This window comes from Hoplias malabaricus, chromosome 13 (assembly GCF_029633855.1).
Source record: "Hoplias malabaricus isolate fHopMal1 chromosome 13, fHopMal1.hap1, whole genome shotgun sequence".
NCBI classification, from domain to species: Eukaryota; Metazoa; Chordata; class Actinopteri; order Characiformes; family Erythrinidae; genus Hoplias; species Hoplias malabaricus.
The window spans coordinates 35,012,004-35,084,092 of record NC_089812.1 but is presented as its reverse complement, the minus strand read 5'-3'; the positions used below and the strand labels follow the sequence as shown (position 1 = coordinate 35,084,092).

The 72,089-nt window shown below is 41.4% G+C and overlaps 1 protein-coding gene across 2 annotated transcripts; it reads right to left on the bottom strand.

Annotated features, from left to right (window-relative positions):
- Positions 1 to 25,157: 25,157 nt before the first annotated feature.
- spag9a (sperm associated antigen 9a) lies at positions 25,158 to 71,529 on the bottom strand. Of its 2 annotated transcripts, XM_066641690.1 has the most exons (30): positions 70,807 to 71,529; positions 63,484 to 63,604; positions 54,627 to 54,697; positions 53,392 to 53,486; positions 51,915 to 52,071; positions 49,442 to 49,525; positions 47,998 to 48,142; positions 47,575 to 47,668; positions 47,274 to 47,395; positions 43,815 to 43,872; positions 43,492 to 43,644; positions 42,868 to 42,919; positions 42,609 to 42,739; positions 41,715 to 41,771; positions 40,717 to 40,872; positions 40,407 to 40,536; positions 39,611 to 39,703; positions 39,118 to 39,270; positions 38,361 to 38,529; positions 37,841 to 38,062; positions 36,873 to 37,068; positions 35,326 to 35,451; positions 34,710 to 34,790; positions 34,467 to 34,534; positions 34,225 to 34,373; positions 32,619 to 32,790; positions 32,057 to 32,170; positions 29,913 to 30,089; positions 29,305 to 29,448; positions 25,158 to 28,060 (listed from the first exon to the last, which is right to left on the bottom strand). In XM_066641690.1, exons 1-30 carry the CDS (start codon positions 71,104 to 71,106, stop codon positions 27,939 to 27,941), a joined length of 3,912 nt encoding a protein of 1,303 aa, XP_066497787.1. In that variant the 5' UTR covers positions 71,107 to 71,529; the 3' UTR covers positions 25,158 to 27,938. The 2 variants fall into 2 exon arrangements, with proteins under 2 accessions (XP_066497787.1, XP_066497788.1); XM_066641691.1 differs by lacking the exon at positions 49,442 to 49,525.
- Positions 71,530 to 72,089: the final 560 nt, after the last annotated feature.

Genomic DNA, 72,089 nt, shown 5'->3' with positions numbered 1-72,089 from the left:
CATAGATATCTATCTATCTATCTATCTATCTATCTCTGACTATATGTGTATCAATCTTGGCAATTCCTCCAGTCAGGAATATCTACTCACACAAGACCAAGCCCCTTCTCTTTGAATAAGGTAAACCTGTAACCCAAACTCATTCATTTATTCATTATCTGTAACTTCTTATCCAGTTCAGGGTCACGGTGGATCCGGAGGCCACCTGGAATCATTGGGCGCAAGGCAGGAACACACCCTGTTGGGGGTGCCAGTCCTTCACAGGGCAACACACACACTCACACATTCACTCACACACTCACACCTATGGACACTTTTGAGTTGCCAAACCACCTACTAATGTGTTTTTGGACTGTGGGAGATAACCGGGAAACCCATGCGGACACAGGGAGAACACACCACACTCCTCACAGACAGTCACCCGGAGGAAACCCACACAGACACAGAGAGAACACACCACACTCCTCACAGACAGTCAGCCGGAGGAAAACCACGCAGACACAGCGACAACACACCACACTCCTCAAATAACTCAACTGCAAATATGAATATTTCCTGAAAAACAAAGGGGCTCTTCCACTAAACTGGAAAATGCAAAGGGATTTCCCTGTAAACAGATGCCATGCTTAACATTTATGACCTGTGTCCTCCTCATTTAAGTGGTGGTCACATCCTATGTCTCACAAACAAACAAACAAACAAATAAATAAATATTGTCTGCCCAATGCTTCCCAAAACAAAACTAGTATTTCCATTTTTGTGGATTTATAGTTAACGTCAGTTCAACACAGCTTATATATACAACAACTAACAGAGCAGGTGATAAAAGCTCTGTGTTCAGTTCTCACTGTTATCATGTTCTGAGAGAGCTGTACCTGTTGACAGGTCACTGAAACAGTGTGACACAGAGGATCATTTAAAAAGTCATATGCATGTGGAGTGAAGATAAGATCATCTGTGTTATGCATGGAGTCTATGACATCCCTCCAGTCTAAGCCTAAGTACTTATCAGTGTCATACTCTCACGCCAGCAACACAACAGTTTCCAGGAGCTGAAGTTTACACATCACATCACACCTCGGAAGAGACAAAAAGCTTTCAGCGGTGTTCCCTACACTGCCATATACACTGATACATACAGCAAAGACAAAGGGCTTTAAAGCATATGGGTTATGTACAACCTCACTACAACCCGTTTCCTGGGGCCTTGGACTTCCCCCTCCCCCAGTGTCTTCAGGTAGGGGTCTCAGACTGACCACAGGGTCAAAGGCAGCTCAAACAGAGGGCACATTCCACTGCAGTCCACAGTCTGCCTGTAATGAACAAACAGAATGGGTGAACAACTAAAAAAAAACCTCCTCAGCCTTTACCCTACCACAATATTCAAAATACATTTTAAAAGCCTATTCATCACTAAATGATGTGCAGGAATAAAATGAGGTATTACTGATTCACTAATAATAAATTTTATTACTTGTTTACATTGCAGTCCTCTCCTGCACAAGCTTCTAGAACAATTAGAGCCAGTTCTTTTTCAGGTTTTTGTTTTCTGATTGTCAGAGTGTGAGGGGATGTCTCCAAATATATGTGAGCCTAGGGGTCTTGTGAGACCAGGGCCATGGATGATCCTTATATGTTTACATTTATGTCATTTGACAGATGCCCTTGTCCAGAGCTACTTACAATGTTTAATGGCAGGGTAATACAGAGTTAAGACTACTATCCTGTTGACAGTTATTGGCCAAACACGGCGTTCCAGCCCAAGCTGGGAATTGAACCTTAGTCTGCTGTGTAGAGGACAGTATTGTTGCCACCACACTATACCGTACCAACCACTTAGTTACCGTACCAACCATTTATACTTTGAGTAATGCACCTTCCTGTGCTGTTTTATAGGTCTGTTTCTGACCACAGTGATGGACTTGCTCCCTGTTCAGGCTGTGTGCTGGAGGTTGGTAGCCTCTGGACCCACTTTGAACCTGAAAATAAATAAAATGGATATGGGAAATGAATGAAATGAAAACTAAAACAAGCAACACAGCTGTGCATGAGGTTTAGCGCCAGTACCATGCACAAAATGGCACAACCATGTTAGTGATCCACCAGTAAAGTCTGGACAAGGACAGCCCTGTGGTTAGAAACAGGGCAATGGAGAGTGAGGTAGAGGATGGCTGACAAACTGTGGACACAGAACAACTATGTAGTGACTCTATAAACTATGTAGCTGTGTAAAATCCAGTTGTCCATTTAAAACTGAGCTAGTAGTGGTACCCATAAAGTAACCTGATGTATGGTCTTACACACACATCATATAGGATTGCATATACGTCTGATATATTATCCAGTAATAATTGATGGCACAATGACACAACAGGTACTGCCCCAGGGCCTTGAGGTGGTGCGCTGAATCCTCATTTCAGGTCACTGTCTGAAAGAAATGTGCAGGGCAGTGCTAGATACAAGGGAAATCCATTTATTCCTATATATGTCGTATATATTTGAAATATTTAGATCACATTATATCAGATTTCTGTACTTACTCAACTTATCATAACCTGACTTTAAAGTGTTACTTTGGGGAAATCGTTTTCTGATCTGGAATTCTCTGCCATTTTGTGATTCGTTTTATCTGTGTTTTGCTTTCCAGAGATCAAAGGTTTGACTTGAAGGCAGCTCAGCTGCAGGTTCGCTGGTGAGATATGAAGGCATTACTTTGTCGGCGTGTATATCATATAAATGCCGCCCTTCGGTATGACCTTGTGCTTTCTGCAGGGATGTCGTGACTCTAAATCTGTGGAAATATATACACAGCGCTTAGGTAATAAAGAGGATATATAGGGATGTGACAGGAGTCTTGTTTTGCTGTTTATAGGATTTTTATAGCATTTTGTGGCACAATATTTGAACAGGTTGGAGTAGCCTTTTTCTAGAATCAAAAGACACAAACACACACACGTTTAACACGAACACTTCACAGCTGGGAAATCCATGAGGCATTTGAAGGTTGAATGGGGGCGTCATGAAGGTGTATCCTAAAAGTAAGAGGGAAGTTTGTGTTTGTAAACAGTATTCTGAAGATCTGACCAACAGAAATGCTCCAAATGGACTTGGAATTAAAAATCTTGCAGTTGCCATTTTTGAGAGTTCTTTTTTGACAGTGATATAAACTGTTGTGGGCGGCACAAGGGTGCAGCAGGTAGGTGTCGCAGTCACACAGCTCCAGGGGCCTGGAGGTTGTGGGTTCGATTCCCGCTCCGGGTGACTGTCTGTGAGGAGTGTGGTGTGTTCTCCTTGTGTCCGCGTGGGTTTCCTCCACGTGCTCCGGTTTCCTCCCACAGTCCAAAAACACACGTTGCACGTGGATTGGCGACTCAAAAAAGTGCCCATAGGTTTGAATGTGTGTGTCTGTGTTGCCCTGTGAAGGACCAGCGCCCCCTCCAGGGTGTATTCCTGCCTTGCGCCCAATGATTCCAGGTAGGCTCTGGACCCACTGCGACCCTGAACTGGATAAGGGCTACAGATAATGAATGAAAAACTGTTGATAATACAATTGGATTTCTTCATCTCAGCACTTTTAGAGAAAATAATATATAATCATCCTAAATGTTTTGCTATGTTCTGGTGGTAGAAATGATGTATTGCACCTTTAAAACAGTTTATCTATTGACCCATGTTTTTGGAGCAGGCCTAAATGTTAAAGTAAACAAAAATAAGAAATAAAACACAGGAACAGATAACTGGCTTTGGCCTCCTGTGTAAAAAAGTAACAAATATATTTTCACAACCCCTCTAAGAGCAAATACAGGGCCAGAGCAGACCTGCACAGACTGGCAGTTTTGGCATGTGTTGTTCTTGACCTTAGGCCTTCATGAGCACAGGTGCATGTATTATAGAAGGACAAGCTGCACTCCACACCAAATACCTTGTTATACTCCTTCAAAAATATGACAGAGTAAGGTTTATATCTAGGAGACTGATGTATGCTAGCTGAAGTTGAAATACTATATTGGCTAAAACCCAAAGAACAGACAACTTCCAGCTTTCCCCTGTTTATGGTGAACTGGAAATCACATACCTCAAAACACGTGACCATGCATTCATCCCGATGGGGATAAATGAAAGCACCTATAAACAATGCTATGCAAAACAGCAAAGACTTGAAAAATGCAGAAAACTTCAATAAATCTACAGTCTCCACAAGAAAAATAAACAAATGTTTCATAATATTTATTATGTCCACCATTTGCCTTTACTACAGCTTTCATTTTTTCAAGAGACTTGCTTTCAGAAATTCATAGCTGATTTTTAGAAGCCAGTTGAATGTATTGCTTTTCAGCATCAAAAGTAATCTCAAATACATGCAGTGATGTAAAGGTTGACCCTGTGGTGATCAGTCCATTCTTCCAAGAACATCAGCTTCACTCTTATATGAGATTTTTTGTTATTGTTATTTTTTTTCTTCTGCCTCTTAACAGTGGAGATACTTCCAGACCCACATTGATTATATACAGAGAGAACACACCACACTCCTCACAGACAGTCACCCGGAGGAAACCCATACAGACACAGAGAGAACACACCACACTCCTCACAGACAGTCACCCGGAGGAAACCCACGCAGACACAGAGAGAACACACCACACTCCTCACAGACAGTCACCCGGAGGAAACCCACGCAGACACAGGGAGAACACACCACACTCCTCACAGACAGTCACCCGGAGGAAACCCACGCAGACACAGAGAGAACACACCACACTGCTCACAGACTGTCACTCGGAGGAAACCCACGCAGACACAGGGAGAACACACCACACTCCTCACAGACGGTCAAACGGAGCGGGAATCGAACACACAACCTCTAGGCCACTGGAGCTGTGTGACTGCGACACTACCTGCTGCACCACCGTGCCACCCATTAGCACATTTTTAATTATTCAAAATTTTTTTAGTTTGTTAAACCAGAGGTTGTGCCATTTTTTCTCCAATTATTTCTCTTTGCAATTTCACTTAACCCCCCCCCCATCACAAACATTGCCATCAGCCAATTGAGGTGAGGCCAAGTGTGCTCTCTAAGACTCACAGCCTTGGACAGCTGAGGTTATCTGGATTCTTTGAATATTAACCAGGTAACATATTGTTTAAAAAGAATTCAAACACAAATCCAAAAACAGAGAGCAATGCAAAGATTCAGACAGTAGAATTAATTTCAAAACCATTGCTTTAAATGTAGATTTTCTTTAAAAAAATTCCTATGTGGTGTAGATGCATATAGTTTTTTCACTGTTACACAGACACTCAGAGACAGAGCCTACTTGGATTTCTCCAAATAATACGAGGGCGAGGGAAATAGATTATGTTTATCTATGCTGCTTAGGAAAGAGTATTACTTTTGACTGAGCACTGTTATTCTCTGGCTCAGTTTCTAAGCATCTGTTCCATTAAAATACCTGATTTAAAATATGGCTGTGTAAAAGAATGTGTAGCTGTATATACCGAAAAAGCAAAAGGCCCTGAGGGACAGAATTTGGCTGTTTGTTGTGTTATAGATAGAAATAACACAGAAAATGTAAGGTGACTGCTAGCTTAAGCAAATGTCAGTTAATCAGCATCTCTAAATCAACATCTTTTAACCAGGAAGCGTCTTCTTCTAAGGCAGTAAAAACACTTGAAAATACCATCATTGTATAATGAGTAAGAGTCTCCTTGAAAATGTCATTGTGTACTGCGTGTCTGGGGATTGAGTTTGCGTGCAATATGGAATGTGTGGACTGTGTTTTTGTGTTGTACATACTCATGGTCTGAAATAAACCTCTAAAAAATAAATGTACATTTATTTGTTCATCTTCTGTAACCTTTTCTCCCTTATCTGGGTAGTGGTGGGCCTGCAGTCTAGCTGGGGTCATTGTGGGCTGAACCCTTATAGTCCATATTTCCTTATATATCAGTGTAAGGGCAGCACAGTGGTGCAGCAGGTAGTTGTGGAGGTTGTGGGTTTGAATCCCGCTCCAGGTGACTGTCTGTGAGGAGTGTGGTGTGTTCTCTCTGTGTCTGTGTGGGTTTCCTCCGGGTGACTGTCTGTGAGGAGTGTGGTGTGTTCTCTCTGTGTCTGCGTGGGTTTCCTCCGGGTGACTGTCTGTGAGGAGTCTGGTGTGTTCTCTCTGTGTCTGCGTGGGTTTCCTCCGGGTGACTGTCTGTGAGGAGTGTGGTGTGTTCTCTCTGTGTCTGCGTGGGTTTCCTCCGGGTGACTGTGAGGAGTGTGGTGTGTTCTCCCTGTGTCTGCGTGGGTTTCCTCCAGGTGACTGTCTGTGAGGAGTGTGGTGTGTTCTCTCTGTGTCTGCGTGGGTTTCCTCCGGGTGACTGTCTGTGAGGAGTGTGGTGTGTTCTCCCTGTGTCTGCGTGGGTTTCCTCCAGGTGACTGTCTGTGAGGAGTGTGGTGTGTTCTCTCTGTGTCTGCGTGGGTTTCCTCCGGGTGACTGTCTGTGAGGAGTGTGGTGTGTTCTCCCTGTGTCCGCGTGGGTTTCCTCCGGGTGACTGTCTGTGAGGAGTGTGGTGTGTTCTCTCTGTGTCTGCGTGGGTTTCCTCCGGGTGACTGTCTGTGAGGAGTGTGGTGTGTTCTCCCTGTGTCCGCGTGGGTTTCCTCTGGGTACTCCGGTTTCCTCCCACGCTCCAAAAACACACGTTGGTAGGTGGATTGGCGAGTCAAAAGTGTCCGTAGGTGTGAGTGTGTGAGTGAATGTGTGAGTGTGTGTGTGTCGTCCTTTGAATGACTGGTGCCCCCTCCAGGGTGTATTCCCGCCTTGCGCCCAGTGATTCCAGGTAGGCTCTGGACCCACCGCGACCCTGAACTGGATAAGCGCTTACAGATAATGGATGAATGAATGAATTTCAGTGTAAGTTAGTCTAAGTTACGATCTCATTCTGAGTCGTTTGGGTCATTTCTTCCATTTGTTGTGAAATTTTGACACACAGTAAAATGCAGATGGTATTTTAAAATAACGTCAAAGCTGGAATATGAGTGTAACCATTTTACAACATTACAAGCACAGTAGCTCTGAATACAATGAATACAACTACAGAGCAACTCGCAACAATTCCATTGGTTTTTGAGAAAAAAAATGAGTGTTTCTGATTTTCACCATTAAATAATCATATGAAATATTGAGGGTCACGCCCCATAAATCAGTGTGATGCTAATAGTTAATGTTCTCCTCCAAGCGTGCTGAGCTGTTTGGTGACATTGTGTTAGCAGTAATTTGAGTAGAAGTGGTGACTGGCTTCATGTGGCTAAGAGGAAGTAATAAGTTCTAGTCTTCACCCTCTCAGCTTGGTCACATATAATCAGTACATGGAATTAAAAATGACTAAATATTTGGAACCCTCACCCCAAAATACAAGGTATTATTCAAGGTCAATATGTACATGCATATAACTGGAGCTCCTTCAATCTAAGCATGATTCATAAACACATTATATATAAATTAGACCTCTGTCTCTGAATCAAAAATTATACTGAGCTAATAAATGCTGAAGCTATTCCAAAGAAAAGCTCCAGATTGACGTTCATACTACGACATTAGCTCGATTCTGTCAGGCACAAACAGCCAGAGCTGCTGCAGGGAAAAAAATAAAAGTTTGATTAATGCAAAATTATTCAAATGAGTTTAAGCGAGAATAAAAGCCTGAAGACATTTCACCTCCACACATTTCCCATTATAGTAATGAGTGTCCCAGAGTGGCCGTGACTCAGCCATCATTTTCATAGCTATTAGTCATCTGACAAGTAAAATCATAAACAAACACATCATAATCATAAAGTATAAAAAAAGGAAAATTCTAAATCACATTATCCACCAACCAGCAGGCAGAGAGGTACACGCTCATAAGCTGCCCTTATATAATGGAACTTCCACCTTTGCACACACACACACACACACACACACACAACAGACATGTGAGACCACCCACAAACCCCCAAAGTGTCAAATGCTTCTGATGAAAACAGTGTAATGGTTCTTGGAGGTCAGAGACCCCACACTTAGTGCTGGCTGTAACTGATTCAGTATCATAATATTTTCCAAATATCTCACAGTATCTTGCAGAAAATGCTGTAATTCAATACAAATTATTCCTCACTGTCAGCTCACTGATTCAAACAGAGAAACTGGGTTTGAAGTGTGCATTCAAAGCTTTACATCACATTTGCATATGTCAAAAATGCTCAATGGCAAGCAGGGGCTTGAGGCAAATAAATCTCCCAGCTCCATCCAGAGCTAGCCACCTCACATCAGAGCGTGACCTGTTTAAGGCGCTTGTGGGTGGATGCAAAATGAATTCTCACAGAGGTGTTCTGTCATCTAGTGTAAAGTCTTATTAGAGGAATCAGAAGTGTCGGTAACACACTTATCCAAAGTGGCTAACTGTAGAATTATGTTACCGAGGTTACGGAGCCTAGCGCTGGGTGTCTGGCCCAAGGACTTTTATTGATGTAGCATGTTATGCTTGACCAGGGCAGAGAGTTGAACACTGATCTATTGAAGCCTGTAATATTTTAACCTCTTTTTTTGTAGATAAAATAAATGGGGCCACAAAAGTAAAACTGAAAAATATTGAAAGAGAGAGAGACATATAGGGGAAGAGAGTAATGTCAAATAGACTTATATCACAGTTATAACTGCTGTTTGGTTTCATTTGTGTGTGTGTGTGTGTGTGTGTGTGTGTGTTTTAGACAGAGATTATTACATGACAGAAAGGGGACAATCTGACAAAGGCCATGTTGCCTTATTGAGCACCAAAATCTGTTCAAATACAGTTCAGATCAAAGGCTGCAGGAATACACAGCCTGATGGCACAGAGAGTGTGATGTTTGTGTGTGTGTGTGTGTGTGTGTGTGTGTGCATGTATTCGAATTCATGCGCATTGTTTGCATCTGTGTCTGTGCGCTGGCATCTCTGAGGCCTGGGACAGACCAGTAGAGACAGGAGTTCTCCCCGGGGAGACACGGCTCTCCAGACAAATTCAATCTGTTCCCATATCAAACAGGGTGCATGCACCCTGTGCCGTGGGGATTGAAGAAACAACATGGCAACCACGGGACAAAGTTAAGGCTGAATCTCCCTGATATGGATTACAGACTGAATATGATTAGGACTGTCACAACTGATCAGATTTGAAGATTAATTTAGGACACACACTATATATTAAAAAAATGTTGGGGACACATGCGCATCCACTATTTCTTCTGAAAAAAACAAAAATCAAAATGATATTAGATGGCACACCATCCCTCCAGATATCACACCCAATGTAATGTCTATATTCAGTGCACCTTAAAGTAGCTTTCATCAAGATCATTCATTCATTCATTATGTAACAAGGTAAAAAAAATACTCATATGTTATTGTTGTTAAAATTCCACCAAATCCTGATTTTTATATAAATAACTGGTTTTGTGTTCCACTGATTTCATATTTGTACTGGGGAACCTTTCAATTTAACGAATTATTTAATTGTGTACTGTCCCTTTAAGAGACGTAGCTTTGCTTGGCACCATCTCCGTGGCAACCTCAATCTGTAAATTACGCAGTTTTGATGGTTGTGCTTAAACACATTTTTCTGTGTAAAATAACATAAAATGGGCAGTACGCAGTATTAAACTCTAGACGCAGGGTTGTGAACGTTTAAATATGTAGTAGTTTGAAAGTGAACGTTGTAAAATGTGTTCTATGTCGAGTTTTAACCGAGATATGTGCTCTGTGTCTGCACGCCCTATGTGTATGAGAGAGAGAGCAGTGTGTAAGGCAGGAATAAACCCTGGAGGGGGTGCCAGTCCTTCACAGGGCAACTCACACATTCACTCACACACTCACACCTACGGACATTCTTTTTTTTTGAGAACACCACACTCCTCACAGACAGCCACCTGGAGGAAACCCACGCAGACACAGGGAGAACACACCACACTCCTCACAGACAGTCACCTGGAGGAAACCCACGCAGACACAGGGAGAACACACCACACTCCTCACAGACAGTCAACCGGAGGAAACCCACGCAGACACAGGGAGAACACACCACACTCCTCACAGTCAGTCAACCGGAGGAAACCCACGCAGACACAGGGAGAATACACCACACTCCTCACAGTCAGTCAACCGGAGGAAACCCACGCAGACACAGGGAGAACACACCACACTCCTCACAGACAGTCACCCGGAGGAAACCCACGCAGACACAGGGAGAACACACCACACTCCTCACAGACAGTCAACCGGAGGAAACCCACGCAGACACAGGGAGAACACACCACACTCCTCACAGACAGTCACCCGGAGGAAACCCACGAAGACACAGGGAGAACACACCACACTCCTCACAGACAGTCACCTGGAGGAAACCCACGCAGACACAGGGAGAACACACCACACTCCTCACAGACAGTCACCCGGAGGAAACCCACGCAGACACAGGGAGAACACACCACACTCCTCACAGACAGTCACCCGGAGGAAACCCACGCAGACACAGGGAGAACACACCACACTCCTCACAGACAGTCACCCTGAGTGGGACTCAAACCCACAACCACCAGGTCCCTGGAGCTGTGTGACTGCGACACCTACCTACGCAGCACTGTATTTAGTAATTAAATTAAATAACTAAATAATTCATCATCATCATCATCAACATCCTCTTCTTTTCCGCATCTCCATTTCAGGGTCGCAGTTAAATAATTAATTAAATATTAATAATGAGTATACATCTAGACCTGAGGTCATCAAAACCAGGCCTTGTACCACATTGCAGGCTGGGATTTTAAAATGGCTACATACATATATCTACAACAGCTAATGCACCTGACTGGCCAAGTAGTGTCACACCAACTGGCCTTTGCACAAATCTTGGCCTGGAACCTGTATCAAAGATCTATACTTGATGACATCTAATATAGACACTCCTGGGATTTTTTAAATGTGTTTATTTGATCTAAAAAAAAACTTCATATTATGTTTTAGAATAAAAATTGAGAATAAATCATTTAGAATAAAAATTGAGGGGCTGAAGTCCCTCACTTGGTGTGATGCTAGTCAATGTGTGTCTATTGGCTCCCTTAACAGAAGTGTGGTGATTTATTATTCTCCTCTAGGCATGTTGAGATGTTCAGTGAAGTAGTACTAGGGACTATTTCATGGTTTGGAGGAAAGATGTGCTTCACCGAATTTTCCAACCTATGAGTTTTAAGATATTTTAAATCAAGTAACAACAGACACTTTATATTTGATTCTGACAGTACTGGGTGTGTTCATATGAAAAGAGCAACAGCTTCACCACTTACATAAACTGCAAGAGATAGATAGATAGAGAGAGAGAGAGAGAGAGAGAGAGAGAGAGAGAGAGAGAGAGAGAGAGAGAGCTGTATATGAGGAGGTGCCAAGATTCTATGAGATCGGTGTGCCAACACAGACAACACAGATTTTAGATTCTCTCACTTATCCAACATAATCTTATGCTTATTAGTTTATTATAATGTCACTGTGCAGTGAAGAAGGAAGTAGCTCCATTTCCAAATTGACATGCTCCCTATAACCGCTGAAATGGCAAAACATTTGGTCTAGTATCTGCTTTTTGTCTTGTTTAATCCTCCAATCTGATGTCCACTCACTACAAGTCCACACAAATCTCCAACATCAACACTGCCAAAACTGAAGCTATAAGTCTGTCACGTCTGACAAAGCTTGGACGTTGTTATACTGGCCAGAAGCATGAATCTTTTGCAGCGTGACCAGCCAAAACAGCATCACCCCAGGATAATCCAACAGATTGTTTAATCTCCAAGTTTTAGTTGAGTTTACTTCCCAATAATTATTCATTACCAAGTCCACCCATCATTGAGTCTCCCATGAGTGTACACTATGCCACCAGCCTCAGGAAGCTGGGGGGCAATCAGGTGCTTTCTTGGAAACGTGAGGCCAACCCACTGCTTCTTTTTGAACTGCTACTGAATAGCTTAACGCATTGGAGGAGAACCAGCCCAGATCTGTCATATCAGCTGATACACACCCATTTTAGCTAGCATCCTAAGCAGGGAAATAGGCATGAGAAGGTTGCCACTTTACCCACTCAGAGAGTGTGGCCAATTGTGCTCTTTAGAGCTGAAAAAGTCTGGAGAATTAGGTCCAGACATTTTTAAGGCTTATCCTTTCAGAACTGTAGAGTACAGCTGGAGATTCTTCACATCAGACACGTTCTCGCAGCTGGAAATGTTTGGCATGATTTAGGTATGGGGGGGAATATCCGTTTTTAACTGGATACTTACATGTTTCTATTTATTTAATTAACATGATACTTTTATAGCACTTTTCTAGTAACCCAAATACACTTTACAATCAACACCCAACATTCAATCCACACATACACATGTGCGGTTACTCTGTCATTATCCACATTTTGCACTAGGGGCCTGGCAGGATAAGTCTGGGTAAAGTCCTGTATTAATATTACTGTCATGTGCATTCTCAAATAAAACCTCTCTGGGTTAAGTCAGGGAAGGTCCTGTGTATGGGGCATATGTGTGAAAGGGGCTTAGGGCTCCAGGCCTTGCATGGCTGAGGCATCACCAGAGTTTGAACTCACAATCTCCTGAAGATAGGGTCAACACTAAGATTGCTGCAACTCTCAGGAGCCCCCAACATAAAACAGTGAATAACTCACAGAAATTAACTGTTGGAACCTGCTGTTTCAGATCTGTTTTTCCTATCCACATTCTCAATCTCTGATTCTACTTTGTCATCCCAAGGCTCTTTTCAGACAAATCCTCCAGAAAAGCACAACAATGTCCTGCAATCCACCAGAGAGACTGCCAGAATGAGTGTGTCTATGAGGATGTGTGTGTATGTGTCAGGAGCTGTTTCATAATGTAGTAAGCCATGACATAGTCAGCTTTGTCGACAGAGCTGTGACAGTGGCTGCTGAGGCCAATGACACTAAGAACACAATGTTAAACAGGTGTAGAAGGAGAAGGCAGCAGAGGCAAGTGTCCTCATGGAGTACTGAGCAGCCTGAAGCAGTCTAGAGCACAAACTTTCACACATTATCTGATTCAGTTCTAACTCCTGTACTTTTCTGGTGTTTGTTCTGAATATATGCATCTGTGACAGATTTGTCTCATGCGATGCCTGTCACAAATAAAGAAGTGGACAAACTTGTGTTTATGCATCTCATTATTTATTCATTGCCTGGAGGGGGTGCCAGTCCTTCACAGAGTGACACACACTCGCACATTCACTCACACTAGAATGGATAGAGCGAGTCTTGCTGGTTGTTGTGGTATGTGAAACATGTCTGTAATTCAATCTACATTTAGGCTACTTTTACACAGCAGTTAAAAGTGGCCCAAATCTGATTATTTAGTTCTGCTGTTCACACAGTCTGTATACTGTGACCTGTATCTGACATCAGTCTGAACAGACCTCGCTCCTGAACTATCCCGCATGCGCAAAGGACTATGCTTCAGGCGCTGACCAGAAGACAATATCCGTCTGATTCATACAAAGCACTTTCATTTTTGATAAAGGAATGGGACCTGACGGTGCAGCGCTGTTTCACAGAACCTCTTTTCTTTGTGCGCTCTCTGTTAAAGACAGAGTCTTAAGAACTGTAAAGAATATGAAAAGGTGAACGGATGTGTCTTTCACTCGAATCGCACATTTCCGGGTCTCTCACGAACACTAAAGGGAACGAGACGAGCCCCGACATGAGTTTAATATTTCCATGATCCATATTTATACAGCTTCATACCAAAATGAACAATATAAAACTGATATAGAACAACTACAAAAGTAGCTTTTCTCTTTGTTTTATAAAGAAAAAACCTTTATACAAATGTCCACGTGTTTTATCTTCTCATAAATGAGAGACAGTTACCCAATATTTTTTTACAAAACGAAAATGCTTTGACCAGTCCGTTTCCATGTCCTCAACCCCTCAAATTAAGATAAAAGTGCTTTGGACCCTAGTCAGGATCATTCTCAATGGTCGGAGTGACGTAAAAGTCACATGAACTCTGATCTGGCCTGTCGCATTGCCACAGATCGGATCCCAATACCACATATGAAAGTGGTCCAAATCTTTAAATTGTCAGATTCAGTGTGGTTTGTGCTGTTCACAAAGCCACAAAAACGACATATCTATGTCACATATGATGAAACGGATTTGGGCCATCGGATTTGGGCCACTTTTACCTGCTGTGTAAACGTAGCCTTAGTCTGCACCTGCAAAACCTGTGACATTGAATGTTATTAGTTTACTGTTGCTGAATTTGTGTCCATGGATTTGGGAAGTAGTGACAAAGAGTTTCAGAGTCTGAGGGTTTGATTTAAATAAAGTTAGGATTGAATACGCAATGAGGAAATGACCTCAGTCCCCAGAGTGTTACAAATTTAGTTTGAGTTAAATAGAGGCAAGAATGTCAGTCTAAATTATTATATTCAAATTAAATAGATGTTTCCAAAATGAAAAAAAAAAAAACATTCTATATATCAATAAGCTGAAGTAGCCACTAATTAAGAGCACAATAATTATACACAACAAAAACTATCACACCTAAAGATAAGCTGGGGTTTGATAGCAGTCATAATGAATAAGAACACATTACAACAAGACTAATCTTGAAGAACGGAGAAAGACTTTTTGCAGACCACTCACATTGAAGCATCCTAAATGCAATGCATTCTTACATTCATAAGATTTTTTTATTATCATTACTGAATCTGGTCCAGACGTCTTTTCATCTCTGAATGATTATGTTCTCTTGATGTGTCGCTCTTCTTGGACTAGTTCTGTTCCCTTCAGAGGCTGATTGCACTCAGAGCACTCTATGTGAAGTGCCACTCGTCTCAATACTAGGTCCACTTTGGTTACTCTCCCCGGGGTCTGTCTGTGCTGAATTAAGGGAGTCTTCATAAGCTATGCTAAAAGAAAAATGCTGATGTTCCCCAACCCACTTAACTACAGATGCTGCAGTGGGGAAAACAGAAAGGCCTGAGTCATTACAGCTCACCAGGTCCTCAGAGACAGAAAGACAAGCAGATATTCTACTTCCTACTATTAAGTGCACTCCTGCACTACTCAAATCAATATCACCCACTAACAAATGTGGCCAGTTTTTCTTTCATCCATTTTTCTAAATCTCTTAAAATGACAAAATGTATTTATTTACAAATTTAATTAAGCCATTCATAAAATATTTATTTGTAGGAACTCCTTAGAGGCATAACTTTCTAAACATTTGCCCAAGGTTGGAGTATCACAAGTTTAATACCCTGTGATACCTCAGCCAACAAAGGCCAGGAATACAAGACAGCACAAATGCTCTCACTCTCTCTGGGTTATCACGATGATACACCCTCTCTAGAATGTGCTAGAAAATGCATGCATGTATTTATTAGCAGGAATAGCAGTTGGCATCATATATCTTAAAGGGGGATAGCTTCCTGTCTTGGAAGCATCATGGGATTGGGGAGAAAATTGGGAAATGATGAGGCCAAATGTAAGGGAAACCAAACTTTTGACACTAACAACATACTAACAACTAACAGTTCATGAAATAAAATAGTTTGTGGTTGTTTGAAGCTCATAATTCTATGACAAAAAGATAAAATGATCGTGAAATTTGTGAGTATCCTATAGTTTAATTTATATTATTGTGTTTAGAGCACTTTTTCTTGTTAAGATTTCAAAATTCAGATCATTTTTGAATGTGGGTGAGTAGCAAAACAATTACATATTTTATTTAAATACATCATTATAAGGTTTCTACAGTCCATTTCCTGCTTTTACCAGAATTTACCTGAGTGTACTCACCTTTTGATTAGAGGCCCTACTGCCAAAAAACTAGCAAACGATGTTAGTTGTTATATTGATATATTTTTTCATCATTTGTGTCTTTGGACTTGTGGGATTAAGTATCCCACAAGAAAAAGGCCATGTACAAGCACTATAACAGGGATAATATTCAATCTCTGACACATCCAGACAACTAGGTGTCAGTATAATGGCTGTTCATAACATGAAGAAGAAACATTGGAGAAAATGGCTTGCTTTTGCCTCCTTACGTTCATTACTTTAAATCTACAGTTCCAAAACCCTGCATGATTACGATAGAGTTGTTTTAAGCTCTTGACAGTCATGATGGCTCCAGTTTATAAATGTAGATTTCTCTGTAGTGTTGCACTGTTGGTTCTCAGAACATTTTCCCTTACGCTGACAGCATAAAATGTAAGAAAACCATTTGAGAGACAAACAGTATCTGAATGAAGAGATTGATGGGGGGCTTAGAGAGACACAAACAGGAAGTGGGCTCTATGGAGTCCCTCAAAAGTGGGCCACTAAATACGCCACTGCAGTGTGTGTGCTGCTGGGACACTCGAGTCGGTGAGCAGGTTAAATATAGATGCCCAGAAGCAAGCACGACCCTCACACCTCACCACAGACACACACACACACAGGACCACCCACCAGTATCTCACCTAAAAATACCCCACCCCATACGCACACACCCCCGAGCACCATGCAAACACCTCCTATTGAATTGCATAGCTCCTTTTTCTCTGATTGGCTGCCTGGCACACAGGCTCCACCCCATCCCATTTTCTGTTGATGCCAGGGCTCTCTTGGCTTTTAAAGTGCTTATTCCAGCTATGGCTGTGACACATGACAGTGGACAAGGGCACAAACAAGATTGCACCGTGGGTACATTCAAGCATCTGCACAATCTTAATCCATCAGCAAAAGGGTGTTGCTGGGGGTGGAGTGTGCTACAACAGCATTTGGTACATGATTGTGAAACTTTGTGAAAGATGCAGTCTCATGGTGAAACACCAAGACTAAAGCTAGATATTACAGATACTTCCTCTCTGTTTTAAGGATCCATACAGCTTTAAACTTTAAATTTCTTCAGAATGAGGAACAGATTCTGCTTATGCAATAATTCGATTTTACCAGACTATTGTGAAAAGCACAATCTTTTTAAATGCTGAAGACCTACAAACTCCATTTCCAGAAAAGTCAGGATGCTGGCCAAGATGTAAATAAAAACAGAATGCAATGATGTGCAAGTCGTTTAAACCATTTATTTAATTGGAAATTAAATTATTAATTTTATTCAAATGTTGAAACTGAGAAAATGTATTGTTTTCTAAAAAAAACAAAAAAACATTCATGTATCACACAGCTCCAGGGTCCTGGAGGTTGTGGGTTCAAGTCCCGCTCCGGGTGACTGCCTGTGAGGAATGTGGTGTGTTCTCCCTGTGTCTGCGTGGGTTTCCTCCGGGTGACTGTCTGTGAGGAGTGTGGTGTGTTCTCCCTGTGTCTGCGTGGGTTTCCTCCGGGTGACTGTCTGTGAGGAGTGTGGTGTGTTCTCCCTGTGTCTGTGTGGGTTTCCTCCGGGTGACTGTCTGTGAGGAGTGTGGTGTGTTCTCTCCGTGTCTGCGTGGGTTTCCTCCGGGTGACTGTCTGTGAGGAGTGTGGTGTGTTCTCTCCGTGTCTGCGTGGGTTTCCTCCGGGTGAGCTGCTGAGCTGACGAAATTATAAATTATGCAAGAATGGGAAAACTTCTCACTTTCAAAACTACATCAGTTTGTTTCCTCAGTTTCCAAATCTTTACAGAATGTTAAAAAATAAGGTGATGCAACACAGTAGTAAACATTGTAAACAATTGTAATTAATTTTTCTTTTTGGAACCTGTTGCTGGCATCAAAATTAAATATTTTTCAAAAATAAATAACCTTTCTACGTTTCAACGTTTAAAATATTGTTTTTTGTTACTTTTAATTACATTCATTCATTGTCTGTAACCATTTATCCAGTTCCATGTAACCAGGGGCGCCAGTCCATCGCAGGGCAACACACACTCACGCTTTCACTCACACACTCACACCTATGGACATCTATTTATGCACACACCCACTGAGGACACAGATGCTCGGTCGTGCACACATATGGATGGTGGAGCGGTAGTAGTTAAATCCAATGGAGCGGTTCTAGATCATGTGTCAACATGCTCAATGCCAAATGTTGGCTACAGGGCTATAAAGTCCCAACCCTCTAAGTTAGCAAGTGTCCATAGTCTTTACAAATAAAACCTTCAAATTCTAAAATAACTAAGCACTTTTTAAACTTACGTGAAGTAGTAAACATAATGTTTATATTTTTGCTAAATTAATAGTTACCAAGAGTTATTGAACATATACACGGCACTGAGAAAGTACAAGAGAAAGTACAATGATTCTGCACATAATATTATGATTGTAAGTAAATATAACATTCCTGAATGAAGTAGAAGTACAGTGCCTCTCTATTTCTTCATAAACTTCAGTACAGAAGTATTTTACTTTGTCCACCCCTGCTGATCAGTGCTTTAAGGGGTATATAATGTGTCAGTTTTGGCATTATTTCCGAGGTCCTGTAGCACTGTCACTAATATTGCTGCAAATCTTTATCCCACTTATTATTTTCCTCTAAATGAACCTGGTGAGCTTGAATGTCTCATGTTATTGCAACCCAGCAAATAAAACATGTTCATTCATAACAGAAATGGAAGTATTCTTAAAAGCTAGGCATCCCCCAACTGGTGACTGTCTGTGTATTCACATGCACATCACATCCACAAACACATTAACCATAGCAGGAGCTCCATCTTTAGACTGCAGCCTCATGGAGAACAGAACAGCAACGAGAGAGAGAGAGAGAGAGAGAGAGAGATAGAGAGAGAGAGAGAGAGAGAGAGAGAGAGAGAGAGAGGAAATAGCAGGAAGTAATAGAGAGAAAGAAAGAGAGAGATAGTAACAGCAGTGGGAATAGGAAGAAAGAGAACCACAGACAAGAGAAAGACAGCAAAGACAGACAGAAAGAGCTTGAGTAAAGAATAGAAACAGAAAAGAGAAAAACAGCATAGACAGAAAGGAAAAGTCTCTCTTAATCTCTCTCTCTCTCTCTCTCTCTCTCTCTCTCTCTCTCACACTCTCATGCTCAGTGTCCATGTCTGACGCATGATCAGGGTCAGTGTTGACGGTCTGTAACAGATGTCTGGCCTTACCTACAGATCAAGGTCTAACACCCACATGAGCACAAACACTCCTCCACAAACACTTCACACACACGTTCAAGCAAACAGCAGCCTGTAGAGACACCAGGGGGAAGAAAGCAAAATGTTATCAGTGAGGTCACAGTAACATCTGCAATATTTATTATGGTCTGTCCAGGAGAGTGACCCGTTCCAAACATTTTTAACAAGAATATTTTTCATTTATTGATTTATTTTTGAGAGGACGCCAAATGGAAAACTCATAAATGGAAAACTAGAAGGCAATCGAAAGTTTGAACACGTTAATCGATGTACAAGGTTTTTGTTGCAATAAAAACAGGAGTCTGTGATTTGTGTTTTTACACTTTCAGTCACTGTAGCTGTAGCTTTGCCGCAGAAAAGCGTGTGTTTCCCTTTCAGAAGATAATTTGCAAGTAGATTCAGGCGGGATTAAATGTCCATGGGGTTCTGGAATAATATGAAAATAACAGGCTGAATTTCCAGCTGTTTATCCTGCAACACAGTGCTGTTCTGTGTTTTGTTTGTTTGTTTGGAAGGTTGCATTTTTCCAAGAGCTTCAGCGACAGATCTTCTGACACTTTGAGGGTAATGGTGCTGGTGAGACACCAGAGGTCAGAGGGCTGGGTGGGGGGCACTGCAGAAGTATTATTAATAAATATTTTATGCATTCCAAACAATAACTGGATAATCACTGGAAAAAATTTAAAGATTTCTTGTTGCAATCTTCATCTGCCTTCAAACAGTGAAGACTCCACTGTGCTTTAGTTAAAAGCTTTGGATTTAAAGAAACCACTGAAGCAAACAATAGTAATATTCAAATGTTTGGCATTTAAATAAATAATTATTATTCAATAATAATTAAAAAGTACATAATTCATTTTATGAATGGCATTAATCAGAGTGAACATTGCTCTTATTTGAGATGGCAGTACAACAGCTCCACTGTGAAAAGACTGATGGCTGTGTACTGTTCCCCCAGTCATTCTGAGGATCGACATTATAGAGTTCGAAAGGTCCTCATAGGTCATCCTTTCACTCTGTAATGCTCTGCAGATGTGGTAAAGCCTTACCGTTTCAGTCTGTATGGTATTGTAAGAGCATTCTCAAAGCTTTTAGCTCAGGCCAGTGCAACTAATGCAGAAAACAGGAAGTCTGTCACAAAAAAAAAAAATTCAAAAAAAGTGTATCATGTTTTCACTGACTAACTGGATTGTATTGTGTAAATTCCAAAAAATTCATAATTATAATTTGATGCCTCTCTCTGTGTCTGTGTGGGTTTCCTCCGGGTGACTGTCTGTGAGGAGTGTGGTGTGTTCTTCCTGTGTCTGCGTGAGTTTCCTCCGGGTGACTGTCTGTGAGGAGTGTGGTGTGTTCTCCCTGTGTCTGCGTGAGTTTCCTCCGGGTGACTGTCTGTGAGGAGTGTGGTGTGTTCTCCCTGTGTCTGTGTGGGTTTCCTCCGGGTGACTGTCTGTGAGGAGTGTGGTGTGTTCTCCCTGTGTCTGCGTGGGTTTCCTCCGGGTGACTGTCTGTGACGAGTGTGGTGTGTTCTCCCTGTGTCTGTGTGGGTTTCCTCCGGGTGACTGTCTGTGACGAGTGTGGTGTGTTCTCTCTGTGTCTGCGTGGGTTTCCTCCAGGTGACTGTCTGTGAGAAGTGTGGTGTGTTCTCCTTGTGTCCACGTGGGTTTCCTCCCATGGTCTAAAAACACATGTTGGTAGGTGGATTGGCGACTCATAATATAATATAATGTAATATAATACACCCCCTCCAGGGTGTATTCCCACCTTGTGCCCAAGCCCAGGTAGGCTCTGGACCCACCGCGACCCTGAACTGGATAAGGGTTACAGATAATGAATGAATGAATGTATTTGATGCCTGAAAATCATTCCAAAACGTGAGATAAGAGTGAAAATAAAAGAAGTGTGGAGATGTAGAAATGTATAGAATATTAAAGTTTCAAGAGCAGGTGACTATAAACAGCAGACAGGAGAAACAAAGCCTCAGTCTTTGCAAGGAGAGATGCATGACTCATCACTTTGTGCCAAACGTCATGAAAAAATTGTCAAACATTTCAAAAAGAACATTCCTCAACAAAAGGTTATATATGATATAGGTTTTCACCATCTTCTGTTCAGAATAAAAAAAAATCTCAGACTGTGTAGGTCAGGGCCTGAAACCACTGTTTAATGTGCGTTAACTTTGAACACTCAAATGGCACTGCAGTAGAAGCCATCATGCTACTGTGATAAATATAGCCACAGTGCTCAGGAGTTCTTCAGAAACCCACTGTCAGATAACACCACCACTGCATCAAGAAACGCAACCTGAAACTCTGTTACACAAGGAGAAACACACAGATCAATCTACTCCAAAGACAAAAGAGAACAATCTGACTGTTATTAGCAAAACATCTGTCATGACGTGGGGGTGGACCAGTGTCAACCGCATGGGTGATTTGCATATTTGAGAAGGTATCATTGATAAGGAGGTTTTATATTGAGAGACATACGCAGCCATGAAGCCATATTTTTTCTCTACATTCTACAAAGGCTACAACAATATAGCAAGTTTGGGCTTGAGAGGCCTGTCTGCAGTCCAGGTCTCTCTCTTATGGTGCATCATGAACAGGGAAATCAGGCAAAGGTGACTGCTGAGGAGCTGAAATCTATATCAAGTCATGGCAAACACATATAATGTGTGACGGATCACTCCTTTCTGTGCTTGATTTGCATATATCCATTCAATCTTGGTTCTAAGTAACAGCTGTCAACAGCAAGTGTTGCATGGCTTTTAGACATTTCATTTTATGAATAATATTTGAAGTCTAGTTTATTGTTAATTATTCTGTCTCGTATAAAATGAATACCTTGTGCACATGACTAATAAATGAAGGCTTTTGCAGTGTGCCGTAAATCACCGAGCTGACTGTGTGACCCTGAAAACTTCCCAAATAAGGTTAATTTCCCATTTAAAATGAGACTTTCCATAAATCCTACACTATATTTAAGTGGCATGGCAAAACCTATAATTAAGACAATGTACAGAGAGAGATTAAGAGTCCCTGAGAATGATTTCTGTGATTAGGGGCTTGAGAGAATCACAAATACATATACACACATAAACACACACACACACACACATACCCAAAGGCCTCAGTGACATAGAGCAGCTGGCTGGCTTACGTAAGCACTGCCTCCTAAGCCATGTAGGGCGGGTTGAGTGAGCAAACCAGCAAGTTTCTCTCTCTCTCTCTCTCTCTCTCTGCGTGGGCGGCCTGGGCTTTGCTCGCATCCCTCCCTCTCTCTCTCTCTCTCTCTCTCTCCCGCTCTGTGTTGCAGAAATTCACCAGCTAATCTTGTCATCACTCTCCCACACACACACTCTTGTGTACATCATCATCACAGGCTGTTATAACACACACCATTTACCAAAACACATCAATTAGCACAGCCAATAAGAGCTGATATAGTGCTAAGGCAGCATATAATTATGCAAGGTAAGCAGCTGACGTCCAGCTCTTACCAACACAAACAATGCATTAATAATGTCTCTTAATGTAACGTCTGACAGGTAATGAATGTTGAATGTGTGTTAAATATATGTAGCTGTATAAAAAAGGCAGATGTTGCTTGTAATGAAGAATCCCTTTAAAGGGGTCTCGGCGTGTCTGTTGGTTTGTGAAGTCATTGGACACATCTGTACGCTGCAGCTGTCTCATCAAGCTGTTTGGTCGCCCTAGGGTGGAGGGTTGGGGGTGAGCGTGAGAGAAATCGAGAGAGAGAGAGAGAGAGAGAGAGAGAGAGAAAGAGAGCTCTTAGGTATGTGATATCATGTCACAGGCTGTATTCCTTAAGCCTCTGTAAATTGTAAGACTAAGCCAACAGTGCCACATGGTGGCACATAAGTACACTGGGAACAAAATCAATAAAATGATTAGTGCCTCATTGGTGATGTTGGTGTATAAAGGTACAGAGCATGAACAATGATGTATTTAATTTTATAATGTAGGACCACTAATTCTTATATTACGCCCATAAAATATTTGGTGGATGGAGGCCACACGTTCAGTTTGTCATGGCTAATAGTTTATATATGTAGACCATGGGTTAAGGTTCTTGTGGCCACAAATGAATAAGCTGAGGCCATATTTTAATATTTGTATACAACAAATTAATATATGGAAGAGGAAAATGGATAAGTTGGGGCCTAGCATTGTCATGCATCAGAAGGAACCCAAGGCCCACTGCACCAGCATATGTTCTCACAGTGGGTCTGAGTACCCCGGTACAGTCTAATGGCAGTCAGGGTACCTCTGGCTAGCACGTGGAGGGCTGTGCGCCCCTCCAAGGAAAAACCTCCCTACCATGTTTGACCCGCTGCCAAACCGGTCATGCTGGAGGGTGTTGCAGGCAGCAGAACGTTCTCCATGGCGTCTCCAGACTCACATGTGGTCAGCGTGAACCTGCACCAATGGACAATCTGCCAATCTTGGTGTTCTCTGGCAAATGCCAATCGCCTTGTACTGTGTTGGGCTGTAAGCACAAGCCCCTCTTGTGGATGTTGGAACCCTCATGGAGCCTGTATCTGACAGTTTGTGCAGAAACAGATATCAGTGGCCTGCTGGAGGCTATTTTGCAGGGCTCTGGCACTGCTCCTCCTGTTCTTCCTTGTACAAAGGAGGAGGTAGAGGTCCTGCTGCTGGGTTGTTGCCCTCCTACAGCCCACTCCATGTCTCCTGGGGTACTGGCCTGTCTCCTGGTATCTCCTCCCTGCTCTGGACACTGTGCTGACAGACACAGCAATCTTCCTGCCACCGCTCGCTTTTAATGTGCCGTCCTGGATGAGCTGCACTACCTGAGCATCTTCTGTGGGTTAGAGACACCGCCTTGTGCTCCCTCTAGGGGTGAGAGCACTGACAAAATGCAAAAGTGACCAAAACATCATCCAGAAAGGATGAGAACAGAGAAACGGTCTGTGGTCACAGACTCTTTTATTCGGGTTGTTTTGCTAATTGCCTCTCATTTCTACCTCTTGTCGGTTCCATTTGCACAACAGCAGGTGATTTTGATTCACAATCAGTGTTGCTTCCTAAATGGACGGGTTGATTTCACAAAAGTGTGATTGACTTGGAGTTACATTGTGTTGTTTAAGTGTTCCCTTTATTTATTTATTTATTCAGAGCAGTGTATATAGGCCATCATCTTCAATCTATGACGGAAAAATACTACGAATTAGTCTTGGACTGATACATGAACACACTCCGGTATTGTTTATATTTGCCAGCATCACTTTAAATGAATTCAGAAAGAATGGTCACTTTAACATAATGGCCCTTTTTCATTAAAGACACAGTATCATCTCAAATCGATCAATATATTTTACTTGTATCTTTTTCTGTGTGGAGCAGATCAGAAAGGGACATTAAAAAGATGATTTACATCATTTTTCCTGTCCTATTAACTAAAGATATGTATATCCCATAATATATTCCTCATAATTGAAAATTGTGTATATTTTATTTACTATGTATATACAATGTGTGTGTATGTGTGTGTAATACATGTATTGGAACATGCTGAATATTGTGTGTGTGTGTGTGTGTGTGTGTATATATATATATCAAATGGTGCAGAAATCCACAGCTGGAGCACTTTAGATTGTCAAAGTTGTTCACAGTCCCTATCCTTGTAGACCACTTCCTTACAGGTTTCTCCTCATTTCATCACATCCACTTCAGCTTTGGAGTTGTCAATGAGCTCATTACTTGCATCAGGTGTGTTGGGAGCAGAATAATCTCTAAAGTGTGCAGGCAGTGGCCCAGCAGAGCCAGCAGTTACACTACTACATTATATTATATTAAATATTGTCCGTGTCATCACAAAATTACTGAAAAAATGAAGGAATGAGAGTAAAATCAGACTCTGTGCACTTTTAACCCTGCAGTGGTTAATGATAAATTAAATAGAAATCCTCAGTTAATATTCATAATATTCCACTTGCAAATACTGCAAGAAAGAACCAGTGACACAAAAAAGACCCCAGCCATTAATTCCCCATGAAATTGAGTTTAATAAGTTGTTAAAAATAAGGCTATGATGCTGTTTTAGCAAACATTGAACAGGAAAACCACAGTAATGACAAGCTGTGACAACCACAGCACATCCTGTGAGATTTAAAGTGGTATTCCACTGATTTTTCAAAAAATAAAAAATAAAAAAATAAAACGTAGTCATTAAAATAAAAACAAAGCAAAACTGAGTGATTTGATATGAAATGTGCTTTTTTACACCAAAGGACCTCTTAACAGTGGTGGTGATAGGAATGTTTAAAATATGAAATGCTTCTAAACATCAGAAGTCATTATATGAAATGTTTATTTTGCCTGATGTCAGATCTTGTTTTACAGACATTTAACGAAAGTTCTGGCCTAAAACAGATTGACAGGACATACAGGACAAACAGAACTAATAATGAACTAGTGTTTCTATTCTACTATTAACAATATTACATTAAAAAAAAAACGTATAAAACCTGTTAATAAATAAATAATTCTTCCCACAAAATAAAAGTCCTAAAACATTGACAGTAGGTGGGCTACAGAATGCACCACAAAGTCGAACAGCTTCGACCACAAAGAACTGTTTTTGTTTATGCATTTTTTTAAATGGGTTGTTGGGCGCTGTACCACCTCTTAATTAATTTATAAATTTCAGGTCTAATGTCCTTAAAAGAAACCAATTTCAGTTTCTAAATGTCACTACCACAGTCTTTTTCCTCTACATTTTTAATGTAAATTAGGTATTTGATGGTTACAGTTTTATTCCGTGTTAATGTACATTTTTAAATGTATTTTTCCTTCAATCAAAAACTGAAAGTGTCATTTTTGACTGTTTTTGCCTGAAAATGTCAGATTACCCAAATGTTTATTTCAAAATATCAATTCATAAGTGGTTTTGTGTTGTAACATCTGCAAAGTAGACATTCCAAGTCCCCTATTACCACTACTGGAAAGAACTGTATCTGCCATTTTGCTACAATTCACTGTTTCATATCAATCCACTCTGAAAGACTGTTTACACACTATGCAACCTTTTTGAAAAACAGGTGGAATTCCTCTTTAATGGTTCAAGCAACCATCCATACATTTGCATTCACACTCACTCACACACACACACACAATGCCACCCAAAAAGGCGGCAATAAACAGGGATTTGAACAAATACGCCGCAGTGTCCCTTTAAAAAACATGCATAGCTTAGTACAATGAATGTGTTGTTTTTCCGAATGATCCACACCGAGGTTATTCTGTATGCCCTACCTAATTCAGTCCATGATGTTACATGTAGCAATCAGCAATAATGCAATTTCTTCACAATGTCTGCAAAAACACACCACACCGATTGTGTATAAGTGTGGCCGACGTCACAAGAGTTATGTCCAACTAATATAATCTGTATGTATAAAGTTACATTCTGAACCACAAAAGTTCATTATGAAAAATAAATACTGGAATGGCAATACCAAAGATAAGAATATTCCCTTTCTGAGTTGGAATATAAACAAAACTACACCACCTGCAAGCTGTTTTTTTTTCTTCTTCTTCTTCAAATACAAAAAAGTCAAACATTGGCCCCGTCCTGCATTCATTTTTTGATATACACCACCAATGAAAAAGACTATAGTGTCTTACAAATAATGTGTACAAAAAACAGCAAAGGAACATGAATAAGAACATACTGACTGGTTTTGGGCTTCCCAGACTTTACAAGTAAACACTCGAGTCAAGACAAAAAACTAATGAGCAATAAAACACTAGTTTAGCGCCTCAGAGACAAATAAGTAAGGTGCAACACAAACCCAATTTCAATAAAAATCCCTGTTTAAGGAAAAAACAAAATCACTGATTTAGTGTAGAGAACGTTGCAAAATGTAAAGAAAGTGTTGCCTAGGTGAAATGCAAGTGATTATATCCAAGTTGAAAAGTTTGTTCTACAGTTTGTCCTTTGGTAACAGGGTAGTCCCTTTTGAAAAATGTAAAATTCATCACATGTTGGTCTTAAGTGTAATTGTACATTGGATACTATTTTAAAGTGCCAGAAAGCTAGCTCTTGCAGAAAGGTGCTAATACACTAGACAGACTCTAGAGCTAGGGCCTTGAGGAACTACATACCGGACTCTTCCATGCAGGTGAGAAAACATCCCTAGACACAGACTGGCTCTACAAACACCATGCCTTTACAGTGCTAGGACAAAGGAGACAGGACTCATGCCAGACAGCTTCCTGATAGTCTAGAAATGTCTGCAGCCTCAGTGCGTGTGACCAATGGCTCCAAAATGTGTCCTGCTCTGTCTTGCACAGTGCCTAACAAAACAACACAACATAGAAAATTCAGCCTGCATTATATTCTCTTCTACAGTATAATGTGCAGATATACACTTGCTAATATTGTAAAGTACAAGCACTTGTTTCCTTCATTGATCCCTGTGTTTCAGTGCCCCAGTAAACTAGAGCTCATTACATGGACTGTGCGTTCAAGATTTACAGTCCTGGGCGGATTTATCTGCTCCCTTTAATGTTCCCTGCCATCTGTTCCATATCTCAAATTCCTCATTTTCCTTCATGCCCTGTTGTGAATAAATGCCAGATTGGTCAAAAATGATAAACAATGAAGAACGCGTAAACATGGAAAATCAGCTACAACATGGGTTCCTGTCAGTCTTCTAATAATAATAATGGGAGTCAGAATAACACTAAAATAAAGGTGTGTAAAGGAGGCCCATTTAGGGTCAATTGAGGGGGCGAAGCTCCCTGTTGAACCTGAGGCAGTAATAGGACGGTCACTCATCACCCATGGCAACCTGCCAGACAATGATGTGGCTGCGCTCAGTTTTGGTGGGAGCTGACTGCAGCTTGATTGTAGGTTCCAGCGGCTCCTCATCCTCTGCTGTATCTTCATCACCTGCAAGATATTACATTTTAGACCAGAGTGTTTTTGTAGATATAGTAGAACAAACACCACCAAAAACTGACCATCATTCTGCACTCAAATGTGTATACAATGCCCATTACTGTCAAGGGCCAACAGCTCCCCATACACTGTTGTGTACAGTTTATTGCCTCTATGTATAGCAGTCTTTGTCAGCTTGTCTGCTGTTGTTTCATGTTGAATGTCCTGAAGGAACTTTATTTCGTTCTTGATTCAACACTGAGAATTGAGAAGCAATGAACATAATGCTGAATATGATTTTGAAAAATAAACCAATACGTACTGCACATTAAAACACTAGCACAGACCATGACTTTTCCCATTATGTTTATCCGTAAGTGTTATACAGGGTGGACTATTTATATGGATACACCTTAATAAAATGAGAATGGTTGGTGATATTAACTTCCTGTTTGTGGCACATTAGTATATGGGAGGGAGGAAACTTTTCAAGATGGGTGGTGACCATGGTGGCCATTTTGAAGTCGGCTATTTTGGATCCAACTTTTGTTTTTTCAGTGGGAAGAGGGTCATGTGACACATCAAACTTATTTCACAAGAAAAACAACGGTGTGCATGGTTTTAACGTAACTTTATTCTTTGTTATCTACAAGTTTCTGACCACTTAAAAAATATGTTCAAAGTGCTGCCCATTGTGTTGGATTGTCAATGCAACCCTCTTCTCCCGCTCTTCACACACTGATAGCAACACTGCAGTAGAAATGCTAGCACAGGCTTCCAGTATCCGTAGTTAATTCCCAATAAGTTTGATGTATCACATGACCCTCTTCCCATTGAAAAAACAAAAGTTGGATCCAAAATGAGATACAAAATGTGCCACAAACAGGAAGTTAATATCACCAACCATTCCCATTTTATTAAGGTGTATCCATATAAATGACCCACCCTGTACAGTGTCAGAAATCATGTAGACAAATCTATTTGAGAGCCCCTTTTTTCTGTACATGTTTGTGTTGATTTAAGAATGCAGTGTGCACAAGTAGTAAGCTGGACTTACTTGTTAGCTCCTTTAGCTCTACCTCCAGTGAAATGAAAAACCAGACATTTTACACTAAAACTGTCTTGATTGAAGTCCAGAGAGAAACATACATGCTATCTCATTTACAACATTGAAATCCATTCCCTGATTTCCACGCTGGGGCTTTACTGACATGTAAAGAATATAACATATGTAATAACGTTTCTAGAGTTCATACCCATCCTGAAATCTATGTATCCCTCTCCTCCGCTCATGACCAGCATAAACTTGGACTGCTGCTCTTGTGATTGAATTTCAAGAGAAGAAGCATCTGAGTCTTGCGTTATGCTGTCAGGGGATTTTGCTGGGGGGACAGCTTGACCTGAGGACAGACACATACAAACAGATATGAATATGATATATGTGTGGGCATCCCAAGAAGCTTCATGATAAGCCAATATTATCAAGATACTTGATCCATGGGTAATACTGCACAATCTCTACAGAAAGGCCTTGTCCATAGAATGGGATGATCCAGAGTAGCCACACAGTTATTTTTCTACTCTGTGTTCAACAAACACTGTAGCAACCACTGAAATAGGTCTTGGCATCTTCAGAATGTAAATAAAGACATCTAACTGCCATCTCATGGAAAAAGAAATGGATGTAAATTTGTATGTCATTACTTTAAAAAACAGACTCCATACATGTTAAAAAAAAGTTAATAATTACATAATTATTTCATTAAAAAGTGATACTTGTGCCTGTGTATCATTACTATTTTTGAAACCCAGAACAGTGCAATATGTTGTAATATATGTGAGTCAAATATATGCAATAAAACACCTGGTACTGCAACAAAGAACTTGACAGCATCTCTGTGGCCATGGAAACAGAGCTGGGCGTGAGCCATGGAGCAGTAGGGCACATAGAATCCTGAGTTTCCACTGTCTGAACTCTCATCTCCGTACACACGTACTGCACCTCCGGGCCGGCTGGCTATCACCCCCACACTTTTCTTAGCTACAGTGCAGAGGAAGTAGACAGCAAATATTATTCTCTACATTAAAACATACGTTCCATGAAAAAAAACTAATCGACACAATTTTCCTCTTAGCCCAAATGTAATCACAGTCTACAAGGAATATTTGGGGGTCCCTAGTGGCAACATGGCATAAGCTGTGTTTCCATAATCAGGAAAGCGCAAGTTCAATCCCTGGTGATGCCTCATCTGAAGCCATGAGTCATCTGAAGCCATGAATCTTAGAGAGAACAACTGGCCTTGCTCTTTCCCTCTGTACACATAATTCCTCTGCTCATAGTGCCAGCTAGCATGGATGTCTGTCAGCATGTCAAAAAGAAGAAGTGGATGTATGTGCTCACCCCCATCTTGGTGGAACTCTGTGCAGTCAGGGGAGACTCGGTGACAGACGGAATTATTGACGACTGGTAATATAATAGAGGTAATTATACTAGAGAAACTTTATTTCAGCTTTTATTGCTTTGAGCACATTAAGTTAATATTTGGGAGCATTGCCTTTAAACTGGTTAACTTTGGTCAAACTTTTTGGGTAGCCTTCAACCACTTTCTCATAAGTTACTGGAATTTTGGCCCATTCCTCCTGACAGAGTTGGTGTAACTGAGGATGGTTTGTAGGTCTCATTACACAACATTTTTCAGTTCTGAACATACATTTTCTCTGAGCTTGAGGCCATGGCTTTGTGACGTCCACCTCATTACCTTCACTTTGTCATATTGGTGAAACTTATATGGGGGTGGTTTGTAAGTGTGTGTTGCATTGGTACGAGTGGATCAGACACAGCTGAGAATGATCCACCACCCAAATCATACCTGCTCTATGTAGTCTTGTTCGGGTCCTGACCATTGAAGAGCAGGGTGAAAGGGGGCAAACAAAGTTTGCAGTGCAACGGATAGACTACCGTCTATAATGGTAGAACTATAAAGTGCTCTTGTATAGTCAGTGGAGCTGAAAGAATGGACAGTGAGTATCAAAAAAAGGGGCGATGTAAAAATGTCCATTACATTTTAACCACAGTAGTCCAACAATGCCACAGCAAAACACATCTGGGCTGATAGATAGCATCGGTGATAAGGGGAAAATTGTGTACATTTTTCAATACACTGAAAAATACTTTAGTGGGAAATGTGTCTCTTAGAACAAATGCTGCAAGATGCACTATTTAGATTCAAAGCATCTGGCATTAAAACAAGGTGAATGTTAAACACGTTAAAGCTCACACATCCCAGCTACTGAGTAACATCAGCAGAAGAGAGAGAGAGAGAGAGAGAGAGAGAGAGAGAGAGAGAGAGACTTTCCAATACAAAGGTAAGTAAACTAGAAGCAGTAAATGCAAACTCGCATATAGCAATAAAGCAAGGTAAGGTCATTTCACAGCCAGCTTGCTGGACATGGGAGTCATATTTCCCACTCACCCCTCAGCCTGAGGAGTCCATGCTGCAGACCCACAGCTATGGAGAGGGGAGTCCAGAGAAGTCAGAGACAAGAGAGAGAAGGAAGAAAGAGATAGGACAGAGAAGAAGGGGAAACGTAGAGTTTGAAGTCCACACCTAACTGGGACTTGACTTATTTCCAACTTATGTTTCCCAGCAAAATTTTGGGAACACATTTACATTTATGGAATTTTGACAAACACGCTTATCCAGAGCGACTTACAAGGTCACTGGTATTACAGGAAGGCCAATGCGGTGTTAGGCGTCTTGCCCAAGGACTCTTATTGGTGTAGCACAGACTGGCTGCCCAGACCTGGAACTGAACCCAGGTCTCTCACATTGGATCCAATAGTGTTACCACTGTACCACACCAAGTCTTTCAAGGAGTTTTACTTTATGAGTGATGAGCATGTTCTTTAGAACACCTTACAAAGGAATAAGTGTACATATCTAAAAGAAATGTGATACCAACTGTCCCTTTAAAGCAAAATCCTCTGTAATGTATGCATTGACTCACACTCTGAAAGAGGGATGGAGATGATGACACCGTTTCCTGTCCCAACCCACAACCGGTTACACGACACCATCAGAGCAGTGATCCTCACAAAGGAGAAGCCCAGTTTACCCGTGCCTAGCAGTCAAAAATGGTAGAAAATTTTAAGATGATTTAAGAAATAAAGTGCTGTATTGTTTTCATAACTTCTGTAATCATTTATGAATTTAAGAAATAAGAATGGGTTTTAGATCTGTGTTTAAAAACATTACTTAAAATTCCAATTACAGTAAACTGAATATTTTTTTTTGCATAGTAGTCTATTATCACCTAATCAAAATGCTCCCCTGCAGTTTAATAATACAACATCAGGTCAACAAATGGAGCTTGACTGTTTACACTGCCTCAGTTATGAACACCGTGAAAATCTATGTAGCACAGTGTTGGATAATCTCATTAGTTACACCAGAGATCAGAAGCATCAACAGCAGCTACACTTCAAACCGCATTAAGCCTCTTCCCCTCCCCAGAGTTGTAGGAACACTTGAGGCACTTTAGGAATGAAGGTGAGCATCCTCCTCCTCACCTAGCATTTTACTGACATAGGGCTCAATGTCCACATCTTGGAGGTGCTGGAAAGTGTGAGCATGGAAGAGCCGCAAGGTAGAGTCTAGACGGATGGACACCCAGATGCCATCCCCTACCCAGGCCAGCTGACGCACCTGACTCTCTTTACGTGGATGGGCATCAAATGATTTCTGGAAGAAAAAAAAAGTCTTAGTCATGTACCCTACCAAACAAAGGGAACATAACTAATATTCACTCATTCATTCATTCATTATCTCTAACCGCTTCTCCAATTCAGGGTTGCTGTGGGTCAGGAGCCTACTAGGATTCACTGGGCGCAAGGCCATAACTAATATTAATATTAATTCAAGATAAACAACTTATTAAAGAGAAAAAGTAATTCCTTGTAAAAATTATTACAACTTCTATCTCAGGTGTATACATTTTTATCTTAACAAGCCCTAACCCTAACACTGAAAATCCTCTGTATGTCATGGACTTTATTAAAAATATTAAATACCTGTAGCATAAGGGTCCTTAAACATTCACTGTATTATATCTTCAGCTTGAGCTTCAGGTAAAAACAGCTATTTCAAGGGATTCATTCATTCATTCCTTGTCTGTAAGCGCTTATCCAGTTCAGGGTCACAGTGGGTCCAGAGCCTACCTGGAATCATTGGGCACAAGGCGGGAACACACCCTGGAGGGGGCGCCAGTCCTTCACAGGACAACACACACACACACACACACAGACACTTTTGAGTCGCCAATCCACCTACCAATGTGTGTTTTTGGACTGTGGGAGGAAACTGGAGCACCCGGAGGAAACCCACACGGACACAGGGAGAACACACCACACTCCTCATAGACAGTCACCCGGAGGAAACTCACACAGACACAGGGAGAACACACCACACTCCTCACAGACAGTCACCCGGAGGAAACCCACGCAGACACAGGGAGAACACACCACACTCCTCACAGACAGTCACCCGGAGGAAACCCACACGGACACAGGGAGAACACACCACACTCCTCACAGACAGTCACCCGGAGGAAACCCACGCAGACACAGGGAGAACACACCACACTCCCCCGGAGGAAACACACGCAGACACAGGGAGAACACACCACACTCCTCACAGACAGTCACCCGGAGGAAACGCACACGGACACAGGGAGAACACACCACACTCCTCACAGACAGTCACCCGGAGGAAACCCCACGCAGACACAGGGAGAACACACCACACTCCATACAGACAGTCACCCGGAGGATACCCACGCAGACACAGGGAGAACACACCACACTCCCTTACAGACAGTCACCCGGAGGAAACCCACGCAGACACAGGGAGAACACACCAACCCCTCACACCCGGAGCAGGAATCGAACCCACAACCTCCAGGCCCCTGGAGTTGTGTGACTGCGACACTACCTGCTGCACCACCGCGCCGCCATTTTTCAAGGGATTTACAACTAAAAATATCTGTTCATCATTGTGGACCCATCTAAATGTCCTAAAATTATTTGAACCTTGTTCAGTACTACCATCATTCTACAACCATTTCTAAACGTATCTGCAACCAAATTCTAACCAGTATGTTGTGAAATGGGAATATACCTCAATCTTCATCATTTTGGGCTGGATGACATAGATCTTGTTCCTGTAGCCACACCACACTTTATCATGCACCACCGTCATGCACCGAATTGAGTGGTGAGGCCGACCCAGGTCCAGCAAGTGGTAGTTGGTTAAATCCCATTGGCTGTCTATAAAATTAGATGGCATATTTCTTTAAAACTGATAGTCTATAAAGTTTTGAGAATTGAGGCTGTACATAGAAACACAAATGAGGAACTTACCTAGACCTCTGTGGAAGATCGCTAGTGTGCCATCAGCTAAAGCTACTAGCACTCGCCCTTTAACATGACTATGGAAATAACAGACATAAAAATAAAACTAAACAATTAGTCTTCCTGAAATAAGAAGAAATCTGGATTTAAAAATCTTGGCATATACCCTTCCTAATTTAAAAATTAAAAAAGAAAATTTTTGCTTTGCCATGCCATGACATACAAAAAGTTAACCTTCCACTTTTCACTTACACTATATTGAGGATGGAATCCTTCAACTTCACCGCATGCAGGCACTTCCTCCACCGTGCCACAGAAGAGTGCACATACAAGCTACAGATTGGAAAAAGAATTAATGAAAGGATAAATGATATGCAACCATTTATTTGTTGAACTTATACCCCAAAACCTAGAGCACTGACACTGTTTGCACTGAATATGCTCCTATACTGAGGTGCCCTCAGTCAGGATGTGGCTTACACAAATAATAACGTCTCTACCTCTAGAGAAACTGACATTTGATTTGTATCATAAAATGTTGGAAGATCTGGTCTTGTTTATGTGCTTATCAGGAAATTTAAATGTTTTTTATGATTTACTAATTTTTTGTACATGTATCATATGTAATAAATGTATCATTTGTGAACTCTGATGAGTTTTGAGTTTACCATGTACCCATAAACAAACTTCCAATAAACAACCATTTCAGGCAGAGTGCTTATCTCTAGACCAAAATAGCTGAGCAAAGATGGCAGAGAAAGCAGCTAAATACATAACTAAGACGTTTCTCTGCCATTCCTACTAGAGTTTACAGCTCCTGGAGAAATAAAAACATTGGTGTGTGTGTGTGTGTTTGTGACTGTCTCACCAGCCATTCTGGGCTCCAAGCCACATGGTGGGCAAGGTGCTGCTCATCCTCTGCATCCCTTCCTTGGCCTGGTCCTGCTCAGTGCATGGAAACAGTGCACTCTCGTCACTCTCATGACTCGACTCCCTGACACAAAAATCATGCCGGCAAAAACACACCTCTGTCAGTTTATGAAATAAAAACACATGATGGACATGATGACAAAGGTGATCAATATGACATTAGTTTTAATCTATCTCAGATCACTTCAATAATTACTACACAGGCTTGTGATGCAACTATACACTGATCAGTGCCAGGTGCACACAGCATTCCCCCAATATTCATGTCGCTTTAAAAGGTCATAACAACCAAGTTGTATACATCCGATAAAAAGTAAAACCGCCTGTATTTTAATGACTATAAACCACTGTTCTGATATTTGTACCAGAACCCAACATGAGGCCTCTGTTCTGCTCTGAGTGCTAGCATTCAGGCTGCTGTTCTGATGTGTGTTCTGGGACCTTGGCTGCCGTTCTGCCGTGTGGACCAGCATTCTGGTTGCTGTTTTGCTATGGTTACTGGCACTTGGGCCAATGTACTGCTGTGTCCTGGGGATTGGATCACTGTTATGTTGTGTATATCAGCACTAGGGCCATATATTCAGTACTAGTGTAACATAACTAATCATAAGGCACAGCAACATCTCAGCTACAACTCCTACTTGGAAATAGGAGATGGCCGATTTAATTGGAAGTGGTGCTCAGTTTGTGAGTGCAGGAGTCTCTCTCGTATTTAAGCCATCGGCTTCAACACCATGCCACCGTTTTAGGTAAACTGACAAGTTTGTGGTATTAGCAGAGTGCCTTAAAATCTTACTTAAATACTTTGCAAAAGGCAAAGTTACTTTATGTCTGCCCGTTACTTTTCTAAACTTTTCCAGGGTGGCATGGTGGCGCAGCAGGTAGTGTCGCAGTCGCACAGCTCCAGGAGCCTGGAGGTTGTGGGCTCAGTTCCCGCTCTGGGTGACTGTCTGTGAGGAGTGTGGTGTGTTCTCTCTGTGTCTGCGTGGGTTTCCTCCGGGTGCTCCAGTTTCCTCCCACAGTCCAAAAACACATGTTGGTAGGTGGATTGGCGACTCAAAAGTGTCCTGAATGTGTGTGTGTGTGTGTCTGATGCCCTGTGAAGGACTGGTGCCCCCTCCAGGGTGTATTCCTGCCTTGCGCCCAATGATTCCAGGTAGGCTCTGGACCCACTGCGACCATGAATAATGAACGAAAAAATGTCTCCACACCCATGATTTGTAAGCGATGAGAGTGTGTCTAACTTTTATTTCATTACTAATAAATAAATGCAATAAATTCTTTTTAAATTATATGATAGGAAAAATGCTTAATATCATTAAGTGATAATGATAAGAGTACATTACATGTACTCACTGATTTCAGGTTAACTTCAAAATAAGTCTTAAAGATCGTGAAAGGCATACCGTATTTAGGTGTGTACATACTTTTAACAGTATTGTATTTTTTTTGTGAGAGAAAAAATGGTTTTCTCTGTCTACTCACCCTGATTTACTGTCTGTGTGAGCAGTGGTTTCAGTGGGCTGTGCTCCCAGCGGGTCTGTGAACACATGCTCTGTGTAAATGCCAGGCTGACTTGCATCTGTGCTCGTACCCTCGTCATCTTCCTCAGTTGCCTCGGTGGCCTCCTCTGCAGTGGGAACTCCGTCTTCTCTGGAGCTAGGTTCCCTAGACAGCTCCACTACACAAACAATAGCTTGTTTTACACCACTTATACGTTTATTTGTAAACAAATTCCTGAGATTGATTACAGTTATTATGCCAAATACTCATAATCACATCAAATCAAATCATAAGGCCTAAGAATTACATCAATGAGCACTAAATCAAAATGACAAAGCAAGAAGCTCAGCTTTAATTCTAAAGGTGCGTAGACGGCAGCTGGGGGGAATTTTGTATATGTCCATGTGTATTCACATTTCAAGCTGTCTGAGTATGAATGTCAAAACCTACATATTCATGAACGTACCTACTGAACATCAGAGATTTAGAGTAATGCTTGCAGTGTTGCTATCCTATAATACAATTTAATTATTGGTGCTATATGGGTGGCACGGTGGCTCAGCAGGTATCTAGGTGTCACAGTCACACAGCTCCAGGGGCCTGGAGGTTGTGGGTTTGATTCCCGCTCCGGGTGACTGTCTGTGAGGAGTGTGGTGTGTTCTCCCTGTGTCTGCATGGGTTTCCTCCGGGTGCTCCGGTTTCCTCCTACGGTCCAAAAACACACATTGGTAGGTGGATTGACGACTCAAAAGCGTCCGTAGGTGTGAATGTGTGTGTGTGTGTCTGTGCTGCCCTGTGAAGGACTGGCGCCCCCTCCAGGGTGTATTCCTGCCTTGCGCCCAATGATTCCAGGTAGGCTCTGGACCCACCGTGACCCTGAACTGGATAAGCGCTTACAGATAATGAATGAATGAATTAATTAATATTGTTCTCAATCAACCAGTTTTTACCTCTCCCCCTGACAGGGCTGAGCTCTGCTGGAAGCTCACTGGTCCCTGTGCTACCAGAGACGACTCCCTCTGCAGTGCAGCCAACTGCTGAGATCCCGCTCAGCGCTCCATCGCTGCCCTGTGAGCTGTTACTGGCCACACTGCCGGTCAGTGAGCCTTCAAGCACCCCCTCTGTGTCCTGAGGAATTTCTTCCCCAGCAGGGTAATCTGTTTCCAAAACACCTGGTACATGCATAAAAACCAACAAACACTTTAAAAAAATTACACAATATTATTTATAACCAGTCAAGTTTTCAACAGTATAACATACAGTGTCAGAAAATGTTTGACACAATACTACTGGGTGAGGTACAGGCTTCCATTTATTCCTAGGAGCATTTGAAACATAGCTCCAGTGCCAAGCAACTTACCTTGACACCAAATATGCATTGGATCTCTCCTGAATGACTACATTTGGGGAAGGTACAAACTTACTCTGATTACTTTAACTTGTAATGATGTGTATGATTGCGTGGCTAACCTGGCACACTGGCGATACACAGTACATGCGAGTTGCAGACATAAAAGCTGTCCAGCATCACGGAGGGCTGTGTGGCATCCAGGATCATCACTTTGGTGGAAGAGTGGGTGCTGGTGCAGATCCAGACCCGACTGGTCATCTCCACCTGCAGGACGTCTCGCTCTTGTTCCTGACACACCACAGAAAGTGTCATGAACAGTGCACACACTGGTACTTGTACATAGTTGTATCATCAAAACTGGAGCGCTGTAGCACTTTGAGATTTCTTTGAAATGTAAAGTGCATTACAAATAAAATGTACTATTATTATTATTATCATCAGTAGTAGTAGTAGTATTGTAAGATTGAAGATTTAACAAGCAGCTAGTTTGTGCTGGATGTATGCATTTTGCCGTGAAGCCAAGTCTCTCTGACCAATCAGGGCTCTGCAAGGTTTATACATAACATTTAAGCCCTACTCATCTTCTTGGGAACCACGAGTGAATGGGTTCTATGTACCAGGTACCGTATTTGCCCTGTGGAAATGCAAAAGAGCCAAGTAGAGCTGAGCTGAGATGAGTAGGTACCATGCAGTAGAAAAGTGCCATAACCCTCTTGTGCTTTGTGCTGTTATGAATGAATGGAACGTTCTCCATCCCATTGCAGCATGTAAACATATCTCAAACTTTGCATTTTAATTGTATTTATTCTCTAATCGTGCCTATTTTAATGTGCTTTAACCGTTCTAAGGCCCTTGAATTAAAGCTTCTCAACCCACCTTTGGTTCCTGCTCAAGCTGGTCCAGGCTGCTCTGAGAGCCTTTTCTCTTTTTAGAGCTTTCTGTCTCAGCCACAGAATGGTCAGCACCCACACTAAGTCCTGCTTCCCACAGCTTACCGCCTGAGAGGTTCACACCAGCAGCACACCACAGCTGAGGAGATCACAGCAGATATGGTTTAACTGTAAGGCTAAATGTAAAATATTAAAGGCAAACTTTATAGAATTCAATGTGAATATGCATGATTAGAGAAAGTCGAGTCATATAGTGTCTTATTCCCTATGACATCAGCTTTGGAAAGTTTTTCACTTATTGGAAGCAATACACAATAACCCAGCCAAAGACAAATTTGGCAATGTTGGCCAACAGTATTGTTGAATTCCAAATCACGATAATGCCAGGCAATTCTGTTTTAAAAGGACAAAACCTGTGAAGATTGTCAAGAAAATAAACTGGCAATGAACACGTGCAGTAATACAGCTAAAGAGCTGACCTTCATAGAAGCATCTTTCTGCTCCAAAGGTCTCAGGTACACAGGCACAGGCAAGTTCTTCACTTTGCTCTCTGTTTGCTCACCATTTGCTATCTGTGAAATGACGTGCAAAAGAACAAGAATTTAGTAAGTTTGGCACATGTTTTGCCTGTGAAACAAACCATATATTTAATTATAAGCAAAAAACTATTTGTCTACTCTTCTAGAACTACTGGGAAATACAGGGGTTGGACAATGAAAGTGAAACACCTGTCATTGTAGTGTGGGAGGTTTCATGGCTAAACTGGAGCAGCCTGGTGGACAATCTTCATTAACTGCACATTGCACCAGTAAGACCATGTGCATCCAATGGTTCAAACACTGTGTCCTGAAGGCGGTGCCGTGTATCAGGACGAAAATGCACCAATACACACAGCAAGACTGGTGAGAGATTGGTTTGATGAACATGAAAGTGAAGTTGAACATCTCCCATGGCCTGCACAGTCACCAGATCTAAATATTATTGAGCCACTTTGGGGTGTTTTGGAGGAGCGAGTCCGGAAACGTTTTCCTCCACCAGCATCACGTAGAGACCTGGCCACTATCCTGCAAGAAGAATGGCTTCAAATCCCTCTGACCACTGTGCAGGACTTGTATATGTCATTCCCAAGACGAACTGATGCTGTATCGGCCGCAAAAGGAGGCCCTATACCATACTAATAAATTATTGTGGTCTAAAACCAGGTTTCACTTTCATTGTCCAACCCCTGTACATTAAACCGACACTACCACTTAAGCGTTACAGACATTATCTTGCCTTGTATTTGCTTGGCAAACTCCAGCCATGAGCCATCATCCGTCCATCTTCCTTCTGCATGTGAGCTTTCACCTGACGGTACTGAGCCTTCTTCTGCTCCTTACGGGATGGAGAACTGCATGGGTCCACACTGACAAAAAGAGACAAAAGAATTGTACATAATAGAAATTAGAATAAATGTAAATATACTTTAACATTTACCCTGTGATTAGTATTATCCTATTGATTTTACTAACAAAGCTATTTTTTTCTCATTTTAGTCACTGGGAGTTTCACCCACTAGTTTTACCAAAGCTACAGAAATGCTTACTCTTCTTTGAGGAAGTCAAAAGCTTTAGATCTCTCAGTAGGGAACTGGGAGAAGGTGTTGCTCTTCCTCATGCCGCTGGGTGGATTGTACCTCACGTTGGAGGGGCAAGTCTTCACTGCGCTGCTAGAGGATGAGGAGCTGAACAACCTGCTGAAGCTGGAACAGCACACAGAGAGAGCTGACACAGAGATGGGGAAAGGAGCATAACAGGCACATTCACAAACATTGAAAAACATGCTCTGGGACACAGCTACAATCACAGTGAATATACCTGAGGAAAGTGATACAAATACTGTTGTCACCAAAACTTAAGGGAACATTGAAGGGACAAAAATGTTTTGGCAATCTCTAAATTAGTATAATTATCTTTCATTTATTGTAATCCAATCACAGAGCTGCTGTATGTTGACTTGTACTTGTCTAAAATTGTTTAGCAAATCAAAAAACAGCAGATTTATTTCATATCCCAAAAATAAAATGGTGTCCTCAGAATTGCTCTGTACAAAGGTCACGATGAAAAATAAGTTACATTTTCCGGCTCATTTTGACTTCTCTGGGCCTTCAGCCCTCTTGAAACTTGGTAAGTGGACTCTTAGGATTGAAGTCTGATTAGCCCTTATTGTATAAAAACAATATATAATATGATGTATCAGGAATGAACCATCTAACAGCAGAAGCCTAGTAATAACTTAAGAAATATTATATGAGGAGTACTAATAAATGAAATGCAATAATGGGACAAATTGAGGGGCATCACAACTGGAACAACCCAAGGAAAAATGGCTGGGCCAATTTTTTAATTTAAACATTGTTAGGAATGGATTTGTCAGGTGTGGACTGAGGAGGAAACAAGAACACTCCAGATAGGACTGTTTTACCTACATGCTGAAGAACAGAGTCAAAAAAAAGAGAAAGAGATGTGAATTTGAGAATATAAACAAATTGTTGACAAGCACAGTCATATAAAGGCTTGGCATGTGATAATAGCAGGTTCTTACAATTGCCAAATGCTAGACGTCTTCTTCTCAGTGAGAGCAGGGTTTTCCCTTGAAGCTCTGTGAAGGAACAAGACATGATATCATGTAGAAAGCAGAGCAGGGAAGATGAAAGAAATCGGTTTCTAGTTTAAGGATAAAGACTCCTCTTTAGCAGCAGAGCAATGAGTTGTGCCGGTTAACTAATCTAAAGAGAAGAGCTTTAGCAATCCACAGTATGAAAAACTATTCAGAAGACAAGCTGGACCACAACACCAAAAACACATCTATAACAAAAAAACATACATCTCAGTTTCACAATCATTCAAAGTCATTAGCAGCAGGTTACGTAGGTTGTATAGGTTTTGACAAAAGTGTGGACTTTACAAAAAATTTAAATTGGCAAGGCCTATCACTGTTTGAGTACTGAGAAAATCAGAAGTGTGCTCTAGGACCTGTCAAAGCCAAACGGAAATCAAAGGGCTGATAAATTTGACTATTGAACATTCAAAATACAATACTGTACAGTCAATACATCCTTCAGTCTCTTCTGAGAGTTTCACAACTGATGTATTTTGTGAGAATCACGGTCAGTGATCCAAACTGAGGCGATTCTATTCTTTTTTGTTTTTAATTTTTTTAATTTTTTAAAATTATTTTGTAATTTTTGGTTTTAAAATAAAGCTTACATTTTTCAGAAGCAAAACAATGTACTCAATGTATAATAGATTTTGAGGAATCAATACATAAATGATCAGAAATCTTCATCAAACATAAAAATACATATACCACTCTTATACCACTAGTAAATTTAATGTAAATGTATGAAATTATGCAATGTGTACTCTAATACTGTATCATAATTTTCTTCTGAGCGATCAGAAGAGCATATATTCAGCAAGATACTGTGATATTTACCGTATCATCTCTGTCCACCTGACTGCTTCCTGTAGCTCCATCAGTCTCTCTTTATACTGGTTCCTCTCCATGAGCACACGTGCCATCTCCATCCGCGTGAAACGACGTCTCTGAGCCATGGGCACATCGTTCTGCCAAAGAATAAGGGTCATTGTGTGATCTAAATGTTTATCTACATCACACCCAGCCAAACGGGTCTTATCGAACACAGCCACTCTAAGCTGAAGCATAAAGGAATTTTGACGTAACTCACACTCACCTCATCTTCATCTTTGCTTTTTTGTTTGACCTCCTCCATTTCTACTCGAATCCTATCACGCATAAATAATCCAAATTAAACAGTGGATAGGAGCGTTACAGCGTTATATTTCCTAAATAACCTAAAACAAATTATTTCGATGCCAGAAATTTAATTAAAACAATTTAAAAACATCAGAAACATCCTTTGCTATCTGAACAGTGAACATCAGTGTGAAGAAAGAAGCAGAAAACATTGCACACATCTTAGCAACTAAATATCACATTTCTCTCCACACTTTGGCCTTCATACACGATCTATTCTTTTTAAACAAACGTGCAGGGATATTTTTCTGTAGCTTCAAAGTCCCATCTTAGAAGTTGGTTGCATTTACTGCTTCTCAGAAATCCACTTCATGGTGGAAATTAAATGAATGAACATTTGTCTCTGACTTCAACTTAGTACTTTATATTTAGTTCATATATTGGCCAAATAGAACTACAAATCAAGTCAAGACTTGGGCATTCCCTGCTAAAATCATCAGGAGAATCAAGCTGCAAGCTTTAGGAACACTGGGTAAGCGCTAAGGCAGGACAGATTTATAAACAGCATAATCACGCAAAGACTGTGAAAACTGTGATGTACTTCTTGAAATCTTCCTCCAGTTCTTTGTTACGGTCCTCCAGTTTGATTTTGGCCTGGATGACTCCATCCAGCTCTGTCTGAAGAACCTCCTTCTCAGAGGTGAGCTCATCCACCCGGACAATCAGATCATTCTTCACCACGTTCAGTGCATTTCTGTACACAGTCACACACACACAAATTTCTTTAGAAAGAACAAAGCAGGTCATTTCAAACAATAGAGCCTACAGAAAAATTGTTGTCTGGATTATTTTAACAGCATGGTCATCCGATTCATCCTTTTCAACAAGCTTTAGGAATGTGCATCTTTCAAAATGCATGCCTACTTTGTCTCCAGCAGCTGTGTATTTTCCAGAATTAGATTCTCAACTTCTCGTCCCATGCCTGTAGAAAAACAGACGGAGTACCAGTGAGAACAAGAAGAACTAAAAATGTCTGATATTGACTATTAGAGCTCGACCAATATGACATTTATTTTAACTAAGGTTTCTACTGACTTTCAGGAGACAAACCATAATATAAAAAAACCTATTCATTTTATAAACTCGTATAAAAAGCAGAAGTTTATTTAATTCGTCTTATAGTTATCGTCAGATTGATCAAATATTGTTTTGTGCTAGAGTTGTTTGGATATATTTCAGGTTTTTAATCTAACCACTATGGTTGTAGAACTGTGTGCTGAGCAGTCTCTGTAAAGGCTGGCATACAGTTGTGAGAACATCACGTCAGAGCTCTTTGACAAACAGTGGGTATTTCAGCTTGTACTCCTCTTATAGAAGAACAGAGTAAAACACATTGAAATAGAGCTGTAGTAAAAGAGGATAATGCCCTGAAACCCCATGTGATCGTTTTGAGTCTGTTAAAGAATAAATCAGATCTATATTTGGATTGCATTTATTCTTGACTAGATTTCTGACAACTGAACGTTAGATTAGTCAAGCCCTAATAACCAGTTAAAAGCACAGAGCTAGACTGTTTCTCTTTTGAGCAGGGAACCGGGTGTAAGATTTGCTTTTTTGCCAAGTGTAGACAGGAATGGAGTGTGTAAAAACGACACCACCAAACGTGTTTCACACACACACACACACACACACACACACACACACACACAGATTTAGAAATGTACACAAAAAAAATTAGAATAGCATAAAACTAAACACACGAATGTAGTCACACAAAGGAGAGAGAGACCGGCAGAGAGACACAGATGGGATGGGATGTCTTACCAAGCAAACTCAGGTCTGAAAAAGCATGCAGTCCATGTTGGGCAGAGAGAACAAGAAGGATGAGGACAGTCTTTGAGTATAAGACAGAGGCAGGTTTAACCAAGCTGGTTAGGCTTACAACCCCATTTCTATGATACACACGTCATATAGAAAGAGAAATTTTTTCATCATAAATTCTGCATAAAACAGAGTAAACAGAGTAATTCAGAGCGTTTGGTATGAAATGTATCACTGATTTGTTTACAATGACAACAATACGGGTGCAGCCTCTACAATTTAACTATTCCCAATGTATTCACAATGATACGTAATGACCATTTTGATACATGGGTGGTGGTAAAGCTTTGGATATTATTTTGGGCATTCCAGTTTTTTGCATGTAACTACACCTGGGAGGGAATTTAAAAAAAGTTCTTTAGTCTCCTCTGATGTACTTTTAAAGACAACTTTGGGTGTCTGGGTTCTATAAACAAATGTCAACGATTCGGACAGAGGTTTCTTTAGAACGCAGCATTTCACATCTAACCACTGAATGACTGAAATACTCAGAGCTTTTGGGAAATCAGTGAAATTCCCCTTTGACCAAAGAATAACTTTTTGCATTAAACTTATATCATGAATGTATGGATAAAAGCATGAGGACAGAACCAGAAACAAAAAACAGACAGAAGAGACACACAGGAATTGAAAGACAGACAAGAGGACAGACAGAAGGATGTATACACACCAGAGTACTCCACTGGGATAAGGGACAAAGGCCAGAGAACAGGAGGACACAGCATGGAAAGAGAGAGCCTGGTTAGCTTTACAGTGTCTAATATACACGACAGACACTGCCTCAATGCCATCACACATGCAGTTAAGGAGAAAACAAAGAAAACACATAATACCAGCCTGGTTTCATTACAAAGTAATTTGATACTTTTCCAGTATGCAATTTGCAATAAATTCATAATATATTTTAACTAAAGCTCATAACAGCTTTAATAGATTGAGACATATCTAATTTATATTTTAGATGAATTCATGGTTAGTGTCTAAACTTTGCCTGCTGCAGGATCAATATTTCTTTGAGATGTTAACCCTCAAGTAAAAACTTAAATACTTTCAGACAACCGCGACCCTGAAATAGATTACCCTTTTCAGACATTATCAACTCTCATTTCTAAAATGTAGTAGCAGATGTCGTGAAGCCTGGATTTTGCCCATTATTATTCTGATCAGGCATTTAAATGAATTTACTATTAACTTAAAACTGAGTAAATTTCATGGAACACCTCTTTAAAAGAGCAATTTTAACAGTCATTTTTAAACTAGCACAAGGTGTGCTGCATTTCTGAAATCTCCTGCAAGTAATTGCTGAAAGGAAATCCAATTTCTCATGTGGTTATGAGGATGTCCTATATTAGAGACAGAAGCAGTGGCACATTCACGGTCATGAATGAAAACATTAACAACAATGTAGTTAAAATAAGTAATATATTTATACATGTCTGCATGATTTTCCTTTACTGCAACTATAAGTTCTTTAAGCATGAGTGGCTGAATGTGCAGCAATTTACAAGAACATTTTTTCGTCATACAACTTTCATTCATTCATTATCTGTAACCCAGGGCAACACAGGGCAACACAGTCACACATTCACTCACACACTCACACCTACGGACACATTTGAGTCACCAATCCACCTACTAACGTGTGTTTCTGGACTGTGGGAGGAAACCGGAGCACCCGGAGGAAACCCACACAGACACAGGGAGAACACACCACACTCCTCACAGACAGTCACCCAGAGAAAACCCACGCAGACACAGAGAGAACACACCACACTCCTCACAGACAGTCACCCGGAGGAAACCCACGCAGACACAGGGAGAACACACCACACTCCTCACAGACAGTCACCCAGAGAAAACCCACGCAGACACAGAGAGAACACACCACACTCCTCACGGACAGTCACCCAGAGGAAATCCATGCAGACACAGAGAGAACACACCACACTCCTCACAGACAGTCACCCGGAGGAAACCCACGCAGACACAGGGAGAACACACCACACTCCTCACAGACAGTCACCCAGAGAAAACCCACGCAGACACAGAGAACATACCACACTCCTCACAGACAGTCACCCGGAGGAAACCCACGCAGACACAGGGAGAACACAACACACTCCTCACAGACAGTCACCCGGAGCGGGAATCGAACCCACAACCTCCAGGACCCTGGAGCTGTGTGACTGCGACACTACCTGCTGCTGCCCATCATACAACAAATGACTTGTATCTAACTGTTTTTGCCTTAATAGAAATTCCGGTTATAGTGAAAGGAAATAGTGAGTCAGCTCATGTGGAATAAAAGCTTTTTTTTAGCCACTGTAGCCATCTTCACGCTCATCACTTCTTAAGGTACCTACTGTTCTATATATTTTCTTGTAACATCAACAATTGTCAGTGTTCTACGAAGCAGTGAAAATGTATTCTCTTTCTTGGCGGTAGCTGGCGGCTGAGAGCAGGTAATTAGATTTCTATTAAAAGAATGAAAAAAGGTTTTACCCAACAGATCAGCTCCTTCATCCACATCGCCGATTAGACCACTTCCAGCAGAAGACAACTCCTCAAACAGAGAGTCTGTGTTCCGGTTAAAAGCCTTGTTTTCAATGCCTTTATTTGGTGTGCTGAAATACACACAGAGTCTGTATTTATGACCAAATATTACTGCTGTTTTATTCTGGATGTATATACATTATTCGTTTCCCTTTTTATATTGGTCTTAGAAGCACACTTCTAGCATTTATGATTTCCATATTAATGGGATTCCATGTTATTGGGTACTGAGTGCAATAGTAAAAACTACCTGGACCCTCTGTAACCGCTGAGGTCCAGATGGAGCTCTGGGGTAGAATCGATAATAGCCTGTACATCTGATTTCTCTTCGTTCTCCACCAAACCTGCAAATGCAAAGCCATTGGAAAGCCACGGCATTAACAGGTCTCACTAAAACTAGTTTCATGAGTTTGCATGGCTATTCATTTTTGCCAGTTCAATGGAAATGTAAAAATAACTGGACTAGTTGCTCTTTTCTTCAGTTAAGACTGAAGAGTGTTCAATATATTAGCATTTATACATTTGAAAAGTGAGCTATGCTAGCCACTACCCCCCCCCCCCCCCCCCCCCCTCAGTATACACCCAAGGACCAATAAAAGGTTACAGAAGCAGCCAAAGAGACTTTCAGGCTGTAACACTGTTAGATCAGACTGGACAGAGATACAGTACTCACCCACAGATACGGTGCGTGTGCCTGGTGCTGCCTGTACCTCAGCGCTCCTGCAGGAGCCATCACCCTCCTCCTTGTGCGAGTCCAGCGCCAGGTCCGACGCTGTGGTAGACATGGGTGTGATGGACCTGGAGCCTGACAGCTCATCCTGAAACAACCAAGCACAAGTGGTCACTGAAGTGCTCATGCAGGGTCATAAAATATCTCCTTACCTCAGGTGAGGTTTTAGGCAACAACACATGTAACAGAGCAGCTCAGCGTAGCCCTGCCTGCCAGGCAAGCCATTCTGAGGTCAAGGCACACACACAACACATGAACTTGAGGACTGACAAAAACAAGCAGATAGAAAAAACAAAGTAACTTTCTAGCTTCTTCAACAGATGTGATTAGTGTCCGTATTCAGTTCGATATTGGGTCAAAGACTTTTGATTAAGACAATGTCTAATTTAAAAATATATATATTCAATAAATAAAATAACAGTACAGCCTGTAGCCTTGTACATTTAAAGGGCATTCTGGCCTGAAAATTGCAGTATTATGAAGCACAGAATTATATGCAGAAAATCCATCTGCTGTTTGAATAATTCATTCAGGCAGTTCCAACAATAATACACCTGCAGTAAGATATCCATCCTGCGTCCTAGTAGTTTTTCACCTTCAAAACACATCAGAAGGGGGATGTTCCAGTTTTTATCGCAAAATCTCTTTAAACGTGTCTCTTTAAAGACAACTGCACAAAGCATGTGTACAACAGACAAATGGTTATTTTTTTATTATTATTTTAGTCAGAATGCCCCTTTCGTAAACAGCTTAGAAGAGACACACAAAGAGAAGCAAGAAGCAAAAACATCACCTTAATATTAGCTCAACCACGATACACAAGCTAACACTGACATTATATTAAATTCCACAAGACATCAGTCACATAGAAAGCTCACCACGACCAAAACAGAGAAATAAAAAGCAAACACCAACAGCCAAAACCACACACAAACTTGTTTTTACAAAAAAAAAAGAGCTACGTAACAGAAACATTGCTAAGACTGAAAATAGGAGAAATATATTAGAACTACACCATCTACACAGCACAAACTGGAGGATGAGACTGTATTTGACTAACAGACTCATTGTGACACTAGTGTAATTGAATGAAAAATGTTGAAATGAAGAATGAAGCAGCTACAAGGAACTAAAATACCATGCGTTCTTTGTGAACTACTGTGAACAAGCTCTATGCAACCACTTATTGATCTAAACACTTTACATAGCCTTATATTGAGGAGGATGTTTATATTACGATATCCAATTGAAACCGTAGCTATATATATATCCGCAGTGGTTGCATACAGCCTGGAAAACAGACGATGGGGTTTGGATGTGGCTGCATGTAGCACCAATGTACGATGGTGAATTGGACTGCACTCTCGGCCACCACAGAGCCAACTACCTTGCAGTCTTCCGTCAGCGAATTCTCCCAAGCCTCCTGCGTGGTTTTACCCTCACTTTTCTGTGGAGGATCCTCTGCCTCTAACTGCTCAGGGAAGAGAATTCAAATGAAGCAGGTTGATTTTGCTCATTCCTTTGTTGTTGGATGAAATGCTGGCAAGTTTGAGAGTGACCACATCGTTTAATGCAGCTTGACATGCATATGAAAGCATTAGAAGCTCTGACAGGCCTCCATATAGAAGTTTGCAGTTGCAGTTTCTTACTTTATCATACGTTATTTCTGATAAATGATTTGCTTGGATCTTCTGTATGGAGGGATATTTATTCAGGCAAAAAATACAGCTCAAACACATAAAAGCCAATGAAAGTGAACGTTTTTTACAGTTTAGTTATTTGATTTATAACTCTAATGACTACCTTATTAATATTAATTACATGATTTAAAAACATAATAAATAACAGTTTAAGATCTCAATGAATCAGTCTGCAGCAAAAAACAGGGAACCCATCCATTAACTGTAACCCTTATCCAATTCTGGTGGGTCCAGAGCCTACCTGGAATCATTGGGCGCAAGGCAGGAATACACCCTGGAGGGGGCGCCAGTCCTTCACAGGGTGACACACACACTCACACATTCACTCACACCTACGGACACTTTTGAGTCACCAATCCACCTGCCAACGTGTGTTTTTGGAGCGTGGGGGGAAACCGGCACACCCGGAGGAAACCCACACAGACACAGGGAGAACACAAAAGGGTACCCACAGGTCATAAATAGGCATGTTTAAACAGAGTTGGACTAAGAGGTGTTAACCCCCAGTGTGAGAAGTGAATGCCTCATATCATTAGGGGCTGACTTATTATTATCCCAGTGGGTTCTTTGCCACTGTGTGTTTTATTTAAGAACTATACAGACCATTGTCAATGAAATGGTTTCATTACATATTATATTATCATTCAGTTCGGCCTATTTTTTTGCCAGGATTACTCATCAAAATGAATTTCAGATATGCAAGAGCTCCCTACATTTAATCAACAAGATTATCATCAAAATACTCATATGATTACTACATATTCCAATTACACATCAAGTACATTGCTTTAATAACGACAGTCAACAAGAAAAGCAATGGGACTGGTATAACACAGTCCACAATGCAGGTACATTGAAAAATGAAGCTTCATTTTGTTGGGCTGAGATATGTCTGCTGCTATGATCCTTATATCAATGTTTCAACCCCTCAATCTGTCTTCGTCAGTACTGCCTTATGTTGCCATGGTAGCTCACACTGACCAGCCACAGCAAAGCCAGTTTTCCTTCTCCTCAGGCCTATAGTCCCCAGTCAACAGCTTGTGTACTTACACAAATTGCATAAACAATGAGAAGCACAGTTTTACCCTTCTGTATGAATACAATGCCTGTCCAAAGAATAAAACACAGCTCATTGTACACTTATAACAGTAATGTTGCCTTGTACGTCCATTCAATTGCCCATCTATATGTGTCCACCTGCCTTATATGTGCACAGTTATGTACTGCAGTGTCTCAGTCATGCACATTAACCCTTTCATCACTGGTCAGTTGCTGACCACAGGACCACTGTTGTTTAATTACCCCTGTTTACAATCATTGCTTTTGAAAAGAAAGCCTTGAGAAGCCCATTCACCTAACTTCCATGTTTTTGCACGGTGGGACGAAACCGGAGACCCCGAAGGAAACCCACGCAGACACGGGGAGAACATGGAAACTCCATGGGACTTGGAGATGGAACTTGAAACCCAAGATCCCAGAGATGAGAGGCAAACGTGCTAAATGTGTCGCCTGGTGATAGACTGTCCCTCAAATGCATCAAGCCAACAATGGCTCTGCGGTTAAAAACTCACCATCGATGATTAAAGGAGTGGCTAGCATATGCATAGAAATAGATTGCCACTCCACAAGTACAGTTCAATAATGTATCTTTGCTTCTCAACTTTAGACAAAGAGAAAAATGGCACAGTTATGCGAGCATGACATTGAAACCAACAAAAGACATGTTCTGACATGTCTCTAATAAGAATCCAAGCCTTTGGCTGATATGAGGGGGACGTTGGGAAATCTAAAAAGAGCCAAGTGTGTGTTAATTCTGTCACAGGCTTTGCTAAAACATCAGAGAGCCGTCTCTCGCTTCCTATTCTCCTTCATCTTCAAAGCCAAGTCATTTCAAATGCACTGTTCTGATCCACAGCACCCTGGGCCATCTGGCAGTTTATTAACACTAGTACATCTCCTTGAAATTCGGCACAAATCACTTCTACATCATTTAGTACAGGAGTCTGACCAGATCACTCTCATTCAGAATGGGAACTCTGTCTCAAGGCTTTGTGGCTGGCTGCAGCACTTCATTAGATTGTGTTTTGAATCCCTTTGACTCTAGAAATGTTATTGTTGGGTGGTCATTGTTGAGTCCATCACAGGTTCAGTTACAGATACCTTGAGGCTGGTGTTGGATCGGGGCTGGCTGAGGTCATTGAATCTCCAGCCTTCTGTTCCAGGGGTCTCTGCTCTGCTCAGGATTTCTGGGGTCAGGACGTTGCTCCCACTTCCACTGGACATGGGGAAGATGCCCAAAGACACAGGCCGCTCCTTCCTGCCATACACAAGCAGACAGATTGATAGATAGGCACATAGACAATAAGCTAATCATGCACTTATTACTACTGCACAAACTAAGAAATATTTGTAATGTAATGTACTACCAAAAACTAGATAAATATAGTGAGCCTAATCAGACTCCAGAAAACAATTAATGTAAAGCGAGTGTGGTGTGTTCTCCCTGTGTCTGCGTGGGTTTCCTCCGGGTGACTGTCTGTGAGGAGTGTGGTGTGTTCTCCCTGTGTCTGCGTGGGTTTCCTCCGGGTGACTGTCTGTGAGGAGTGTGGTGTGTTCTCCCTGTGTCTGCGTGGGTTTCCTCCAGGTGACTGTCTGTGAGGAGTGTGGTGTGTTCTCCCTGTGTCTGCGTGGGTTTCCTCCGGGTGACTGTCTGTGAGGAGTGTGGTGTGTTCTCCCTGTGTCTTGCGTGGGTTTCCTCCGGGTGACTGTCTGTGAGGAGTGTGGTGTGTTCTCCCTGTGTCTGCGTGGGTTTCCTCCGGGTGACTGTCTGTGAGGAGTGTGGTGTGTTCTCCCTGTGTCTGCGTGGGTTTCCTCCGGGTGACTGTCTGTGAGGAGTGTGGTGTGTTCTCCCTGTGTCTGCGTGGGTTTCCTCCGGGTGAATGTCTGTGAGGAGTGTGGTGTGTTCTCCCTGTGTCTGCGTTTGACAGTTCTCCCATGAAAGTGCTAACACTTCATTATGTTTGGTGGATGCCCCTTGTATATTCATTCATGATTCCTCACCTGTTACCAATTCATCTGCTTATGACTGAATGTTTAAACATCTCTCACAAACACAAACCAGAGAATAACAGCTAAATGAAAAATACTGTTAATATTACCTCTGTGTGTCGCTGATGGAGAGAGTTGTATTCTCTCTTGTGAATTTAGAAAATGTAGACAAATATTCATTATATTGATATGTTTTACAAAATGTTACAGCACTACAATACAGAGACATGATCCCAAACTGAAGTAAACATTCTTTATTTTTCTGATAGCAGAAGATTCAAACAGCAACATAGAGAGATCAATACAACTGATTTCGCCACTACATACAGAGACACACACACACATATACACATATAAAAAACTTGTGGTTCACAGCTACTAGACTTGTAAGTGAAAACAGGCTACTTTGAGCTCTTGAAACACTTTCTCTGTTACGCTATCTCCCTCACAAATACACACACAATGCTGTGATTTATAGTGTCTGCCAGCGTGCTTTTACTTTGTCTCACACTCTACTTGATTAATGTGTTCATCTGTTATTAATCAATTCTGAACTTATTTTTTTTTCACAGTAAGATGCTCATCCTACCTGACACGACCCATTGTTCCCGAATCTGAAGCCTCTCCTCCTGTTATCTGCTGGATTTTGAAGCGTTCTACATGTTCCATGTAGTTATGAATCATCTGGAGGGAAAATAAAGATTTTTGTTATGTTGGTACTGTTGATCATATGAAGCTGCTACAACTAGCTCAAATTGTGCTATATATTTTGTCCAGCAGGTGGTGGAAGTGTGCTCAGTATAGGATGTGATAGGATCATCTCCTGAAATGTCATTATAACTCACTCCCACTTTTCCTTTCAGTTTCAAATATATCACGCTTAAACCTGTGAACCTATGTCCTCCAAATTGAGGTGTGTTCTCCCTGTGTCTGCGTGGGTTTCCTCCAAGTGACTGTCTGTGAGGAGTGTGGTGTGTTCTCCCTGTGTCCGGGTGGGTTTCCTCCAGATGACTGTCTGTGAGGAGTGTGGTGTGTTCTCCCTGTGTCTGCGTGGGTTTCCTCTGGGTGACTGTCTGTGAGGAGTGTGGTGTGTTCTCCCCGTGTCTGCATGGGTTTTCTCCGGGTGACTGTCTGTGTGGTGTGTTCTCCCCGTGTCTGCGAGGGTTTCCTCCAGGTGACTGTCTGTGAGGAGTGTGGCGTGTTCTCCCTGTGTCTGCGTGGGTTTCCTCCAGGTGACTGTCTGTGAGGAGTGTGGTGTGTTCTCCCTGTGTCCGGGTGGGCTTCCTCCAGGTGACTGTCTGTGAGGAGTGTGGTGTGTTCTCCCTGTGTCTGTGTGGGTATCCTCCAGGTGACTGTCTGTGAGGAGTGTGGTGTGTTCTCCCTGTGTCCGGTAGGGTTTCCTCCGGGTGACTGTCTGTGAGGAGTGTGATGTGTTCTCCCTGTGTCTATGTGGGTTTCCTCTGGGTGCTCCTGTCTCCTCCCACAGTCCAAAACACACATTGGTAGGTGGATTGGCGACTCAAAACTGTCCGTAGGTGTGAGTGAATGTGTGAGTGAATGTGTATTAAAGATAATGAATGATATACAGAAGATTATGAAAGGCCTAAATTTCCAAACATGTATTGAGAAATGTTCTTTTGAACTGTTTGACAATTCTCCCATGAAAGTGCTAACACTTCATTAGCTTTGGTGGATGTCCCTTGTATATTCATTCATGATTCCTCACTTGTTACCAATTCATCTGCTTATGACTGAATGTTTAAACATCTCTCACAAACACAAACCTGAGAAAAACAGCTAAAAGAAAAATACTGATAATATTACCTCTGTGTGTCGCTGATGGAGAGAGTTGTATTCTCTCTTGAGTTCGGCCTCGCGCTCCTCCAAACGGCTTACTATAATTGAGAGAGAGAGAGAGAGAGAGAGAGAGAGAGAGAGAGATTAACCTCAAATCAGACACAAGATGTAATATTTAATCACATATATAGACCCTGGAATAAAATAGGGTCAAAGTAATGAGACTAATCATGCTAGATCCTATCGGAAAGGAAAGGCCACAACGGGCCTCTGCTCATGTAGTACTATCATTGTGTGTCAGAAAAATGAATCTCTGAGGGTGCTAGGAGAATGAAACTTTTATAAGAGATAATTTTCTCAGTTCTTTTGTAAATGTGAAGGAGATCATCAGAAAGACTCTTAACATGAGTAAACCTCCACAACATATTTTAAACAATCCTGATTCAGCAACATGAAGTTACTACATTCCAATTAGCCTCTGGCCTAGATTAGCCTTAAATTAGTCCGCATGGACAGGCAAAAACTTAACATTCAACAACACATGCTGAGGTACCTTTAACATTTATAAGCTCTAAGGCTCCTTAGAACTCCCAAAGTGTAAAAATACTGGATGTCCATGTACATAATCACTTGTAAAGCACAGTACTGATTTGCCCAATCACCTGTAACATTAGCATGGCCTTGCTAATCCTGCTTTGGATGCTACATTTTCACCATTAAGTGCTAGATTCATAATCTAAAGTACATGTTTTATGGTCTCGTGACAGCACAAACAGCCTTCTTTATGCAGTTAGTATATTTTACCACCCATCACAAAATGGACATATATTCCCCTAACAGGCCTCTATTGTATTACATAACCTTTCCAAACTGCATTTTATCACTATTACTGTTTTATGTAACCTTCCCAAGATTCCAGCTGTATATAGCTTTAAAATTTGGCTGTATAATTACAGTTTCAACAGCAAAAAAAAAAAACAAGAACCATCGACTGACCTGAGCCAGCCACATCTCAAAATACAACCAATAAGCAGAGAACTGTTGAGGACACTTCAACTGAAACAACATAAAATAACATCACATTAGCCTCTTTCAAACTTACACAACGTCTCTATCATTGTACTGGACATTACCTGGACTATGTTCTGCTAGTGCCCTGGCACAAAACACGTGTGAACAGAGCCGGCAATGGTCTGACACAGAACCTCTCCTGCTGTTCACTACAAGTGTGAAATTACAACTCGTGAAAACAGCTCTAGAGCCTTTGAAGTGTAGCACTGAATAGTGCCCCTTGTGGAGTGTTTTGTTCAAGGTGTATGTGTGTTTATATTAATGAGTGGGTGGGTTACAAGCCTCTGCAGGCAGTGGGAACATAATAGCAGCTTGTTTCCTCGGGCAGTTTAAACGGCCCCTCTGATATGCACTAATCTGAATCTGAATCCACGATGTGTTTACACTTCTGCTGTGATTGTGCTCCAGCCCCAAACAGACAAGCAGAGCTCCACTTCAGGAGCTGCAGGGCCACAATAATCAGACCACCCATCCATTTGAATGCAAATATCATGGACTGAGGCCACATCCATGTGAATGGCTTTTTAGCACATTAATGCAACTATGACTGAATGAGTCTAGCACTTCGCCCCAGAGGACGTCTTCACGTTATATTACCTTAATTCTTTACTAACTACTTTCTGAATCAACTTAATATTTTCATGCCATTCATTGGGGAGGCACGGTGGTGCAGCAGTTAGTGTCGCAGTCACACAGCTCCAGGGATCTGGAGGTTGTGGGTTTGAGTCCCGCTCTGGGTGACAGTTGGTGTGTTCTTCCTGTGTCCGTGTGGGTTTCCTCCGAGTCTCCTCCCACAGTCCAAAAAGCACACGTTGGTAGGTGGATTGGCGACTCAAAAGTGTCCGTAGGTGTGAATGTGTGAGTGTGTGTGTTGCCCTGTGAAGCACTGGCGCCCCCTCTAGGGTGTATTCCTGCCTTGCACCCAATGACTGCAGGTAGGCTCTGGACCCACCGCGACCCTGAACTGAATAAGTGCTTACAGAGAATGAATGAATGCATGAATGATTCTCATGCACTCAAACAGATTAGGCAGGAATGATCACTAATCCAGCAGATGTCCCTTCGGTTTATTCTGATTTTATTCTAAAAGAGTTAAGCTAAAAAGCTAAGCTTGTCCTGAGACTCTCTAATTTTAGACAGTATCACACAGATACTGGGCTATATGTGGAAGGAGAGCATAACCCTGAGGTCTGCAGACAGATGTGTCAGTGTGATGTATGGAAGTGCACTCCAGTGACCTGAATATGAATAGGTGAATATATCTGTGGCCCCATGCCAGTGCCAGGCTTGAGACAGGATTCTGTCTGTAACAGATAGCTTCCTAAATCCCTCTTTTAACAAGAGTAAAGAGAAACTAGGAAAACCACTAGCCATATAGCCATTGTCACAGTGGTGTTGCTGCCATTTCAAAAACAGGAAAGCCCAAAATAAACACCCTTGTCATTGGAAGGTCTGGAGAAGCTTTGGTGCCTCATATCAATGTTTTTGTTTACTAATAAATACTAGATGATCTGCCACTAAAGAACAAAGGCCAAGACGTTTTGTTGATTTAAGAATTACAATTACTTATTTAGGGCGGCATGGTGGCGCAGCAGGTAGGTGTCGCAGTCACACAGCTCCAGGGACCTGGAAGTTGTGGGTTCGATTTCCGCTCCGGGTGACTGTCTGTGAGGAGTGTGGTGTGTTCTCACTGTGTCTGTGTGGGTTTCCTCCGGGTGACTGTCTGTGAGGAGTGTGCTGTGTACTCTCTGTGTCTGCGTGGGTTTCCTCCAGGTGACTGTCTGTGAGGAGTGTGGTGTGATCTCTCTGTGTCTGTGTGGGTTTCCTCCGGGTGACTCTGTGAGGAGTTGGTGTGTTCACCCCGTGTCCTCGTGGGTTTCCTCCGGGTGACTGTCTGTGAGGAGTTGGTGTGTTCACCCTGTGTCTGCGTGGGTTTCCTCCGGGTGACTGTCTGTGAGGAGTTGGTGTGTTCTCCCCGTGTCCGCGTGGGTTTCCTCCGGGTGCTCCGGTTTCCTCCCACAGTCCAAAAATGCACGTTGGTAGGTGGATTGGCGACTCAAAAGTGTCCGTGAATGTGTGTGTGTCTGTGTTGCCCTGTGAAGGACTGGCGCCCCCTCCAGGGTGTATTCCTGCCTTGCGCCCAATGATTCCAGGTAGGCTCTGGACCCCTGCGACCCTGAATTGGATAAGTGTTACAGATAATGAATGAATTACTTATTTATTCAATGTAACAGGTTAAAGCATGTGAAGTTTAAGGAAGCTGTGCGCAGCTGTATGGAGTTTTATTAACGCCACAAAATGTCTTCCCATCATTTCCCTTTACAATATGAGCAAATACACAGTTGCGTGAAATAAGGCAAATTCAGCAGTCCTCCTCTCTCTAGGAGATATAATATGTGTGTAAATGTTGCCGAGTTCTGACCCATCCTGAGCATGTAATCTAACCAACACAGAGCCAAGGCTCTGGTGTTGCGCCAAACACAGCCTCAGAAACACACACAAACTGAGCATGTTCCTGTCTTATTACCTATTATTCAGCCACGGTTCGTGCTGAAGAACCTACTGTTCTTTAGTTCCAGCTGGGAACAAGTTTTTCTGTTTTGCAATCCAGTTTGTCGGTGGAAACGCACCACAAGTTTCCAAATTTAGTTCACAAACTGGAATGTGAAATATGGCTGATCTAACAACAGACGGTGTAGTAGCGCCACCTTAAGTGTTCCCACTTGCACATGCGCATTTCAACATTAGGAGTCAGTCAGTCCATCAGTCAGTAAGCGAAAATGCCTCTTCTATGCCTGTCCGGTAGGCAATCAGACAGGTTATATACTGCAGATGGAAACATCAGACATTTGAGCTTCTTTAAAGAGCACACTTCAAAATTAAATCAAGTTATTTTCATCAATATTATTAAATATGAAAGTTTGACGGTAGTATGCACCATATCATCAACTATAACATTAGTTTCTACACTCACTGCCCATTCTCCCAGCTCCACTGAGCATACAGGAGAACTTTGTTCTTCTATTATAACAGACTGTAGTCTATCTGTTGTTCATCGCTGTTCATCCTTATTCAATGATCAGCAAGAATAACAGAGCACATATGATTTGGGTGATGGATCACTCTCAGTGCTGCAGTGACACTGACGTTGTGGTGGTGTGTTAGTGCGTGTTGTACTGATATGTGTGGATCTGAAACAGCAGTGCTGCTGGAGAGATTCAATCCCTCAGCATCACTGCTGGAATGAGAATTCACCTAATTTTCTGTGACAGCAAGGGAGGGGCCATCTTTGTTTACTTTGTGTTACAACTTCTGGTCAGATATCGGATCCCCGGATATAGATTACAACCGCAGTGATAATTAACACACAAATATATGCAATTTTTCTGAACCTTAATTTCAGTGAGTGGTTGGAGGTGTAATGGATCCGCTTCGAATGGAGAGAAAACAGAGAGAGAGAGAGGAAAGACACTGTAAAGCAAAAAGCCAATGAATGCCATTGTTACTGCTTGAGGTAAGACAAAGTTTGCTTTTTTTACCAATTTCATATTTGATTTTTCAATTCCACTCTAACGCTGTAAGCATTGCGTTTCTTTGACCCACAAGATTTAGAAGCACAGAGAGATGCTCATTTGACCACTGTGACTGACTACACAGAGCGCCGCACTGACTTCACCCACCCACATCAAAACCAACATGCCGCTCGGAGTAATGTTAGTCAGTAAATCACAGTAGTCAAACACCTGGCCCTCGGCGCTTCTAGTGTTAAACGAGTCACTTGTTCAGGCCGATGTCACCTTCCTTATCAATTTTTCCCCTTCCCCATTATATTCCATTTTAGGACGCAGAAATTTGCTTCTTATTCTCAACTTTCATATGCACATGTTTATTTCCACCATAAACTGGCCAATGTATGAGGCTAATATTGACGTTATTCATCAGTCTCTTATTTCAATTTTTTTGTTCCATGTTAAAAAAATACAAAGTATGCAAGGCTGAAGTAAATGTATTTGTATAAAACACACAAACCACAGACTTTACACTTTTAATTTAAAAATGTGTGCCTGCACTTTAGGGCGGCACGGTGGTGCAGCAGGTAGTGTCGCAGTCACACAGCTCCTGGAGGTTGTGGGTTCGATTCCCGCTCCGGGTGACTGTCTGTGAGGAGTTTGGTGTGTTCTCCCCGTGTCCGCGTGGGTTTCCTCCGGGTGACTGTCTGTGAGGAGTTTGGTGTGTTCTCCCCGTGTCCGCGTGGGTTTCCTCCGGGTGACTGTCTGTGAGGAGTGTGGTGTGTTCTCCCTGGGTCTGTGTGGGTTTTCTCCGGGTGCTCCGGTTTCCTCCCACAGTCCAAAAACACACGTTGGTAGGTGGATTGGCGACTCAAAATTGTCCATGCGTGTGTATGCGTTACCCTGTGAAGGACTGGCGCCCTCCAGGGTGTATTCCCGCCTTGCGCCCAATGATTTCAGGTAGGCTCTGGACCCACTGCGACCCTGAACTGGATAAGGGTTACAGATAATGAATGAATGCCTGCACTTTACCAAATTACCCAAATTTCTAGCACAAATCCAAGGAGGGGTTAGAACCCAGAACCTCAGAATTAATGTATTTAAATCAACTGACATTATTAACATAAATAAATATATAAAACTTACACAGATTTTTATATTTTACCTTTAAATATCTATTATTACAAGCTTCAGTCTTAAGAAAAAAGAAAATGCAATCAATTGAAATTAATCCCAATTCTGTAATAAATTCATTTTTCTTTTTTTTAAATCAACACTAAATCTAACATAATAACCGTTTAATTGCTGGATTCTGTGACCAAAATATAAAAATGTCTCCTATGTTTTCGCTAACTAAATGTCTTGTGAGAAAACAAAGCATTATTATTATGATATCATGTTTGTTTATTCCTGGCCAAAACTCTGTAGCTGTTTCAGACCATGATGTAAATACAACTCTGCTTCGCTCTAAACAAAACTGGACTATGTACTCAGTGGGAAATATTTTTAGGCAGTGTGCAGCTCTTGTGAATCATTCACCATTTACCAGAGACTGAAGCACATGACTACTTCAATTTGAACCACAATTTCCATATGTGTGTACCAGAGAGTATCTGTGGGTGTAGGCTTTGAAATACTGTGAAGAGAGCTTGTTGATTCTTCATGTTCCCAGTGAGCCACCATACAACAAAAAGTGCTTTTCATGGCTTAATCCATCAAGAGAATCACGTTAAGATGGTGCGGTTGGGAGAGGGTTGGTATAACAGTAATCCAATAATCCAATTAAAATCAGCCTAATCCTGTGAATCACACGGCCAACCATTATACGTCACCCAACCACAGCAGAGGATATAAATATTCATTAGCTGGGGAAGATGACAAACAGATGTGTTTCAATTACAGTGCATTTTTTGCTGAGTTTTGAAGGGGCTAGAGTATAATTGTGGAAGCTTGCATTAGGTAATAGCCTGCATTAAAATGCTAAACAGTATTCATACGCAGGGGTGTAGGGATGTGCCACAATCATATCTTTCAAGATAATATTTATCTCAATATTAAAACAATAATAAAGCATGAAAATACCATTATTAGTATTGACATCATGCAGTTAAGCGTAATATGTCTTATGTTCATTACGTGAGTCTTTCAGGCACAGCAACAAGTATAGCAGAAAGTATTTCTGTGGTGGAAGCACTTGTTTCGAAAAAAGAAGAAACATCAGTCATGTGGAGGTAGTTGGATTACAAAACAGTAGATGTACAACAAACCACTGTAGTATACAAGAAACCTGTAACAACAAAAAAGGGAAACAACTAATCTGTTTCAACACCTCAAGCATACAGATGAGTATATATGTATATATATGTGTGTGTGTGAGTGAGAGAGAAATGGACCTCATATCATAACACAGAATGTAATTAAGCAACAACACACACACACGAGAGAGTGCTACAACATGACATATTGGTCACACTGGTGTGCTGCGTTCGAAGGTCTCACAATATCGCACAAACCTCAGGTGTATTATTTTGATTATGCCACAGTTCGTTATCGCTATTTATTACTAGGTTTTCAGAAAAAAGACAGTGAAAATTATTTATTTGTTTATCAACATTCTGCAAGGAAGAATAGTTCCATTCCATTACACATTCTAATCAAGGCTGCATTATTTAGAGCTGCCCTCTGTCTAAATCAGGACTGAAGCAGTGATATATGAATCTAAAATGTCATGGTTTAACCATTGTTTACAGCAGATTCAGATCATGGTGATATATACTGTATCAAACACTAAACAATGCAGAGTTCTCTCTGTTTAAGTTAAAAGTAAGTATTGTAGAGTATCGCTTCAGAGCCGCGTGGCTGAGCTGGCGAATGAGAGCAGTGGAGAAAACAGACGCTTCTCGACTTGAGTTAAACACAATCACAGAAACCACATAAAAGTAGCAATTTACTTTTATTTATTTCTGATTTCCGAAAGCAGATAACGGTCCACTGTGCCATAATTCTTTATTTTAGGGTAATATAAGGTGCGCAAACAGAAAATGAACCGATTCCCGGTTGGGTGAAAAAGCCCAGACACCGCACGGTCTTGTAAGCGCTGGCGTCGTTGCTAGGTTACATGTATTTTGAGGAGTGATACTAGAAGAGCTTCGGTCTGAGTGACATTGGCACTCCTGGAACGTCTCTCAGTTAATCACATCGCAGGGTCAGAACTAACTGTGTTATAAATGTGTAAAATACCTGTGGTATAACTATGTAAAATACACGTAACCTAGCAATGACTTGACAATGACTGTGCCCGGACTTTTTCACCCATTCGCGCACCTTATTTTGAATAGAGTGAAGAGTTAAGGCGCAGCGGACTCTGTTTTCTAACTCACAAACAAAAGAAAATCTGAAATAAATAACATAAAAAACCTCAGTAAATTGCTACATCTATGTGGTTTCTGTAATTGTGTTTAACTCGAGTCAGTTTTCATTCGCCAGTTCCACAGCACGGCTTTGGAGCGATACTCAAAAATACTCACTTTTAACTTAAACAGAAAGAACTTGGCATCATTTAGTGTAAGATATCACTACAATCTGTAGTGATACAGATTATTTAATCAGACTATTTTTCCTTGCGGTAGGTTGATAAACAAACAAATTTTCACTTTCTTCTTAAAACCTAGTAATAAACAGCAATAACGAACTGCGGTATAATACACCCAAGGTTCGTGCTATAAAGTGAGATCACTCTGCACCAGTGCCAATGTATTAGTTATAGCACTCCCTCTTGTGTATTATTGCGCAAATATCATATACGAGGAAAAAATGAGGAGAAAGAAAGAACGTGTGCAAGTGTCCTCTGGATACAAACCTTCAACTTACAAGCTTTCAAATATGCTAACCCCCATGACTATTTGTTTAATATTTGTTTAAATAATAGCCATTGATACGCCAATGCATTGTTACTGTCTTATCTATGACAAACAGGAGAGAACAACTGCCCAGACATCACTAGACTGGTTCTTCAAGAGGGTGGACAAATGTTAAACAATACATTATACATATCTCGCCATGAACCTAAACCAGTGCCATCAATACCCAGCGTTCCATCTTTCCCTCTGTCTCCTGTTGCTGATGACCCATCTCCACCATCTCCACCATTTCCACCACTCTTGAAACAGTTCTATTTGGTGACATTATTAAACCACGTCTAATTACATTAACCTGGGCACCACTACAAAGCTATAGTCAGACCCTTGAAGGCTTCATAAAGAAAGACTGTGAGTAAATGATGAACGGATAAATGGAGGTGTTACTTTGGTCTGTGTAGTTCTTGAGCTTCAGCTCCATCTGGCGTGAATGTGAGTTCATTCTCTCCATATTGTTCTGTAGATCTTTCTTCTCCTGCTCCTGGGAGTCTTCAAATTCGATGAACTTCTGCTCAAGAAAAACAAAAGATGTTTAGCGTTGTACACATCCACATACACTGCACCTACAACACAAATATCTGCCCTCTCATTTAGAGCAGGACTGTACTTTCAACAAACCATTGCAGAGAATAGCAATTGTTGGACTGTCTTTAAGATAATACAGTGTAGTTGTACTCCATTAAAGTCTCAGTTACTTCATGTATATAGGTCTAATTCTTTATTATTTCCTTTACAAACATCGTTTTTCATTTAAAATGTACAGATTTTCAAACCTACATAATTTACCTGGGTATTTGACTGATGGTAGAGATATACTTTTGGATGTAACTGTTCACATACTTGCCTATGTGCTACACTTGTAACTAGAGGCTCCCGTTAGAGGGCAGACCAGAGAAAGACAGGGGTAAGTATATGTTTACCCTAAGGCTTGGGGTGTTTTGGTAACAGAAAATTTTATAAATCACATAAACACTATGGGTCCAAATTTGATGTCCCACTTATAACTACATCATCTGCCACACAGGGAACATGGAACTTTTCCTTCTACGTTTCAGTTGAATGACCAGTCTTTGTGAGCTCTTTTGACACCAAGTCTGTTTTTATGAATAAAAAAGCTGAGCTAATATATAGCAACCCATTACACTATGAATTCAAAACACTAGGTTTTTTACTTGTTGTAATGTAACAGCCCAAAATTTTAACTGATTAGCACCTCTGTTAAAACATGCCTAATCCAGCCTTATGTCAGACTCAACATGAGCAGGAAAAAGCGAGGCATAAGTAACAGGATGTCTGCGGAGAGACCAAGATAGAGCTACTCTAACAGCCTTATTGTTTGGCCTCAAATCCTAGAGTTCACCCACAGCTTTTGAGTGCCCGGAACAGAGGGAAAGACTGGACATCCTGGCCAGCTGCCTCTGACAACCCCAGAGTTTAACATTTCACTTTTTCTGTTGCTGATTCTGAGCCATGGGATTCCCCAAAACTACAGATGTTACGAAACACGTATCACTGCTGTGAATGAATAACTGATACCATGGCTTTATAGTGTAATTACATGGTTTTTTTTTTCATTAAGAGTTAAACTGTACTGCTGTGTAATCATTGAATAGATCGGTCATCCTTAAATATTTTTAAATGCTTTCCTAACTGGAGTCAGTTCCATCTCTGCAATCACATCCAGTTTCAAATCTGTTTTAGGCCCAAAGGAAATGTCTCCATATTGCTATATGATGACACAGCAAACTTATCAAATCAGCGATCCAGGGTTCACAAACCTGATGACGATCTCCTCATTCCACAATCATAGAGAAGGATATTAATCTAGGATTTTAGCAAATAAATGTCTGTTAATTATTACTGCTGTTATGAATTTTAATTTTCATCATCAAATATAATCTTGCATATGTTATAAGAACACTAGCTCTTAAAATGTACCACAATTTTTGTTGTTAAAAATTTATATCAACTTATTTTCAGCGTTCAAACAGGGGACCATCAAAATGCATTGTGTCTTAGGACCCAAGAGTATGAATATTTGTAATATTGTATTTCAAGATTCAAGAACCCACTGTGTCATGTCTAAAGCACTATATTAGTCTTGCAGGAACTCATCGCATGTGCAAAGGAATGAGGGAAGCCTTTTGGAGTACAACCAGGAGCAGGAAACCAGAGAAAAAAAACCCAAGCACATGAAATGTTCTCATTGCAGACCATCGCAACAAAGGATCATGTGACCTGAAAGTACTACAATCTCAGCTTGGCTTCCTACTGGGAAACCCTCCCAATCTAAGTCAGACTGGAGTGCAAGGCCCTGCTGGCAACACAAGGCTCTGTGGCAGAGGCGGTTAGCAGGGTGCTGCTTTCTGTGTCACTTTCTGTCCCCATCACACAGCCACAACTAAAATGCTCTGGCGCCCAAAGCGCAGAAATGAAGATAACAGAAGGTCCCTGTCACTTTATATTCACTGTTGCTTAAAGCCAACTTTATATAGTTACACACAAACAGGTCAAAATATACAACGAGCACCGGAGGCCTGCTGGCAGTTATTCCATTTTCATTCAGAACATGAGATTTCAATTGTAAACACACCTCAAACTGCATCCAAAAGTACCATGATACATGGTATTAGAGCAGTGTTAAAGCTATCTGATAGTGGGTTCTACATTTAGTCATTATTTATAGTCATAAAACAATCCATCGGCTAACACAGTCAGTATGTGAATGTAGCACCCATCATTTAATATATCATTCAAAAGATTTTGTACTATCAATCTAGCAATAACTGCTAAATGGTGAAAAGGAGAGAGGTATTAGTTAGCAGTGGCTTGGACAATCTGTATCTGTAGTCTAATAGTTAACTTACATTCAGTTATCCAGTAGCTTAGAGATCCATTTAGTGCCACACTTCACAGCACAAGGTTGATTCAGGCTGATTTTGAATGACTTTACTTCCAAGTAGGTGTGGGCAGTAAGGTAAAAGTGTATTTGGAAGAGACAAACCCCAATAATGCAAAATTGCAAACCTCCAGTGGAAGTTGATATTTTTACCCAGTTAACACACGTGTGATATTGTTTATATGCTAGAAGGTGGATTATTTGCTAAATAAGCAGTCAATGAAATAACTGAGCATGTCTGCTTTGAAACAGCAGTGTTAAAAAAAACGATTCTATGTGGCAGAGGTTTGACTTGTCTGTAAATTTTTATCCAGAAACTCATAACTGGGGTTTTGTAGCACTTTCGGTAGCGCAGTTAACTGCCTCCGGAGTTTGGAGACATTTCCACATTAAGTGATCCGAAAACAGCAAAAATAAGTCAATATTACACACCTATGGAGCAGGAATCGAGCAATATCCTCATTTCGGTTCGTGCTTTTCAACGTTTAGAGCTCTCTCCTTTGACTAAAAAAATCTCCAGAGCAGAGAGAGAGAGAGAGAGAGAGAGAGAAAGTCTAGCATTCCAGACTGAGACTGGTTTATTTACTCATTTACAGACACTGGGGCTTCGTAAACACATCAGAAGGGTTTCAAGCATGCAGACAGACTGGAGAGCTAGCAAATGCTAAGGAAACAACTTGTGAATTGTATATAAAATTGTGTTTGATTACAATTGTGAACTTTAACTTTAAATTGTGAACTTCAACTTTTTAAAGGTGGCGCAGCAGGTTAGTGTCGCAGTCACACAGCTCCAGGGGCCTGGAGGTTGTGGGTTCGATTCCCGCTCCGGGTGACTGTCTGTGAGGAGTTGGTGTGTTCTCCCTGTGTCTGCATGGGTTTCCTCCGGGTGACTGTCTGTGAGGAGTGTGTTGTGTTCTCTCTGTGTCTGCGTGGGTTTCCTCTGGGTGCTCCAGTTTCCTCCCACAGTCCAAAAACACAAGTTAGTAGGTGGATTGGTGACTCAAAAGTGTCCGTAGGTGTGAGTGAATGTGTGTGTGTGTGTATGTTTCCCTGTGAAGGACTGGCACCCCCTCCAGGGTGTATTCCTGCCTTGCGCCCAATGATTCCAGGTAGGCTCTGGACCCACCGTGACCCTGAATTGGATAAGGGTTACAGATAATGAATGAATGAATGAATATGTCCAGGTCTGTTGTTTTAAGTACTGACTATATTAATGATCTGCCCACAAGAAATGTTTATATAAAATATCATGAAAATGTGTTAAAATATCCTCATATTCCCCATACTTCTAACATATCCTTTCTGTAACTCTGGAGTATAGAGGTTACAGTTCTTTAATTTCTTCTCAAACAATAGCCCATCTTTCCTACTGCACAAGACCACACACTATTTTGTTATAATACCTGCCATGGTGTGTGTTAACCACTAGGCTTTTTGTAATGGTTTCCAAATGACAGCCTTATAATTATGTGAGCTTTGTGGTATTAAAGATGCAGTTTTCAGTGAGTCAGGAAGTTTAAATTGAGTTTTTTAAGATCACAGGTCAGCATTTACAGCGACTAAGATTTATTAACTTTAAGCTTCTTGGCACTAAAACAGTTTTTGAAGAACCATCTGTTGTTTTTTAGCAAACCACAAGTGGTACCACTCCGCTTAGGTTTAGAATCTCAAAAGTGAAGTCGTACACAGTGCCCCTTATTTCCCTGTCCGTATATTTGTCTGCCGCCTTTGCTGATACGTCTAAATTATTTATGAAACTCATTCTATATAAGGCCTATTACTCACTGAAGATCACAAGCTATAATCATATTCGAGGGAGTAACTTTAACAGCTCTGTCCACTTGAGTTTAGAAACTAAAATGGCCTGCTGCTCAGCAGAGTGATGTGGCAGCTCTGTAAGTTAGAGACACTGACAAAGTAAAGACACTGAAATTGCTGAGTCACACAAGCAGCCTGCCTTTAGCCCGGACTCCCCACACAAATCTCAGCCATGTGGCTTCCACAAGAGGATCCAGACTAAGGTAGCATTTAGCTTATGCTAGTCCTCATATATTGCTACATCAGACAGTCAAAAAGCTAAGTAGCTTAAAAGACTTCTCTGACTAACTACTATAACACTCCCGACAACAGGAAAGCACACTGACTCACTAACTACACAACAGCAAGCTCATTTCATATGCGAATGATAGAAAATGTTCATTACTTTATACATAAAAATAAAACAAAGTCAGTACATTGGTGGGAAAGGTTGCCACTCTACAGGCACTTAAGCACTGTGACTGAGCAGAAACCTCTGGCTTAACTGGAGGATGTGACAGCCATATTCCATGTAATCCCCTGTTCAATGTCAGCAATGGATAAAGCTACTGAGTAGTCTTAAGCTGTCAAAAAGGGGCTTGTGTTGGAAATGCACATGGTGAACTGAACAATACATATCAACTTCCATTAGTCTCCCCTACTTAAACTAAAAGTATCTATAGCACAGCTGTACCAACATAACTAAGGCAAAGGTCTTTTACCTGTTGAATAGAATAATAATTGATTAAATGAATCTACGCCCTTGCGAAGGACTGGTGCCCCTTCCATGGTGCGTTACCACCTTGCGCCAAGGCCCTGTACCCACCCCGACCCTGAACTTACAGAGAATGAATGGATGAATGAATGCTCACTCTGTAGTACACTTGCTTTATATACTATGTATCGTAGTGTGGAGCAGAGATGCAAAATTGTGGGTGCTATGACACCAATATTAAATATTTTTCAAATACACAACTGCAAACGTATACAATCATTCATTCATTGATTGTCTGTAAGCGCTTATCCAAATTCAGGGTAGCGGCGGGTCCGGAGCCTACCCAGAATCACTGGGCGCAAGGCAGGAACACACCCTGGAGGGGGCGCCAGTCCTTCACAGGGCAACACACACACAGTATGTACTGTATGATATGTAGCGATGATGTGTTACAGTTCAATACGATCTTTAAAAGTTGTCCATTGTGGATTCAACCAGATGCAGGTGATGAATGTTTACAAGGGTTTTGTACAAGTGCATTTGGTCAGAATATTGTGACATGTTTACTGTGATATCTACTGGTCCAGAGACAATAGATAAAGGATTGGTCTAGTCTTTCAATATAAAAGTGATAGAAGCGTCCTTGATTTTATAATGCGTTGACATTAGTCCCTAAAAACACTGTGTTAAAGTTTTCAATGCCACAAAGCACTACAAATTACCCCACTAATGATACACAACCTGTCCCGGCTAGAAACCTCTTTTTTAAATGCATACTTTTTAGGTCAGAGAGTTAGAAGATGCACAGTGCTCAGACATCACAGATCTTTCTAAATTAAGCTGTGCATCGCGAACACAGCATGAGGCACCAAATGTTTGTTTCCCCTAAAGTGGCAACAGCTGTCTGATGATACAATATTATCACCGTTTAATAACTCAGCACTTGCCCAGCGCACAGTCTAATCCTAACAAGACATTAATGATGGTGTGTCTCAGCACAATTGAGTGGAAAAAGAAAGGGAATTGAATAAAAAACACAGTACTGAACACTAAGTAGTCTCTAACTCTATAGTTTACATTTGTAAATATCAGCAAACTCAAACAAAGGGTTATTTCATTAAGCGCGATAGGTGAGACTGTACTTCCAACTTTACAGACACGACTTTGGCTTACGTTAGTGGTTTCCAAATGCTGATTTTTTTTTTTTGTTTGTTTGTTTTTTTCCCTTAACACCTGATCCTCTTAAACAGCTGTTTAACAAGCACTTCCTGAGAACTGGGTGGGAAACACTAAACTGTCCAGGGCAAAGATGACTAGGAATAACTTTCTTAAAGAAATAGATCACAGAAAGCAGTTTATCCTTACATCCAAAACAGTGTAATCAGTCAAAACAAGGAGTGGGGGTTCAGTTTTATGCTGGAGCCCAGAGGTGATACAGCTATAAAATAAGAGAGATCCATTACAGCCTGTTTGTTTCTAGAGGCTGTGAGATTCAGAAACCTCCCTTCATTTGTTTCTATTCCAGCCAAAACAGTGATTAACCTAATCCAGCCAACTCATTTATTTATATTTGAGGGGATATACTTCTGAGATTAGCTGTAAAATGCCCACAAGGAAGGTGTAGAGACTTCTAGAAAACTGTGCAAGACCTGACAAGCTCACCACATTAATATTTAAATTGACAGATTCCCTCATTCCGACATCTTCCATTGTGTGAAGACATCTTAAGTCATGTGGGTCTGAAAGAATGTGTAGCTGTCCTGAATCTGCTGCTGAGGAAAAGAGATCCGTCCGCCCCTAACCCAGGACCTCAACATCACTGAGTTAGTGTGGGATTCCCTGGATCATCAGAAGCTGTAAATGCAACTGGTCTGAACTCTGAAGGTGTGGAAGACCCCACTATATTTTTGTCTGAAAATTGAAAGGCAGTCTGGGAAATAAGGGAAAGTGTGGACACATAAATGCTGATTTTTTTTCTTCCCAAGTAGTAAATCAATAAATTATGCATAACAGCCATTTTGACTGAAAATAAATAAAAGGTGGTTTCTGACTTCTAGACAATGCTGTAGACTTTATTTTATAAGACATTAAGCTTCAGACTCTTGAATGTTTCTACAATATTTGGTTAAATAGGAACAGTTATTTTTTTTTTTGTGAGAACCGTTCTTTTAAGTTGTCTGTCTGGTCTGGGGTCGTGGGGAGAAAGAGGAGGGGGCTTCAGCTGCGTAAACAAAAACACAATGAGGCCGAAGAAGCACCGGTGGAACTGTTAATAAATGGATGCTGGCCTGGCGCTCACCTCCTCGGCGTGTTTCCTCAGCGCTTTCTCTCTTTCGTATTGCGTGATGAGCTGCTCGTTGTCCTCTTTGAGCAGCTCCAGCTCCACTTCGTGTTCCTGGTTCTCGGCGAAGACCGAGTCCAGGTTCTCCAGCACGGACACGACTAGCGGCATCAGCTCCTTCACCACGTCCTCGTCGTACTTCCCGATGAGGCGCTCGAACTCGCGGTAGATGGAGCCTGCGAGGCCCGACACCCTATCGGACATCATTGCCGCCGAGCCCGTGTCGTCCTGATACACCACCCCGTCCTCCAGCTCCATTTTACCGCCGAGCTCCCGGCCCTGTCCCTTCCCTAAGTGCCCTAGATTTGTTTAAACCTCCCCGCCGGCGCAACGGTAACGGCAGCTCCTCTTCTCTCTCCTGTCGCCCTCAACGGTTTTTAAAGAAACACACAAACCTCGGCTGCTCCTCCGTTTTCTGCTACGTGGTCTCTCTCTCTCTCTCCCTCTCTCTCTCTCCCTCTCTACAACGGTCGAGTTGTTGACCAGAGCCGCGCGCGGTGACGTCACGCTCTCCTCAGCGAGACTGGGATTGCTCCGGCATTCACCGTTCAACTGTCATATCTGACTGTATTAAACCTCACTGTGAGGGGCATGTATGTTCATTATTTTTATTTAAGTGCTCTAAAGACATCGAAGCTGTGTAAATTTCTCTAAGCCTCATCATATTTGAAACACCGATACGACCGCCTCACGACAACTGAATTCTCCGCGATATGACGTGGTCCCAAAGAACTATATTTTTTGGCGGAATACGTTTTTAACGCGGTTATGAGTTTCAAAATGTATGGCATCGTGTAAAAGTTGTGTTCAATTGAGGCTTTTTGTTTTGAGAGTCTTCCATAACGATTTTACTTGTGATAAAATACAACTTTAATGCACAGGTTATGAGGGTTTTTTTTAAGAACCACCTCCAGGGAACTGTGTTTTATAATGTGTAGTAAAATGATACATCGGGTAGCCTACATTGCATAATGTCAAGTTCTTAACTTCTTACAATGTATTTTCGTACAAAAAAAATGAATAATCTTAAAACTTATATTAAGTCATGTAGGGGTTACAGATTTTAAAACACTTTTTCAGTCAGTATGTTGTTTACTGGTTCCTTCTATACATTACATTACATACAATACATTAGAGTCGACCTTATTAGGATAGAACTTATATGTGACGTGCAGTGCCACAGGTAAAGAAACAGCCCCAGATTTAATGGTTGCCAGATTTTCGTTTTAAAAAAGAGGGAT

Bases quoted from the DNA above. Each gene is read 5' to 3' on its own strand.
- spag9a (XM_066641690.1), bottom strand. From the start codon at position 71,106: ATGGAGCTGGAGGACGGGGTGGTGTATCAGGACGACACGGGCTCGGCG. The intron at 41,772-42,608 runs GTAAATATCACA...GTTCCTTCACAG, and splicing joins AGGTGGACAGAGATGATACG to AGCTTCAAGGGAAAACCCTG. The intron at 38,530-39,117 runs GTGGGTTGAGAA...GTGGTGTGTCAG, and splicing joins AGCTTGAGCAGGAACCAAAG to GAACAAGAGCGAGACGTCCT.